This window comes from Pogona vitticeps, chromosome 4 (genome assembly GCF_051106095.1).
Source record: "Pogona vitticeps strain Pit_001003342236 chromosome 4, PviZW2.1, whole genome shotgun sequence".
NCBI lineage: Eukaryota > Metazoa > Chordata > Lepidosauria > Squamata > Agamidae > Pogona > Pogona vitticeps.
In genome coordinates this window covers 101,197,982-101,251,842 of record NC_135786.1, presented here as the reverse complement: position 1 = coordinate 101,251,842, position 53,861 = coordinate 101,197,982, and the positions used below count along the sequence as shown (strand labels likewise).

Sequence of the window (53,861 nt, the reverse complement as noted above, 5' to 3'; positions counted from 1 at the left end):
TGCTGATCTATATAATGTATATCCTCATGTCATGAGTCTGCACAACTGGAGGAAAATATAATCAGCAACAGACCAAGAAACTGTAACATATCTGCAAAGTGTAGTAGGCATTTGTATCTGTGAAGTTTGGTATTTCACCTGCTCAAAGCCACAAGAAGTTTCTTCATAGTCCAACAACTTCGTTACACTTCCCTCCCTGTTTTTTGGAACCTCGGTAAAAGGAATTAGCTCTTTTAAAATAAATAGCTAAAGGTGCAGTTGGACTGAGCTAGTCTGAGCTGTTTAGAATGCCTGGCCTTGATTTGAGCAATCCAATCAACTCCTGATGTTCACACAGGAATTGCACCTGCAGCCTGTATGGCTGTCATCTAGTATTACTATAGATCACTCTGTTTCAGTTTGTTTGGTTCCAATGCACATCTCCTCTTCTCCTTTCCTGTTTCCTGTTTCTCTTTTGCAGCTGGCTGGGGAAAAGGCTGTTTCCATTTGTTTGCAGGTGGGCAGAAATGCTGGGCTTTTTTATGTACACGAAGTGGGGGGAGGTTTATGGAGTAGCATATTTCTGCTTCCCTGTCTCTTCTTTTCTCCCTTTTTTTTAAAAAGAAAAAAAATATTTTTGGTAAGTGGTGTAGCATTGCACTGTTTCATCACTGAAAACTCCAGTGACCCTTTGACTGTCTTCATTCTGAAAAGCACTTCTGTCTTAAGAAAATAAATATTACTGCCTACTGTACTATTGTGCTATTTAGTTGTTTTGCAGCTGTGTTTCAGCAGGACTGAAAACTGGCCTTATTTGAAGTGATCCTAATTACTCCGGATAAACAGGAGACTCTCTCCTAGACCAATTTGGGACAATCTAGTCCCCAGTATGGACAGGCTGGGTCACTCTAACAAGTATGTAGTGTTGTTGACATTTTTAAGAGGGTCCCTAACCATTCCGGCAGGGAGCTACAGCACAGGATAAGCTCCCGTGTAGCTGGCCTCTAAGTGTCAAAGTTTAGACTGCCATGTCTAAGTGAGTTTTTCATGAGGAGAGAAGAAAGAGTTCCATGAGAAAGAGGAAGTCTCTTTTCAGGATTGTTCTTTATAAGAACAGATAGTAAGCACAGTCAGCAGTACAAATAATATTTTAAAAGCTGGTGAGACAGGAGAAGAGGAAACCATGTAAGCAGGAGGGTCTGTGGAGCAGGGGAGTGATAAGAAGCAAAGGAATGCAAGGAAAGTTAAGGACATACGTAGTATGTACATGGAAATAACATTATATTAAGTAAATATGGGACAAGAAAGCAATAACAGCAAAGGAGCAAATTCAGTCTCCAAATATGTTTATCTGCAAAATAGACATGAAATGGTGAGGTGTACGTTTTCAGCTCCAGTTCCTTAAAACATGTAAGTTTAGCTCTTCCCCACCAGAAAATCTATGGTAAGAATCATTAAATTCCTATGAAAATGCCACCAAAAGTGCCTTAAGGTGCCATTAAAAAGTAACATTTGAAATAACAAAGTGTTACATCTGAAAGACTGAGATGCTAACTTCAGTACTTAAATATTGCTCATTATCCTTAAAATTAATTTTGTAATTGTTAATTACCACTAATTATTATCCCTAATAAACTAATGTTATTTGTATCTAGTTACTTCCAAGCTTTACAATACAGTGGTCAGAATCTTTGTTAGTCTGGGCAAATGGGTTCATCTTATACAGTTCCTCAAAGACCTTCCTTGACTGCCTATTTAATTCTGAATGCAGTTCAGGGTTTTGGCATTTACCACTAAGTTCCTTGGCACTTGATATTCTGTTCCCTGAAGAAGCACCCTTCCCTGATTGTGTCTTAAATTTTTCAGAGAAGGCCCTCCTCTAGCTTTCTTTATTAGATAAACTAAATTTTCAGAAAGAAGACAGAGGGCCTCCTCGGTGGTGGGACCCCCTCTTCTGAGTGCTCTGCTCACAGAAACCTGAGTGGCACTGATGCTATCATCCTGATGCCAGTTTAACACATAGTGTGAGGGGGTTGCTTAAAAGGGTGCTCCCAGTGAGCTGTCTACTCCCAACCCATCCCCAGGAGTGTATGGTACTGCCAAGGCCCCAGGTGCCATGAGGGTTGGTGGGAGCAGGACCCAGGATGTCCAGACCCAAATAGTGGAAAAGGTACTGAAGGAAGGTAGGAGAGAAACGTAGCCCCATGAAGGAGATGGGGAGAAAAAAGAAGGAGCCCTAGAAGAAAAGGGGAAATAAGAGGGAGGTTTAGACACAAGGTCTATAAAATGGGCCTTGGAAGAAGTAGAGAGAGACTCAAGAGGGGAGAATATAAGTGTAAAGGAGGACCCTTCTCACTGTGAGGAAGAAGAGGCCTGGGATGATGCACAGGAAAAGCTGGAGGTAGCCTGCAACACTGTGGAGACCCCTGAGCCTGAGGGAGACTGGAACTTCATATACTGTATAAAGATGAATCTTGGATGGGGTCCTTATCAAGCTGAGAATACCAATGGAGGAGGAGATTCCAGCACTCCAGAATCCCACACCGCCTGAGGTACTGGAGGGAATGTTAGCCCTGCCAGAGACAGTATCTTCAATCTGGGCCCAGGTCAGGAGAACAGACTCTGGTGCAGCCATGATACTGGAGAAGGAAATGGCAGAAGAGTGCCAGTGAGTTCAGCAGCAGAGGCAACAGCACTCCCAGAGCTGTACTCTACCTGTGGGTTAAGTGAGCACCACCTCTTGCCCATATTGCAGGCATCCCAGCCCTTGCTCCTTAGTGCTTCCAGTTTCAGCACCTCATGGCAGTCACCACTAAGAAGAGTGGATGGAGACCAGTGCTACCAACAAACCTATTGGTTGTCAGTTCAGGCCAAGTACCTGTTGCAGAGGTTGTTGAATACCCCCTCCCCCAAGTTTTAATAAGCTCATTTTAACTTAAAGTAGATCCATGTGTTGAGACCATGGATCCAGGAATGGAGGCGTAGCCATCCATCAAACAGGGCAGGTCAGCAGGTCTCACATAGAGGCATTTTAAGGTTTTAAAATTGGTTTCTGCATAGTCTGTGTTGCTGTTTTTATGCTTGGGATTTTACTCCTTTAAGATGTGTCACTGTTTCACATTTGTATCTATTGGGATGCACAGCACTTTTCATTAATAAATAAGGCGGACGAGAGTTCAAAACATGTTTTAAAATACTACCTGCTATTCAGCTATTTAAAACAAATTATATAAAAAAGTACACAGAAAGTATAGTTACATATTAATTCAAGGCTGATAATTGTATTTATAGCCTGATGTTATATCTCCCTCTGCTGTGTTCACAGTATAACTACAAATGATTTCAGGTTTTGTGGGTATGTGAAAAGAGGGATTCTGAAACCTGACTGGCTGTTTTGCCAAGCACGTACCTTCTGTGTCTCATGGACATGGTAATAATTATTCAGGAAGTCTGGTTCTGTTTGCTCATCCAAGACTAATAAAGAGAGGTTAATATGACTCCCTTCCCCCACACATTTTGGAAGAGAAAGGGAGGGAGACTGAAGGCTACCCTTCATGAATGACAACAACAAAAAGGCTTCCCATTCAGATAATGTAGAAAAGGACTTTCTATGCTCTGTGATGCATGAGTCCAGGACTCTTCCATATGAGAAGGGGATTCCTGATAGGTTGAGTCCTCCTTTATACAGAGGAGTCTGTGCATGCACATCAGAATACACTGAAAATCTTCTCCCATAGTACTGGAGCACATGCAGACAGACAGTGCACACATACGTAGAATGTAACAGCATTGGGCTGGGTTGCCATTGGACATGATGGGCCATAGTGTGCAGCCTTCAGCCCCCTCCATGTGGTGTTGTTTCAAAGTGGGATGGGTGGATGATAACCTTCCTTATGAAAGGTTAGATTTAACACACAGTAACATAACTTGCAACACAATTACCACATGCCAATCATTACCAATATGTGTGTTACTGTACAGTACATGCCAAGTCATTTTTGACATGCTGATTCCCCATAAGGTTTTCATGGTATGTAATATGTTCCACAAGTAATTTTCCATTGCCAGCCCCCAGTGAGGTTTCCATGGCTATTTGGCCCTTGTCTGTCACATGTATAATACTTATTCAACTCATTCAGTTGAACTGACAAAAGATAGGGATCATGAACAAGCATATTTTTAGACTTGTACTTTAGAAACATCCAGCTTCTTGTTGTTCTGTCATTTAGTCAGGTCCGACTCTTCACGACCCCATGGATCAGAGGATGCCACGCCCTCCTGTCTTCCACTGCCTCCCAGAGTTGGGTCAAATTCAATGACATTGTCCAACCATCTCGTCCTCTGTCGTCCCCTTCTCCTCTTGCCGCCACACTTTCCCAACATCAGAGTCTTTTCCAGGGAGTCTTCTTTTCTCATGAGATGGCCAAAGTATTGGAGCCTCAGCTTCAGGATCTGTCCTTCCAGTAAGCACTCAGGGATGATTTCCTTTAGAATGGATACGTTTGTTCTCCTTGCAGTCCAGGGCACTCTAAAGCGTCTCTTCCAGCACCACAGTTCAAAAGCTTTCTTTATGGTCCAGCTCTCACTTCCATACATCGCTACTGGAAAAACCATAGCTTTGACTATGTGGACCTTTGTTGGCAAGGTGATGTCTCTGCCTTTTAAGATGCTGTCTAGGTTTGTCATAACTTTCCTCCCAAGAAGCAGGCGTATTTTAATTTCATGACTGCTCTCACCATCTGCAGTGATCATAGAGCCCAAGAAAGTAAAATCTGTCACTGCTGCCATATCTTCCCCTTCTGTTTGCCAGGAGGTAATGGGACCAGGGGCCATGATCTTAGTTTTTTTTATGTTGAGCTTCAGACCGTTTTTTGCACTCTCCTCTTTCACCATCATTACAAGGTTCCTTAATTCCTCCTCACTTTCTGCCATCAGAGTGGTATCATCTGCATATCTGAGGCTGTTGATATTTCTTTCTGCAATCTTCATTCCAGTTTGGGATTAATCCAATCCAGCCTTTTGCATGATGTATTCTGCATACAAGTTAAATAAGCAGGGGGACAATATACAGTCTTGTCGTACTCTTTTCCCAATTTTGAACCAAGCAGTTGTTCCATATCCAGTTCTAACTTTTGCTTCCTGTCCCACATATAGATTTCTCAGGAAACAGATGAGGTGGTCAGGCACTCCCATTTCTTTGAGGACCTACCATAGTTCGTTGTGGTCCACACAGTCAAAAGCTTTTGCATAGTCAATGAAGCAAAAATAGATGTTTTTCTGGAACTCTCAGGCTTTCTCCATAATCCAGCACATGTTAGCAATTTGGTCTCTGGTTCCTCTGCCCCTTTGAAATCCAGCTTGTACTTCTGGGAGTTCTCGGTACACATACTGCTGAAGCCTACCTTGGAGGATTTTGAGGATAACCTTGCTAGCATGTGACATGAGTGCAATTGTATGGTAGTTGGAGAATTCTTTAGTACTGCCCTTCTTTGGGATTGGGATGTAGACTGATCTTTTCCTATCCTCTGGCCACTGCTGATTTTTCCAAACTTGCTGGCATATTGAGTGTAGAACCTTAACAGCATAATCTTTTAAGATTTTAAATAGTTCCACTAGAATGCCATCACCTCCACTGGCCTTGTTGTTAGCCCTGCTTTCTAAGGCCCACTTAGCTTCGCTCTTCAGGATGTCTGGCTCAAGGTCAGCAACCACACTATCTGGGGTGTCTGGGACATCCAGGTCTTTCTGGTATAATTCCTCTGTGTATTCTTGCCAGCTTTTCTTGATGTCTTCTGCTTCTGTTAGGTCCCTACCATTTTTGCCCTTTATCATGTCCATCTTTGCACAAAGTGTTGCTTTAATATCTCCAATTTTCTTGAACAGATCTCTGGTTTTTCCCTTTCTAATATTTTCCTCTATACTGTATGTTTGGACTGTTCATTTAAGAAGGCCCTCTTGTCTCTCCTTGCTACTCTTTGGAAATCTGCATTCAATTTTCTCTAACTTTCCCTATCTCCCTTGCATTTTGTTTCCGTTCTCTTCTCTGCTGTTTGTAAGGCCTCGTTGGACAGCCACTTTGCTTTCTTGCATTTCTTTTTCATTGGGATGGTTTTTGTTGCTGCCTACTGTACAATGTTACGAGCCTCCATCCATAGTTCTTCAGGCACTCTGTCCACCAAATCGAGTTCCTTAAATCTGTTCTTCACTTCCACTGTGTATTCATAAGGGATTTGGTTTAGATTACACCTGACTAACCCAGTGATTTTTCCTATTTTTTTTTCAATTTAAGCTTCAATTTTGCTATAAGAAGCTGATGATCAGAGCCACAATCAGCTCCAGGTCTTGTTTTTGCTGACTGTATAGAGCTTCTCCATCTTTGGCTGCAGAGAATATAATCAATCTGATTTCAGTATTGCCCATCTGGCGATGTCTATGCGTAGAGTTGCCTCTTGTGTTGTTGGAAAAGAGTGTTGTGATGACCAGCTTGTTCTCTTAACAAAACTCTATTAGAATTTGCCCTGCTTCGTTTTGAACTCCCAGGCCAAACTTACTTGTTGTTCCTTTGATCTCGTGATTCCCTACTTTAGCATTCTAATCACCTATAATGCGAAGAACATCTTTCTTTGGTGTCAATTCTAGAAGGTGTTGTAAGTCTTCACAGAATTGGTCAATTTCAGCCTCTTCAGCATTGGTGGTTGGTGCAGAAACGTGGGTTACTGTGATGTTGAAAGGTCTGCCTTGGATTTCGTATTGAAATCATTCTATCATTTTAGAGATTGCATCCCAGTACAGCTTTTCCCACTCTTTGTTGACTATGAGGGCTACTCCATTTCTTCTACGGGATTTTTGCCCACAATAGTAGATATGATAATCGTCTGAATTGAATTCGTCCATTCCCGTCCATTTTAGTTAACTGACGCCCAGTTTGTCAATGTTGATTCTTACCATCTCCTGTCTGACCACATCCAGCTTACCAAGGTTCATAGATCTTACATTCCAGGTTCCTATGCAATATTTTTCTTTGCAGCATCGGACTTCTCTTTCACTTCCAGGTGTGTCCACAGCTGAGCGTCCTTTTGGCTTTGGCTCAACCACTTAATTAGCTCTGGAGCTACTTGTACTTGTCCTCCACTCTTCCCCAGTAACATGTTGGATGCCTTTCAAACTGAGGGGCCCATCTTCCAGCATCATATACAGTCTTGTCGTACTCCTTTCCCAATTTTGAACCAAGCAGTTGTTCCATATCCAGTTCTAACTTTTGCCTCTTTCAGCATTTTTTTTGTCCATGGAGTTTTCTTGGCAAAGATACTGGAGTGGCTTGCCAGTTCCTGCTCCAGGTGAATCACGTTTAGTCAGAACTCTCCACGTTGACCTGTCCGTCTTGGGTGTCCCTGCACGGCATAGCTCATAGCTTCTCTGAATTACTCAAGCCCCTTCGCCATGACAAGGCAGCAACCCGTGAAGGGTTCTTATGAAGTTGCTTATTAGTACATGATAAATCACAAAATGTAATATTGGTAGGATCCCAAATAGTGCACATTTTTCATTTCTTCACATTAGCTTGAACGCATATAGTTATTAAGGCCATAATGTCAAGGGATAGTTCTGGAGGATACACATGAGTTCCTAAATCATTTTTAGTCATACAAGTAATTATTGGCATGGGTGCATTACAGTATGCCTGAGATTCGGAAATGGAAAATATGAAGTCCTGGACCAAACATAATATTAGGGTATATTATAGGGGGACAGTTTTCCACTAGTGAGCCAGGAATCATCTGGTATAGCCCAAGACCTATTTTGAAGAGCAAGAACAACTTCTTATTCAATCATATTTAGCAAACGGACATCATGTTTTCAAGTGACTTGTGCAGATAGAAAGTCAGACCACATTTTCTGGTCTGCCTGACACAGATAATTTATGGAGGTCCTCAATGCCTTATTCCCAGTTGTGGCCAGGGAGGGTAGGGCATTGAAATGTGGCAGAAAAACATTTTGATTGTTCTGAAAAGAATGTTCTGAGAGGCACTCCTTAATGAGGACCATCAGTGTGTGGCAGAGATATCGTCCCCACTAACTTTGTGGTACAGGAGGATGTGTAGTTTAGACTCTGCCTTCTTCGGGCTTCTTCTTCAGCTGTGCTGTTTTGACGTGCTGTTGTCAAATCAGTAAGTATATAATTTGCTGTCAAATTAGTAAGAATGTGTCCCTATCCTCCTGCCTCCTCTGCTGGGCTGCACTGTACCCTAAGAATCAAGTAGTCTTCTAGTAAACTCTGTCTCATGTACTGTTTGAAAAGCAGCTGAACCCAATAGACCTATGGTGCTAGTTTAACTTCTTTTAAAAGACAGAAGGAAAAAATTAAGTTGATAAATGGGCATGTAGCTCCTGGAATAAAAGCATTAGTGTTTTGAAAGGATATGCCTGGTGCAGACACTGCATAGTAAAATGCAGATGATCTGATTTTTCTATTTCAGGCTGTTAATGAAATATACTTTGAAAGGGATGTACTGTCATGGAAAGCAACTATAATTTTACAGGGGTAAGTAGGTAGAGTACTTGAAAGCTGCAGCAGGTTGTCAAGTGTATTTTCTTCTGTATCATGAAGTGGGGGAAAGATTCCTGCACTGGCTTTAATATGCTGAACAGTTTTTCATGTTAACTGTAAAACCACAACTGTTGTTTTATGTGTTTGTAACAACACTCCAACCTGAAGCACTAAAATCAGCAGCTGGAGATTTTTATATCAACATCTGTTTATGTTTGCATTTGAAGGCACTACAACTCTGACCAATTTTAAAAGTTTATCTTATTCACATAAGGAGAGTAGAAAGGTGGACAGCACCTCTGAGAATCCAACCTTCTCATTAGTTTAGGAGATGCATGTTTTTGAACAGCAGTTTACAGCCTATTAATAAAACATTTTAAGCAGAGGAGTACATGTCTTAGAAAAAGAGCTATAAATACCATTGGATGTAGGCGGTATTGAGACTGTTGAGAATTAAGAGTCTTGTTTTATACTAGACAAATTATGCATATGTACCATATCTTTATGCACATATTGTTAACAATAATAGAAATGGGTTATATTTCATGGAAAACAGGTCAAGAAATTAAATATAGTGGCCAGAATCCTATTGGGATCATGCAGCACAAACTGGAAATCACATAATCAGTGTGCATAAGCACTCAGTCACATGCCCAGACTAGTGATAACAGTCCAGAAAACTGTAAAACTACGTGTGTGGTCTGTCTTAAATGTGTGTTATTTTGCAACTTTATTTTTTTGCCACAAATATTAAATGCATATGCAACCCCTATGTATTACTTGATTTAGCCCAGTGGGTAGTGGGAAATATTAGGAATGGGCTGTGATTCAGGCCTATTCAATTACAGAGTAATTTAACTCAAAAGTTATGCAAAAACAACAAAAACTTTACAAAACAAGTGAAAATAGTGTTCCTTCTCACCATCTTTTTAAGAATACTGTTTGCAATTCTGCAAAATGCTTGGAAGACATCATCAGGAGAAATGTATTTCAAATGCTTGTTGAAAAATAGGAGTTCCTGCTGTTTTTTATTTGAGGTACAAAGATGAAGAAAATAACCGATTTCCTACTGACGGGCCTACAATCGAATGGATATGATGATACCCCAAAAAGGGATAGATTAGGAACAGAAAAACAAAGACATTGAGTTAATTAATCTTTATAAGACCATATACGTTTCATCACCAGGTGAGTGGGCGGGGGGGAACAGTGGAGGAAGAGGGTCCAATGATACCTGTTCCAAATCTGAAGCAGACTTTGCTGTCTCACCCCTTTACTGCAGCCAGCTGGAATGGTTGCCAATATATAACTACTAGAGAAGTCAAAGAGATGAATGGCAGTAGGTGCAGGCAAGAAGAGGAAACAATGGAATCCAGCATTCAATATTCTGAACCATCTCCTGGCAAAAAAACTCAAAACAAGATAAAACTACAATAGCAGGACATTATAAAGCGCTACTGCAACACACAGAGCTTGCTCCTTTCATAAATGACAGTCATACTTCAGTAATTTTAGGAAGTATTTGCTTTCACACAGCCAAGAAACTGACAAAGGCAGTGCATTCTTCCAAGTCTTATTTACAGTTCATTGTGCAGGTAGATGTTATTACTAGCTGGCATGGGGTGCAGGAATGACTCACAAGCTCAGTATCTGTTTGAAAGCCATTTTTAAAAATGCACATCTTAGCCATTTTTCCAGATTGCAGGCTTCCAAAGACACAGCACTCTTTCCAAGGTTTTTAAATATATTTATTGTATTTATTTAATTTCTACCCTGCTATTCTCTCTTGAAGTACCCTATATAGCTTACAACAAACATTTTAAAAAGAGATGCTACTAAAACCAAAAAAATTTACAGGATCAGATGTGCCTGTGATGATGGCGGACATATCATATACCTAACATAGGTTTTCCATATATTACATCTTCTGTATGTGTTAAACAGAATATATTTCAGTAGTATAAGTCAGAATCCTATTATGCAATTGCACAAGTTGAGTGGTGTAAGGAATTTTGTCTCTTCTGTCTGACCACTGCACTCTCCTGCACTCACTGATCTTACAAATGCTTTGTGCACCTTCTGTGCACCAGCTGCACGACGAATGGCAACCCAGAGGAGTAAACTGCTTGCATGATTGCTCTTATGTATGTGGTTTTCTCCAAATATAATTTTGGATATAGTGTAAAATAAAATCTTTCAATTGCCCCTATGCATGAAGGACAATTTGTGTGTCAGTTTCCTCATGGTTTCCTGTACATTATGCCAGTTTTTCCTAGTTACTTGCCCATCACTGGATTTGGTGATAGTCCTATCTGTCTCCAATTCATATTACTGTTGCAGCATATCACAAGGTCGTGGGAAAGAAAGCAGTAGAACTGCTTAATTTTAAAGACCCTGTATCTACAACAGCTACACATCAGTATGCTTCCATATGACAATTTCAGATCCTTTCCCTTGAATAGACTTGCAAACCTTGTGGAACAGACTAAGGATCAAAATGACCTCATATTGTCAACAGTGTGTCACAAGGTGGGAGAATACATCAGCTCACTCACACTCTCGCATTCCTAAGGCTTCCCTGCTTTCAGATTCAAATGTGGAACCACATCAGCAGTATTCACTGCTTACAGGAAAGTGCATAGGGTTTGCCATAGGCATGGGGTTCACCTATCCTCCAGCTTTCACAGCTAAGAATGCCACAGGGCTCCATCTTTGTTATTTCTCCAGGTTACTCTGTCCATCCTGCATGGCTTTGAGAAGCCCTCAGAGTGAGACATTTAAGAGGTAACCACAGCTGGAGAGGTTTGCAGAGCAGTGGCAGCTCTCCAGGAGGTCTGGTTCCTTGCCAGTATAGCATGTGTGGTCAATTTGCTATTTCTGGTGCTGTACTATCTGGGACAACTGGTTTATTGCAGGGGTGTCCCTATTTCTGTTGGAAGTTTCTCAGACCAAACCAGTCCCCTACAGCAGTGGTTCTTAACCTTGGGTTACTTGGGTGTTTTTGGACTGCAACTCCCAGAAGCCTTCACCACCAGCTGTGCTGGCTGGGGTTTCTGGGAGTTGCAGTTCAAAAGCACCTGAGTAACCCAAGGTTAAGAACCACTGTCCTGCAGCAGTGGTTCCCAACCTTGGGCCTCCAGATGTTCTTGAACTACAATTCCCAGAAGCCTTCACCACCACCTCTGCTGGCCAGGATTTCTGGGAGTTGAAGTCCAAGAACATCTGGAGGCCCAAGGTTGGGGACCACTGCCCTACAGCACCTCCTAATTGCATAAGAGGATTGTATTAGGCATATCAAAGGGACTACAGTGTACCACATTACTGACAAAATAGACAGAGAGACAGATATATATTAGTCTATGGTATATGTTATTTTTCTGTAGCAATAATAAAATCCATTCTTGTTCCAAGAACAGTTGGAAGCTTTGCTTAAGAAGATTATATTATGCCTCTATATCATATGCAAATAATGCCTCTGTTTTATCACCTATGCACGATGCACTGGGAATCTAGCCCAAATACATAAAGCAGCAATAAACAAAAATGTGGTAAATGTTCATATTTGTTTGGAAAACCCAACAGTGGCCAGAGGATTGGAAAAGATCAGTCTACATCCCAATCCCAAAGAAAGGCAGTGCCAAAGAATGCTCCAACTACCGCACAATTGCACTCATTTCACACGCTAGCAAGGTTATGCTCAAAATCCTCCAAGGTAGGCTTCAGCAGTATGTGGACCGAGAACTCCCAGAAGTACAAGCTGGATTCCGAAGAAGCAGAGGCACTCGAGACCAAATAGCTAACTTGCGCTGGATTATGGAGAAAGCCAGAGAGTTCCAGAAAAACACCTACTTCTGCTTCATTGACTATGCAAAAGCCTTTTACTGTGTGGACCACAACAAACTATGGCAAGTTCTTAAAGAAATGGGAGTGCCTGACCACCTTATCTATCTACTGAGAAACCTATACATGGGACAGGAAGCAACAGTTAGAACTGGATGTGGAACAACTGATTGGTTCAAAATTGGGAAAGGAGTACGACAAGGCTGTATATTGTCTCCCAGCTTATTCAACTTATATGCAGAGTACATCATGCGGAAGGCTGGACTGGAGGAATCCCAAGCCGGAATTAAGATTGCCGGAAGAAATATCAACAACCTCCGATATGCAGATGACACCACTCTGATGGCAGAAAGTGAGGAGGAATTAAAGAACCTTGTAATGAGGGTGAAAGAAGTGAGTGCAAAAAACGGTCTGAAACTCAACATCAAAAAAACTAAGATCATGGCCACTGGTCCCATCACCTCCTGGGAAATAGAAGGGGAAGATATGGAGGCAGTGACAGATTTTATTTTCCTGGGCTCCATGATCATTGCAGATGGAGACAGCAGCCACGAAATTAAAAGATGCCTGCTTCTTGGGAGGAAAGCGATGACAAATCTTGACAGCATGTTAAAAAGCAGAGACATCACCTTGCCAACAAAAGTCCGAATAGTCAAAGCTATGGTTTTTCCTGTCGTGTATGGAAGTGAGAGCTGGACCATAAAGAAAGCAGACCGCCGACGAATTGATGCCTTTGAATTGTGGTGCTGGAGGAGACTCTTGAGAATCCCCTGGACTGCAAGGAGAACAAACCTATCAATTCTAAAGGAAATCAACCCTGAGTGCTCACTGGAAGGACAGATCCTGAAGCTGAGGCTCCAGTACTTTGGCCATCTAATGAGAAGAAAAGACTCCCTGGAAAAGACCCTGATGTTGGGAAAGTGTGATGGCAAGAGGAGAAGGGGACGACCAAGGATGAGATGGCTGGACAGTGTCTGTGAAGCAACCAACATGAGTTTGACACAACTCCGGGAGGCAGTAGAAGATAGGAGGGCCTGGCGTGCTCTGGTCCATGGGGTCACGAAGAGTCGGACACGACTAAACGACTAAATGAAAACGAAACTAGTACTCTGATGGCATGGACTCTATGAAAGCCTCCTGAAGAACAATGGAGGAATATATCTGAAATATTAGGTTTCTGTATATACTGTAGTTTTTTTTCCTATGTAGAGACTGTGGGCCATTTTACACATTATGTAAAGGGAAGCCCAGGGTTACTTATCAAGTTTGCACAGAAGAGAGAGCTGGAATGCATTGCAGCTCCTTAATAAATCTGATAGCATAATACTGTACATGTTTTGTTACATTCAAATGTCACATTCCATGCATGTTAGGATGCAGGCTGCATTCCTCAAAGTTTATGCCAAACAAATGGCATTTAAGTTACAAGATTCTTTATTGTTTTTGCTTCAACTGATTAATGTGACTACTTAGAAATGTCACATTTGTAGGTGTATACTTAAAATACATATAATATTCAGTGAACACCTAAAATGCACTGTATGGTATCTTTTTTAAAAGGCCTCTCCCAAACCATCTCTGTAAGCACATGCCACAGTTATTTTTTCTTCTGTCTCCTATTTGTATAGGTTGCTCAGGCCAAACAATAGATTACATTCAAACCAGTGTAACTGGTAGCACCATAGCCTTTTCTGAACAGGAAGTAATTTATGGATATATATACTGGGCATGGTGTTTTAACCCTTTCTGTGCCTGCTATTAGCCTGGTCAAGATTTTTCAGCTTCCAAGCAGACTGTTCTTTTGGAAATAATCCATCTGTTAGCTGATCCCCCATTACATCCATAGGTTGAAATCCTGTTGAATGGCTACACTGTAACTCAATGTTATGTCCATGGTAGCTGATTTGCACCAGGTATTTACAAAGCACTTTCCCCAGTGCATTGCACACTTGAAAGGGGAACTAAGTGATTGATTGTGCAATCAAGTTGCAGAATCCTTATTGCTAGCATAGAATGCCTGCCATATTTTCACATGCATAATGTTATGCTGCACCTCAACAAAGAGGATTCTGGCATTATTTATTAATTGCAGTGTTGATCTTAGTTTTAACTGAGGGTATCCAGATACAGGCTTAAAGACATAGCCTGTACAGATGTCAACAACAGGAGATATTTTCTGCAAAACCAATTCTGATTTGGCCGTAGGTCCCTTGGGTGTTGGTGTTGCCTTAGAAACCAAGCTACCAATGGATATAGTAACAAAATGATGACTTAGCACCAAAAATTCTTAATAGTATTAATCTGTTTCTGTCTTAAGTACTGATAAATTTTGAGCCTAGTTGGAGGTTTGCAAATCTAACTTTCTAAATCTGAATATAGTCTTCAATATGAAGACATCATCAGGGGCAAAAAAGGGTATAGCATATGAAAAATTATGGGGATAGCTTTAAAGCTTGTGCCTCCAAACTGTTGCAATGACCATCATTGTTGTTGTTTAGGGTTCTGCACAATTCTTTTGAGATGCAACGGCTATACACTTGGTGCTTGCTCATGTGTAAGGTAAGAGTTGTCAAAAAAAAGTAGGTCGATTCTTGGTATGTTCAAATGCCTATCATCACACTTTATCCATGATGGTCTCTTTGGTTACAGCATAAGTAGTTGTTGTTGTTTAGTCGTTCAGTCGTGTCCAACTCTTCGTGACCCCATGGACCAGAGCACACCAGGCCCTCCTGTCTTCCACTGCCTCCCGGACTTGGGTCAAATTCATTTGGTCACTTCGGTGACCCTGTCCAACCCATCTCATCCCAATGACCATCATAATGTATGATTAAAATCCCCATGTGGTCACAGTCCAAAACAAGATTAAACCAAATTGACTTGAATGTGGTTCAAGGTATGTAACTCTTTCTTAGGTTATGACCCTTAAGTGAGCATAAGAAGGAAGGCAAACATTTGCAAAATGCCAACATGCAAAATCCCGTCAGCCATCCTACTCCCTATGTAGAGTTTCACTAGTGGTGTAGAAAAGGTGAAACAAAGCACAGACTTTGCTACATTACAAACAGACAACATGTAAAAACAGCACTCTGATTAGCAGGACTGGGCTGTCCACAGTTATCTGATATGGTTTTCTTATGGGCATGTCTCTGCTGGTCAGTGTCCACCCTTCTGTGCCTTACTATCAATCCTGTTAGTTTTCCTGTTATATCAGATGTTCTTGTAGTTGTTTTTTTCTTAGTTGTTGTTTTATTCATTAAAAACATTGCACTATAGCAGAAAAGTGAAAAATATTTTTTTTGGGGGGGGTAAAAATTAGAAATCATTGCTGTAAAAATGTAAAGGTTTGGAACCAGCAGGTGGGTAGTTAGGATACTTATGCAGGAAAAACAGAAACTTAACTAGTGTAAAGTTTCCTCCTCACTGCATTTCAATTGGGGAGATAAACCTGTTAAATGCGTATACTGTATGTCACACAACTGTCATGTAGTTTTCCCCAACCTTTCCCCAATGTTGTTGAAATATAGGCCCCTGCATCCCTAGCCAGCACAGAGGATGGTAATGGACGATACGAATTGAGATAGAAGAACAAAGCTAAGGAGCCAAGTTTTTGTGTGTGTGTGTGTGTGTGTGTGTGTGTGTTTCTGGAAGCTCTAGCCCAAAATGTACCCTTTCCAAGCTCGGCCTGGCAAGATCGTCCTCAAATGAAGATGCAACCATTAAACGTGAGCGCTAACCAGATGCCAACATCACAAGGGAAGGAAATCCTGGACGAACAGTAGCCTTTTCATCCCTCTCTCGTGTCTCATGATCCTAGACGCATTTGATTGCAGGCGGAGTCCCTTCAAAGTACGCGTGTTTAGCCTTGCAGCCAGCAGCGCGATCCCCACTACACCAGGCTTCCTAAAGGGCATCTTTAGGATTGCTGCTTCGCGACTGTTCGCCATCCTAAGGCGCGTTTCTCGATCCGGAAAGCCTTGCGGAAAATCCGCTCGGTCCGACCGCCGAGTCGACGCGCGGAGAGAACCGTCCACGGGCTTGCAATCCCGCAAGAAAAGTGCGCCGCCGCCGCCGCCGCCGCCCCTTCCTTCTGCCGGGCTTCCGAGGCGGGATGGGCGCGGGTCCGCTTCCTGCCATCCCCACCCAGCTCCTCGCGGGAGGGAGGAGGAAAAGCAGAGGCGGGCAAGGCCCTCCTCCGGCGCGACCCGACCTACCAAGCCCAGGGAACCCAATGAAGAGGCGAAAAAGGGCGCTTCCTCTTCCTGCTCCCTCCCTGGGTGTTGGCGTTGTCTAACGTTTTCTGGCTCCTCCCAGAGGTGCCAAGACCGAGGAGAAGCTGGCTGAGCTCTGAAAAACGACTACTTTTACGAGTCTACCGACTGGGTTGTGAGGAGGGCACGCTTCGCCCCCGGCCGTTTCGCTGGTTCCACGCCGCCCTCCCTTGAAGCTGTAAGGATGTTTCGCTTCTTGAGGGGCTTCGTGCTCCGGGAGGCGGCTTGTGAAGCGCCCGACCCTCACTCGAGGTACGAGAATCTCTTCAAGAAGCTAGACCTCAACGAGGACGGCCGCGTGGACATTGCCGAGCTGCAGGCTGGCCTCCAAGCTTTGGGCATCCCGCTGGGACACGAGGCGGAGAAGGTGGGTGAGAGGCACGATGGTGGCTGGGCGGAAAGGGAGGAAGATGTGAGGCGCTTCTTCCAGACCCTGGGATACTTTGCAAACGACTCGTGGTGCCTTGTTGGAGTAACACAAGCCAGCCTCCGCTTCCCTGGAGTTAGTGGATACCGTATTCCGGAGGCCTTTCTTCCTCATCTCTCTTCCCCCACTTTTTTATTCCATTAAAAAAAGAACATAGTATCAGGCACTTCCTGTAGGAAGACGTTTCCTTCCCTCCCGTTCATCGGGAAGACGCTCAACGGGGAGATTTACCTAAGGCCCCAGTGGACCTTCCTCCCTCTCTCTCTCTCTCTCTCTCTCTCTCTCTCTCTCACACACACACACACACACACACACACACACACACACACACAACACACACACACACACACACACACACACACACACACACACACACACACACACACACACACACACACACAGAGAGAGAGAGAGAGAGTGGTGGTTTTCAGCTAATTCAGAGGAGCATACCAACCTCTTCAGAGTTAAAAGTTGTGCATCTTGGTAGCTGGTGTCTTCAGCTCCTGGTCCCTTCCCTTCCCTGTGTTGCTCATCAAAGCCCCACAGATGCAAAGATTTCTGCTGAGACCCTGCTACTGCCCTGGCACTCCTCCCAAATCCTAAACCGCTTCTAGTTGGCCCCACACTGAATGGCACCCAAATGAGCAGTGGTGTTTCCTGACAGAAACCTGAGGTACAACTATATTGACTGGGCTACCGTGCAATTACCAAAATGAATTGATGCATCAGAATGGTTATTCAGTTGGATTGCCTGGCTGTGGTAGCAGGGGTTGGCAGCTTAGATCCCCACTTGCAACCCATCAGCTCCATCAATCCCTGGGATTGCAAGTGGGAGAGGGGCCTGCTGAGATCACCCAGAGTGTGCATGGGGCTGATGGCGTTGTGTGGCCTTGGGCAAGCTGCATAGTCCCAGCACATCATCATAAAGAAGGGCTGGTCTACCATTTCAGACTACTTTGTACCCAGAAAATTCTAGGAGGGTCATGAGAACTCCGACTTAACTTTACTCTGCACAGCTGTAATCTTGCACTCCAAAGTAATGGTAAGAGGTAGTTTAAGCTCTGGGAAAGGTGAGAGTGGGATATCTGAAGGACTGCTTCCTCCCAGAGAGGTGACTTGCCCATACAGGCAGAGGCTGTGTTTTGTGTCCTTTTGGATTCAGATGAAGTAGAGTGGTTGCATAGACCAGAAGGGCAGGATACAAATCAAATCAAATGAATAAGTAAATAATAAATAAATGGCTGGATCAGCACTTGGAAAATTCACTTTTGGATTGCAGTTCCCAGAAACTGGTCAGTATGGATGGGGGTGGGGGATTCTGGGATTTGTACTACAAAAGTACATTTTAAAAAAAGTTCTGGGGTGGGTACCAGGGCTTTTGGAAGCTCTGGAACTATCCACTGCAGTGTTCATCCAGTAGCCACTATGCAGTGGAAACTTTGAAAACAATTGAACTTTAGGGCCTTCATTTCTAAGAGTTTCAAAAATATGCCTGCTAATCTCTTTTTGCTTGTTCTTTATTCTGAATGAACTGTTGATCTAAGGAAAAAGACCACGATAGAGTCACATTTGATGGCATTTTCCCATGATTTTTCTACCATTGCCTTGCAGTTTTATCATTTTATTATGAAGCGCCACACTATCTTAACTTTTGCACTTATTTCATTGTTTGAGTTTTAAAATTTTTGTTTGTGATTGTTCAATTTTAGCTTGTCAACTGCCCAGAAGAGTGCATTGCACCAATGGGGTGGTATACCCATTAAATTAATTAATTAATTAATTAATTAATTCCTGGTCAGAATATTTTTGGAATAGTATTTATACTTTCAAATTTTAATAGCTGCTTAACATGGGTGGCTGTACCATGCAAAGGACTGGGGGTATTTTGAATCTTGAAGTGGAAAATCCAAATGATCATTTCCTTTAGTGTGCTTAAGGTTCTGATCTAACAGAGGAATATTTATGAACTGAATTATCACCACTGTTCCATTGCCTTTTGAACTATTTCAGGCTCAGAACTACATACAAAGAACTTGTTAGTCTGTTGTCCTTTAATTGTACTTCCACATCTCCTGCCAAATGGTAGGGCTGGCCCTAGTTTGTACATCCTGTTTATTTAGTGAGGATAATAGTTTTAATACCTGCTGAATTCCTGTTGCTTAGCATAATAAGTTGCAGCTTGAGTGGGCCCATTTGAATCAAAAGAACTTATGAAGTGGTTAACTCACCAAATCACAACTGGTTCAGTGGGCCTCAATACTCCAATTTTGAGTTACTACACTGAGCAACAAGATTTCAGCCACTATGTATTAATAGGAATATGTAATTCCTGAGGCTTTTTTTACTGACATTATCAAACCTGCTGTGCTACATTCTCCTTTACAAACCTATCCCTACTTATTTGGATAAAGGGCAGTCTTCCTTTTGTAGTAGTACAGTATTATGTGATAGATTGCTATCAGGTCAGAAATAGCAACAGACCTTGTGGATTCAATAGTAGTAAACAATGCAAAAGCCCATTGAGGGTCTGTGAGTAGCATCCAGATGTTCACACCCCCTTGTGAAAGTTCTTGTATTCTGAATTAGAAACTAAAAAATTAAGAGAGACTGGCAAAATGTTAGGAAGAAAAACCTCCAGAACACGGCTAAACAGCCCGAAAACCCTACAACTAAAAAAAATTGTTTTTTCACTAGAATAGGAGCTAAAGCAATAAGCTTATAATGATTAGTGTTTGTCACTATTTGTTATATAAAGCTTATTAATGCTCCCAAGAAACATAAAAATGTCATCCACAAGTAATATTTTGTTGTTGTTTAGTTGTTTAGTCATGTCCGACTCTTTGTGACCCCATGGACCACAGCATGCCAGGCCCTCCTGTCTTCCACTGCCTCCCAGAGTTGGGTCAAATTCATGTTGGTAGCTTTGGTGACACTGTCCAACCATCTCATCCTCTGTTGTCCCCTTCTCCTCTTGCCCTCACACTTTTCGAACATCACGGTCTTTTCCAGGGAGTCTTCTCTTCTCATGAGATGGCCAAAATATTGGAGCCTCAGCTTCAGGATCTGTCCTTCCAGTGAGCACTCAGGGTTGATTTCCTTCAGAATTGATAGGTTTCTTCTCCTTGCAGTCCAGGGGACTCCAGCACCACAATTCAAAAGCATCAATTCTTTGGTGGTCAGCTTTCTTTATGGGCCAGCTTTCACTTCCATACATCACTATAGTCGTCGTTTAGTCGTTTAGTCGTGTCCGACTCTTCGTGACCCCATGGACCAGAGCACACCAGGCCCTCCTATCTTCTACTGCCTCCCAGAGTTGTGTCAAATTCATGTTGGTTGCTTTGCAGACACTGTACAGCCATCTCATCCTCGGTCGTCCCCTTCTCCTCTTGCCGTCACACTTTCCCAACATCAGGGTCTTTTCCAGGGAGTCTTTTCTTCTCATTAGATGGCCAAAGTACTGGAGCCTCAGCTTCAGGATCTGTCCTTCCAGTGAGCACTCAGGGTTGATTTCCTTTAGAATGGATAGGTTTGTTCTCCTTGCAGTCCAGGGGACTCTCAAGAGTCTCCTCCAGCACCACAATTCAAAGGCATCACTATAGGAAAAACCATAGCTTTGAGTATGCGGACTTTTGTTGGTAAGGTGATGTCTCTGCCTTTTAAGATGCTGTCTAGGTTTGTCATCACTTTCCTCCCAAGAAGCAGGCGTCTTTTAATTTCGTGGCTGCTGTCACTATCTGCAGTGATCATGGAGCCCATGAAAGTAAAATCTGTCACTGCCTCCATATCTTCCCCTTCTATTTGCCAGGAAGTGATGGGACCAGTGGCCATGATCTTAGTTTTTTTTTTAATGTTCAGCTTCAGATGGTTTTTTTCACTCTCCTCTTTCACCCTCATTACAAGGTTCTTTAATTCCTCCTCACTTTCTGCCATCAGAGTGGTATCATCTGCATATCTGAGGTTGCTGATATTTCTTCCGGCAACCTTGATTCTAGCTTGGGATTCCTCCAGTCCAACCTTTCGCATGATGTATTCTGCATATAAGTTGAATAAGCTGGGGGACAATATACAGCCTTGTCGTACTCCTTTCCCAATTTTGAACCAATCAGTGTTTCCATATCCGGTTCTAACTGTTGCTTCCTGTCCCACGTATAGGTTTCTCAGGAGATAGATAAGGTGGTCAGGCACTCCCATTACTCATGCATTAATGATTTTTATGTCATTTTATGTTATATCATTAGCATAACATAAGCATTTCATTGGGGTAATTAACATTGAACTTCGAACTATTTCAGTGCTTCTTTAGGTGATTAGCAACAAAATGTAATCAGCATTCTATCAAAGCCAGTTCTAGGTGGAGATACTTCAGATGTTAGCAAGACAGGCCACTTCAGTTGTCTATTTTCTTTGAGTGCCTCTTCCTTCTGTATGTTATGAAGTCATGCTTAATCATGTTTCTGCAAATGGAACAACACAGTGTTGCCCAATCAACCTAGAAAGCAGTGGAGAAACTTGGATGAACAGATACAGAAAAAGAGGCAGAATGCTAAGTTTTCTTAACATGGAAACCAACTTCAGAAACCAAGCTTCCTGGGGAGTGTGCTCTGTTACTCGGATGAGCTTTCTGAGAAGGTTTATTGCCTGATAACTACAGCCTGCTCTTGAGTTGGGAGGGGAACCCCAAGAAAGACCTCTGAAGAAGATCTCAGTGTAGCTGAAACCACATATGGAGATAGGTGATATCCTAGTCCCACACTATAAAAGGCATTAACAAATAGAAACCTTCAGCATTTTGCATTGGTATGGCATGCAGTCTAGTTGTTGAAGCAATTCATAATGCTCAGTCTCTCTCAGGTCCTTCTCATGAGCTTGCAGATGGCCGTTGCTGGAAATTAAATATTTACTTAGAGCAGGAGTAGGATATTGTGCCCCTTCAGGTGCTGTTGGACTCCATATTCCATCATTCCCAGCCACCACTGCCAATGGTCAGTGTTACAATAAACAACACACAGGAATTACTCTTCCTTGAACTATAGAGAAATCCATGCAAATTAATTCTCACTAATATTCCCATTCAAAGCCAGGAAATAACATTGTAGAAGTAATGTAGTTACTTGCAAAATGTTGCTTTTAAAACGTAACAGAGCAACTGGTAATGCCATTGTGTTTTTATAGAATTACTGTTTGGTAACAATTATTCCTAAATTTCTACTTTGGGGATTATTGGGGAGGGGGGAATTGGGCCATTTCTGCATCATTAGGTAAAATTTTAAAACCAACTAATTAAAAGAACTAAAATAGGTTGTTAATAACAAGTTAATCTTTGAATATTGATAATGGCTGAGAATAATTTTTTGTTTAAAAGCAATTAATTAGCCTTTTAAAGTAACATTGCAGGTTCTATTACTATATGTATTGCTCTATGCTGAAATCTCTGTAGTGAGGAAACATGACATGAGAACCGGACCTTTGATAAAACTCATGGCAAAGAATTAAATACTCAACATTTGCATGTACTGCCCCCAACTCCTTATTTTGGACACTGTGAGTTATGACTATATCTGGTGCATGCTGTAGATTAGACCTCCAGTCTACAATATGGTGACAGTATTAATCACTGTGGGTTGGAATTCAGTCTTTGTAATTTTACATTAGAGAGCCACTGTTGTAGCAGACAGAGTGACAGACTAGGACTTAGGAAACCTTGGATTCAAATCCCCCCTCAATCATGGAAACTCACTAGGGATGGAGTTTTGGTAGTGGTAACTATTGCACATGTCTTGAAAACCCATCAGGATTGCTGTATGTCAGATGCAACTTGATGGAATATGACACACACTGTTTTTCATTGGTAAGATTTAATAGGCCTTATCTAAGAAGAGGGTACTGTTTGCATTTAATTTACCCCTCTTTTCAAGAAATGTCACTTCATTTTTTTTATTGGGCAGCTGCAGAAATAGACAAATTTTAGAATATGGCAATCCTTTTTCTTGTAATGTGTTACTTAAATCTTACAGGTGAGGAGATTCTTGACACAGGCATTACTGCTAGCTCTTCTCTACTGTGTTTTAACAGAAAATTTTTACAGCTGGAGATACTAACAAAGATGGCAGACTGGACTTTGAAGAATTTACACGTTACCTCAAAGACCATGAAAAGAAAATGAAATTGGCATTCAAGAGTTTGGACAAAAACAATGATGGTAAGAGCCAATTCCCCTCTTTATCTGTGATAAGAGAATATATATACAGCATTTTCCTGAAAAATAAGACAGGGTTTTATATTAATTTTTGCTCCAAAAATGCACTAGGGCATATTTTCAGAAAATATTTTATTTTTTTCACGTACAACAATCTACATTTATTCAAATACAGTTATGTCATCTTCTTCTGGTTGCTCCACAATGGCGGATGGTAGGATTTCACTTAACTGCGGCTTATTTTTGATGTAGGCCTTATATTACGAGCATCCTGAAAAATCATACTACGGCTTATTTTCAGGTTAGGTCTTATTTTAGAGGAAACAGGGTATATAATATAATATAATTTATATTTATATAAATAAATATAAATATAAATTGTATTATATAAATAAATAAATATTTATATGTATAAAAATTTAAAAAAGTGCTATAATAAGATATTGCATGCAACGTATGCTCTTCAAATAGCAGCATTAATTTGTAGGACAAGGAAGACATAATAAAGAAAGCATAAGCTTAATAAATCAATGGGAATTTATCAATTATAATAAAGATCTGATATTCTCAGTGCCATTTACTGCCTTTCTAGAAATTTGTGTAGAACAAAAGCAGGCAGACTTCAGTTCATAGGATCTGTTTCGGTTTTCAGTAGCACCATGAAGACTAGTTTTCAGAAAAAGATCCAAAATAGCAGCTTTGAGATACACACCAAAATAGACAAATACACAACATTTGTAGCACAATTGTATTAGTGTTCATTCGGTGTCACTGCCTATTAGGCATGGGGCTGTTGTTTCTTTTTGACTGCAACTCCCAAAATTCATCAGGAATTCCCTTGGGCAGAGGTATGGGAGCTGCAGCCCAACAGCAGCAGCTTTAAAGTTTAGGATTTCTCACTTCCATGTGGGCCCCTATCAACATTATATATTGCAGAGCTTTGAATTTCTGATAAAATTCTCTTTTTGATACACAATATAACTATTATTCGTTTTATTTATATGCCGCATTTCTCCCAACAAGGGACCCAAAGTGACTCACAACATTAAAATTCACACAATTTAAAAACGCAATAAGTTAAATATTAAAAGATAAATTAAATAATATATGATTTCAAATACAATTAAAAGATTAAAACATGAAAACATAGAAAAGGTTAAAATTTCTGCTGAAATGGGGTTCAGGGATTCAGTTATAATTGTTAAAAGCCTGCCTGAAGAGATGGGTCTTTAGCTTTTTTTTTGAAAGGAGAAAAGGGAAGGGGTCATCCTGATCTCCCGAGGAGAGCGTTCCGTAGCCTGGGAGCTGCCTCAGAGAAGGCCCTCTCCTGTGTCTCCACCAGCTGTGCTTGTGCTGGCAATGGGACCGAAAGGAGGGCTTCCTCTGCTGATCTTAAACCCTGAGAAGGCGCATTGTGAAGGAGACCCATAGGAGAAAGAACAGAGTGAGCCGTCCTCTCAGCTAGAGACGTCTGAGCGGGAGAGAGGTATAGAAGTAGGGAAGATAATGGAAAGTGAAGATTCGAATGTGGAGGAAGGGAAAAGAAGGGAATCAAAGGGGAAAGAGGAGAAGATTGAAATCTGTCTAGTGGAAGAGAGAGAGGGAAAAGGGAAGGAGGAGTTAATTTTGCCCGTGTAGGAGAATATAGGGGAGCAAAGTGAGAGGAGACAGTTCAATGTACCATAGAGAGAGGGAGAGAGAAAGAAGGGAGGAAAAGAGGGGTGAGAAAAGAGAATATGAATATGATAGAATGTGCGAGCAGTTGGAGGACTTCCCTAATTTGAAGGTAGAAGTGTTGCTACCTGACCAGGACAAGTCTAAAGAAAAGGGGACATCGGCAGAAGCTCTAGAATGGACGGTCGTGGTCTTTCTGTGGGGACAAGGTCACTCAAGGAAGGTGATTCGGCCAGACCCTTCCTTCAACCATCCACTCCCGGAGGGAGATTGGGCCAGGTACCCTTGTTGTGGGACAATATGCACGGTCCAGGGTGCTCTGCTGAGGAAGCCCACCGATCGGGAACGTTTTGGGCTAGCTCCTCAATGAATCCTGTCTATTTCCAGACAGAGTTATTGTCTTCACAATTTGGACAGTTACCAGATCTTAGTTGTTTTGAACCAATAGAAGTTGTTGTAGACTCACCTAATGTTAAAGTAGATAAATCTGTTCATGTTCAAAAAGAGACTCAGTTGTCATTTCCTGCCAAAAAGGAGGAAGTGCTTCAGATCTTTAATGAATACAATCACACGCATATAAGGAGATACGGTCATTCAGGTAGCCTGGACCCAAGCTGTATAGAGCTTTATGGGTAATGACCACCACTTTGAATTGGGCCCGGAAACGGACTGGTAGCCAGTGTAGTTCTTGTAACAGGTGCATTATATGCTCCCTGTAGCTCACCCCAGTCAGTAGTCTGGCTGCAGAGTTTTGCACCAGCTGAAGTTTCCGAACCGTCTTCAAAGGCAGCCCCACATAGAGCACGTTACAGTAATCCAAACGGGATGTAACTAAGGCATGTGTCACTGTAGCCAGATCCGACATCTAAAGAAATGGGCACAGCTGGGGCACCAGCTTTAGCTGTGTGAATGCACTCCTGGCCACCACTGAGACCTGGGCATCCAAGCTTAGGGTTAAATCCAGGAGTACACCCAAGTTGTGGACCTGAGTTTTCAGGGGGAGTGTAACCCCATCCAGCACAGATAGTATCCCTATTCCCTCATATGCCTTCCGACTAATCACGAGCACCTCTGTGTTATCTGGATTAAATTTCAGTTTGTTTGCCCTTATCCAGCCCATTACTGATGCCAAGCAAGTCAAAACAGCTTCCCTTGAATCAGGTGGAAAGGAGAGATAGAGTTGGGTATCATCTGCATACTGGTCACTGTATACAATAGAAGTATAGAGGACCACAGAGGAGAATTGCGACAAGTTAACCAGAGTCTACCTCTTTCTCATTAACTGGCACTTAATAATTCACTCTGAGATATTTGTTGGAGATAAAATCAAAACAATTTATTTACTTACCATTGCTTGTGTCTGTAATTTTCTTTACTGCACACATACTAGCAACCAACCAAACAGTTCAACAGCAGCAACCAATTGATGAAACAGAAGGAAAGAACTGTCAGTCAAAAGCCAATGCTCTCTTTGAATTTCAAATGCTAGAAGGAATGACTCCTAGTGATACCTGAGAATGACAAAGATTCTGTCCTTGGAGAAAGGACGAAATGTAAAAGGGCTAAATCCAAAATTAGTCCTACCTAAAGTAGAGCTAATCAAATCAATGGGATTTAAGTTAGTTGTGATTAAGAAGTCCCATTCATTTCAATGGGTCTACTGTAGTTAGGACTATTGGCTTTAACCCTGCATATGAGAAGTTTCTCTAAGTTCCATAAGAACATCATTAAAGTTCTGTTTATGACTACTGATAGTATTGTAATTCCAGCAAAATATGTGATCAATAAAATACAGTGAAAAATGAAAAATGACAAAAATACCTTATGCTGTTTTGTTGATTTTTTGTAATCTATATAAATATTTTTAAATCTTTTGGATTTGTGGCAGTTGATACAGAGCTGCTGAGCTTTTCAATATATTGTCTCCCCTACCCTTTTCTCTCTTTTCCAAAGGAAAGATTGACGCCTCTGAGATTGTTCAGTCCCTCAAGATACTGGGTATAGATATTTCAGAGCAACAGGCTGCAAAAATTCTACAAAGGTCAGGAGCTATAACTTTTTTCTGGTTAAGGGAGTGATTCTTTGACTGTGTGTCATTTGTGGGGACTGAGACATGTTCTGAAGGTTGTAGTCACCGCTGAATATGCCCACAACCCTGTCTATTGGACTAGGCCCAGGTCTAGCATTAGATGGCTACGGTCTGATGAACTGGAGTTGTACACAGAAGCTCACATTAAAAAAACATAAAAGTTAGTTTTTAAGGTGCTGCCATATTTTTGTCTTTTTTCACTTTTTATATTTTGCTTTTACCGGTAATGCTTGGACAGACTAACATGGCTACCCCTTCTACAACAATGGCTAGGGATGCTACACTGAAGGTGAAAGTAAGGATGCATGGAGAGTTTCCTGAAGAAGCTTATGCTTTAGTAAACACTAGAAAACCCCCAGTACAAGCAGAAGGGAAGTGTCTCCCTGTGACTATTCATAATAAAGCATCCCTTGATGCTTGGTTGACAGGTACAAAGGAATGCTGTCTTCAGTGTCATCTATAAGGCACAGTCTCATACCTAATGCCTGGCTAGGTAAAGGGGAATTCCATAAGACAGGACCTTAGGTTTCAAGGAAAGTGTTTGACCCTTGTTCTAGAAGCTTTTTAAAAAAACACACACACACAAAAAAACACATATCAGAATTAAATGTTCCTTTGGTATTAATCCCACTCCAAACCACTGTCCCCTAGATACAAAACTTTGTGGAACTCTGTACAGGCCACAGTATTTGTTAACAAGTGAGGCCCAGCAGCAGAATGTTGGGAGATTGGGATGCTTCTTGATAGGACTGTTCAAGATGCTGTTCAGCCTACAGTGGGAGCCTGGTGGCATTACCTGGAGTTTGTTGTGCGGTGGGGAAGACAAGCTGGGAAAGGAAGAGGGCAGCTTTCTCCCTCTCCTGACTGAGGTCTTCTGCCATTTTATATATAGATGAGGGATATATCGCACTCCAGGTGTTGTTGGACTACAAATTCCATCAACCCTTACCATTGATATGTTGGCTAGGACTAGTGGCTGTGGGTGCAGAGGGGTAGAAACCTCTTGTACCCCTTTTCTGCATGCTTTCCAGAAACATGGTTTAGGTTGGCAGGGTAAATTGTATTGTTATCTTAATATGTCTACGACGTATTAAGATAACAAACCATGGTTACATGTTATGTCAATGAAGGGACAAGGTGGAATAACAGTGTAATATTTCTCCCTGGATTAGTAGCACAAGAGACTGCTAATGAATTTATATTAAAGTGAATAATGATCTGTGAGGAAAAATAAGATTTTAAAAATTCGAAGGCACTTTGCCCACCAAAATGCTTATGTGATGAGACCTAAACATTCTGAATATTCCACTTGTGAGCATGTGTAATATTTCTTAGCCTTTTTTGAAAGCAACACAGCTAACACAGTGAGCAAAAAAAATACTGATTATTTCATTCTGAACCTTTAGCATGGATGCTGATGGTACAATGTCAGTAGACTGGAATGAATGGCGAGACCATTTTTTGTTCAATCCAGCTACAGATATTCAGGGGATTGTCCGCTACTGGAAGCATTCTACCGTGAGTATAATTTGCATTTTCATTGGAATCCAATTGTAGACTGCGTCTACCTGTTTTTATGAAAAAAAGAAGGATGCTGTGTGTGTTTACTGTGAGATAAAGCTTACTGGACTCTGAGGTAATTAATGTTTTGGCCACACATCTACAAGGTTTTATCTGCTTTTCCTCCAAAAATATCACTAAGGGTGGCTAACAAAAATAAAATAAAATTTAATAAGAACATCTTGTTGAACAGCAAGAAATAAAATCAAATTCAAAAAGAGAATGGAAGCACAATGATAAGAAACACAGCTTGCAGCCCACCAGGTAGACTGCCTTTGGCACCTAGCTGATATACATGCTTTGGCTTTTTCTGAATACGTAATCTTTGCTTGCCAACAATCTGTTTAAATGCTGAGCACTGGCACAGTGATTGATATTGGAATGTTCGTAGGATCAATAGCTCAGAGTGGTTTGTAATCACAAAAAATTTAAGTTTTGTGGTGTTGTTATGTGATGAGGACAGAGCCACACATGCCCCTGTCTGTGGTTTGTCAAACTCAACTTCATCCTCCTCTGAGCCAAGAAGGGAGGGGGAAACCATGGGTAAATACAGAAACCAGGAGACACAGATGGACACCATTGCTGAGGTTAGCAATAGAGGCAGAGAAGGCCAGTAGAAGGAAGGGGGAGAAACCATTGTAGCCTTGGAAGGTAGTAGGTAAGGGGGAAGTTTTACCACCAAAAGGGGAGAAGGAAAAGAAACCAGAACCAGAGGCAGGAGGAGAGAATTCAGTGGAAACGACAGAGCAGAAGAAAGAGGAGGAAGCCCTGTACAGAGAGGAACGGGGAGAATGGCAGAAGTTGAGATAGTGGGGATAAAGAAAGAGGATGAGATAATCGGGGAAGGGAAGACAGAAAGGAAGAAGAGATGACACTCAGTAAGATTGGTCTAAAGCTTATTTGGTGGGTAGTCCACCTGAGGAGGAACTTAGAGCCACTTTCATCAGCTGGGCGGCGGGTGCATGCACAGAGGCAGTGACCGGCTTCCCTGCAAGGAGTCTGACAGCTGCCTGTGCATGGCACCCAGGGAAGAGTTGGCAGTAGTGATAGTTGATGAAGGTAGGCCAGGCAATCTGGACAGTAGGGTGGGAACGCCAAACCAGGTCACAAACCAAACTGCAAACCAGCCTGGTTTGCCATTTGGTTCATGCCCATCTCTACTTAGTAACAGCTGACTGTTGTTAGGCTGTGTCCTATATATGTAAACATCCCTGTGAACAATAGTTGAATCATGCAGCCTGGTAGAATGGGGAGGGTGCCCTTGTGATAGATCTGCTAAGCTGATTAGGCTGCAAAAGTCACAGAAACAATTTGGCTTTTAACTTTTCAAGAAAATAAAGGGATAATTCAGTTGAGATAAAAATACTTGGATGAATTGCCAAGTCATTGAACTAATAATCTTTTTAGGAAGTTGTCAAGAGGTTAATCTTGATAATCCTTAAAAGCTGTTTGGAAAAAAAGTAACTGTGCTTTTTAAGCGTTTGGATTTCAGCCACTGTTTGGAAAGCATCTTATGTCCCAAAGCAATGGCTTGCATTTAGTTATAATCATTTTTAATGATGATGGTTCTGTCTTTGAAGGTTTCAGAGAGGGTTTTTTAGGTTTTAGAGAGCAGCGTTATATATGTATGTAGCCAAGGAAAAAAGTGCAATCCCCTTTTCATTTTAAAATATGCTCAGCTGTATAGAATTGCTTCTTGTATGATTTATTTTAAACAAACAAGCTCTATATTGAAATATAAAAATTTTTGATTTGAAGAATTATGTAGCTCTCCCTGTTTCTTTTTTGCTTTGCGTTTTAACAGGTTTTGGATATTGGAGATAGTTTAACTATTCCAGACGAATTCACAGAAGAAGAAAAGAAAACTGGTCAGTGGTGGAGGCAGCTTTTGTCAGGCGGGGTCGCTGGTGCTGTCTCTCGGACAGGCACAGCGCCACTGGACCGGCTGAAAGTCATGATGCAGGTGAGTCTCTTTAAACGTAGTGACTAGGATCTGACAAGCCAGTTCAGATATTTTGTGCTCGAAAGGATAGACATACCTTGCAAGCTTTTATAACACTGCCATATAATATCACAGATCTTTTCTTTGCATTCCATTGTCTATGGAGGTGGACTTTGATCCATGAAAGCTCACACTGAAATAAAACTGTTAATATTTAAAGTGCTATATATTTTGGGGCCTTTTCTTTTTTCTTTCTTATTTTGTTGAAACCCTTTAGAGAATTGTTTTTGTTTTACAAAGCCATTTGCTGTCTGGCTGTTTTGTGCGTGGAGTGGTATTTGAGAAACACAAGCCCAAAGGCCATTTGGGCATGTGGAACTAATCACTCAGATCTTTGGCCTTAAATATTTTTGAGAGAAGCTTGATGAAGAAAGAGAGCCCCCTTGTGCTAATAATGATGAAAATAGGACAATATGAAATACAGTGGTGCCTCGCTTAACGATTGCTCCATTGAGCGACAAAATCGCTTAGCGACGGGGTTTTTGCGATCGCATTGCGATGGTCCCTATGGGTTTTTTCGCTTTGCGATGATCGCGGGGAAGCGATTATCGCAACGCACCCTTTTTAAACAGCTGATTGACAGTTTCAAAATGGCCAGCCGCTGTTTTGCCTCGCTTAAGAGGCAACGAAAATGGCGGCGCTATGGAGGATTTTCACTTAAGGTGAGTTTTTAAGCCCATAGGAACGCATTAATCGCTTTTTAATGCGTTTCTATGGGCTTTTTAATTTCTCTTAGCGATGAAACGCTTAGCAACATTTTTTCCGGAACGGATTAACGTCACTAAGCGAGGCACCACTGTACTCATGTAAAACCTTTCTGCATGAAAAAACTAAATTATAGATTACAACATAGCTTGATACTTGTCTACTCAGAAGTTAGTCCTCTTTAGTCCAGTGGGACTAAATGTCCCAGGAAAGCATGTATAGGATGGTGAGGAACTGTTTTTCTGTCAAGGCCCTCCTTTTCTTATGGTCCGCTTACAAGGGTGCACATTCCAGCATTGAGCTTTTCCAGAGCCCCAAAGTGGGCAGAGTTAAAATATGAGTCTTACTTTTATTTGCTGTACAATGGGGGGGGGATTACATTCAAATATCTGTCCTCTCTAACCTGTGTAAATTTCATCAGCATTGTAGTTAGCAGACAAAGTAGGATGAGATAATTAAGAGTGGTAACCTAGACATGTCCAGTTGCAGGTGATGACCTGGGGGAATGTTAGGAAGGCTATGTTATGGGGCCTGTAGAGCAGACTGCCACATTGTATTGCAAACCCTTTAGATATTTCCATAACCATTTCCTGCTGAGTTGCTGTGGGTGTTTTAAAGTCCACACTTGATCCAGAGATTGAAGGTCCCCCACCTCTTCTGTATGGAATTGTCGCATAGCACTCGGTGTCTAGAGTCCCGCCATCCCCTACACTTGAAAATATTAGGATGCTTGCTGCATCTTTTTGCTTGTCTACAAAATTTTAAAGGCACTTGCTCTTAATCAGCTGTCACTTAGCTTGTACCTGTTCATTAAAACCTGTTTAATCAATTTGCTTATTAGGTTGAAAAATAAATGAGAAGATTTGCTATTGTGGATGGCAGGCACTGCTAGAAAAACCTTATTTCTGGACAGTATAATATCTGCAGCAAATTTTTATGATCATTTACTAGGATAGAGATTTGGGAAAGACATTTTTCCTTTTCCATTTTTGTTCCCACCTATCTAGCACTTTTAAGAAACCCACACTGAAAGGCAGAGTATGGATATTCACAATCGTACACACATCTTTTACAAATCAAGCCCCTATAATCCCTTTTGAAGAAGAGACCCCAAACTGAGAATAAAGAAGGCATCTTATGTCAACTAAAAATGCAGTATATTAGTACAGGAGGCAGTTTGAAGCAATTATAATTTAAATATTTCTGTCAGTGAACATGGTATTCTCAGAAGAAGAGGGCAGATTGAGAGGCTGCTTAACTCTTTCTGTGGTCCTAGTCCCATTCAAAATTGATTGTACAGTGCTGCCTCGCTTAACAATGTTAATTGGTTCCAGAAAAACCATCACTATGGGAAAACATCGTTAAGCGAAACGTGTTTTCCCATAGAGATGCATTGAAAACCGGTTAATCCGTTCCAATAGGCACGGATTGCCATCCTTAAGCAAAAAAACCCATAGGAAACATCGTTAAGCGATACAATGTTTCCTCCATTGGAATGCATTGAAGCCTATTCAATGCATTTCAGTGGTTTTGCGATGTCCATTTTTGCAAATTTAAGTGTGTCTTAAAAGGTTCAAAAACTGTTTTGAATGGTTGGAATCGTTAGTGCACCTTCTAAAACGGGTACAAATTTAATTTGGCTTTGATCTGACTTTTCGTTAATTTTTGCTGAATTTTTTCCCCCCACCAACTTTTGACAGCTGTCAAAATTTGACAGCTCCATGCTTTCCTATGGGGGAGAAAAAAATTCACATAAAATTAACGAAGACTCAGAATGAAGCCAAACTAAGTTTGCACAGGTTTTGCAAGGTGCTCTAACGAAACCAAGCATTTAAAACAGTTTCTGAGTCTTCGTTAATTTATTGTGATTTTTTTCCTCCCCCATAGGAAACAATGGAGCTGTCAAAAGTTGGGCTCTATTGTTTCCTATGGGGGAGGAAAAAAATTCACAAAAAATTAACAAAAAGTCAGCAACTGTTTTAAATGCTTGGGTTCGTTAGAGAACCTTCTGAATCGTGTGCAAACTTAGTTTGGCTTTGTTCTGAGTCTTTGTTAATTTCTTGTGAATTTTTTCTCCCCATAGGAAACAATGGAGCCCAACTTTTGACAGCTGTCAAAAGTTGGTTTCAGTGCTTTCCTATGGGGGAGAAAAAAATTCAGTAAAAATTAACGAAAAGTCAGATCAAAGCCAAATTACGTTTGCACATGTTTTAGAAGGTGCACTAATGATTCCAAGCATTTAAAACATTTTTGAACATTTTAAGACACTTTTAAAATTGAAAAAACGGACATTGTTAAGCGAAACAGGGGACCTAAAAATACATTCACTATGTGAAGCATGGTCCTGAAATCGCTAAGCGAAAATCACCCATAGGAAATGTCATTAAATGATGCATAGAATTCTTTAAAAAACCATCGTTAAGTGAAAACATCGCTAAACGAGGCAATCGTTAAGCGAGGCACCACTGTACTAAGCTGGTTTTGGGGCTGGGGCAAGGGATGAAAAGCCTTGGGCTATTTTCCCCTGTATCTTTCTGCCAGTCTATTAGCAGCTTAGGAAGGACAACATTAAATAAGAAAGGGATGAAATGGAAGAGAGACAGTCAACTTCTTTTTGTCTCAGGCTGCTTGTGGATTTAAAACAAAACAAGTAGGCAGAGCAGTGCAAAGGAATTGTAAACTTCTCCTTAGCATTTAGTTTCAATTTTTTCTCTCAAGATACAGGTTAGGAAATGTAGTATCTCCCTTCTTGAAGGAGTTCTTAACTTTGCCTGTGAAAATATGAGGAGAACACTGAGGTCAGGTGGCCACAGACATAAAATAAAACATCAAAGATCTTATCAAAGTCACACTTTAGGAAAAGCTTTCCAGCAGATGGCAAATACACATTTCAAAGTGTCAATTTCACAAGTCCATTTTAAGCATGGACTTGTGAAATGCCAGTTTGGTGTAGGAAGGTAAGGACAGCTATCTGCCCACCTGAATCTCTTCATATGCAAGTATGCAACAGGAAAGAGCTCACCTCTGTACCTCAGAGGCAAACTATATGTTTAGATCAAAAGCCTTTTGACCAGGAGATCAGGAATAAACAAGGGGCTGAAAAACTTTTAAGTACTGAAGGAAGAGCCAAACAAAGGGTCTTGGGCTCCTGTCTTCTTGACCAGAGAGATGTGACCACTACAGATATTAGGTTCTTGGGCTGGAGAATAAACATGCAATACCCAAGTAAGTAGAACCCCCCCCCCCCCGAAGCATATAGAGAACTTAAAATTAAATAGGTGCATTTTTGTAGATTGCCTATTGCTAAGCTTGCGCCTTGCCTAGGAGATGGTAAAGCAGTCTGTGTAACTTCACCACTTAGCTCCACTGACAATGTTTTATTTGTTTTACCCTTAATAACGTCAGCTTTTTAGAAACTGTTCACTTCTGGCATGGAACCTTCTGTCTCCTGCAGAGCTAATTTTGGTTTAAACCTAAGTCCAAGTTCTTGGCCCACACTATGAGACATCCTAAAGCATGTGCAGAGTGCTTGGAGATTGAGAGAAGCTTGGTGGCAGCTTTCACAAAGAATTTAAAGGGAATTAAACCTTTTGGGCAAAGATTGGAGAGGGCTGCTGGGTTATCTTCTCCCCAGCTTTAATTGGCTTAGACCTCAGACCCCTAAAAACCTTACATTGCCCTCTGTTGAAATGTCATTGTGTGTTGAGTAATTCTCTCTTCTCTTCCCATGCTAACTATAGGTTCACGGCTCAAAGGGGAAAATGAACATAGGAGGTGGTTTGCAGCAGATGGTGAAAGAAGGAGGAGTCCGCTCATTGTGGAGGGGTAATGGTGTCAATGTTGTCAAAATTGCACCCGAAACAGCGATCAAGTTCTGGGCATATGAACGGGTAAGTTGTTAAGTCAGGTTGATTGACACTAAAGGTTAGCAACTAAATGAAGAATAATTGCCTGACTACAAATGAGGTTTCAGAAAAAGAGGGAGAGCTGTCATTTTATTCATTTAAATTTAAGAGTATCACTTTTTTGTTTCCACCCTGAAAAAAAGAAAGAAATTAAAATAGGGTACAAATCAAATTAAAATTCAGCAGGACCTGAATATGTGAAATTGTGTAATACAGTGGTTCTTAACCTTTGTTACTCAGGTGTTTTTGAACTGCAACTCCCAGAAACCCCAGCCAGCAGAGCTGATGGTGAAGGCTTCTGGGAGTTGCAGTCCAAAAACATCTGAGTAACAAAGGTTAAGAACCAGTGGTGTAATACATGCCCAGCTGCAGTGATGTCAACTTTGCTTCAGTTCATGTTTTGTGTGGAAACGTCAGGAGGATTCTTCTAAGGCCTGAATTCACTGAGCTGTAGTAGGATGGCCTCACTGTAGCTTTCAGAGTTGTATTTACCTCACAGTCAGCTTTAAAAGCTTATGTAAAGATCTAAATCTCCTTTAGAGAAGAGTGAGAGCAAGTTCTTAGCGCTGTCATTTGTCCTTTCAAATGAGTGTTCTATTTGAATCTGAATATAACAGCAATAAGGTGTGTTTTGTTACATTCACATTGAGAAATTGCCTCTCCCCTAAGTATTTCAGGATAATGTTTGTAAAATAATCCCGCTTTATCTTTGCAACAATTTTTGAAACTTAGTTAATGAAGGAAGAGATGAAAAGAGAGAGAAGCTTTCTCAGGATTCACTTGAGTGAGGATTTAACCGTCGTGAAAAATAGACAAAAAACAAAATGCACACTGACTTGAATGTCACATGTGATTCCCCCCCCCCCCAAAGTTTGCTTTTTGAAAAAGATGCAGATCTCATACAAATTCTTTTTTTTTTTAGTGTGAATAGGTCACATAAAATGGCTGAAATCAGTTACAAGCAACTGATGCCTACAGATCACAGTAGTCCTTGGAACTAACCTATCTGTGTCATACTCTGTGCTACAGAAAACACACACACACACACACTAGAAACAATGCTTCCAAATATGCTGAGACTGATGAAGATATGATACAAAACAAGGGGTTTTCTTGGACCCCTCAACTGTGGCATAAACCTACCTTTTCAACTGATGTGACTGATGGGCATATTAACAAATCAGTTACAAATGAGTCAAACAGGCCATTCTGTTTTAGGTGCCCCACACTTTGTATTAGCACTACCATCACAACAGTGAAATAGCGCTAACAGCAAATGTCGATTCTGCTAAGAAAAATATGAAAAGATGAAATCTTTGTGCAATCTTTGGACATTCACAGATGAGGTGTGACACAGTTTCATCTTTTTCTTGGCAGAGTAGACATTTGTTGTTTATGCAAAGCAATATAACTTGCCAGCCTCCAAAAGCCCATGGGAATATCAGGTGGAGAAGGTGTCAGAAAATGAGGAAGCCAATATCTTGTGGGATTTCTGGATTCAAACTGATAGACACCATGAACACAACACACCAGACATAGTAGTACAGTGGTGCCTCGCAAGACGAATGCCTCGTGGGACAAAAAACTTGCAAGGCAAAAGGGTCTTGAGAGTTTTTCAGTGCCTCGCAAGACGGGCCGTCTTGTGATATTTTTCGTCTTGCGAGGCGTGTTTCCCATAGGAATGCATTGAAATTTAATTAATGCATTCCTGTGGGGAAAAAGGTCAGAAACAAAAGTCAGGAAAAAGTCACTTACCAGGTACAGTAGACTGAGTCCAGCTCCTCACAGTGCCTTTGTAGACCCGGAACAGGTGGAAAATGATCGCCAAACAGCTGAGAGTCAGCAACCAGCAGGGAGGCGGCAGCCATTTTGTGATCGTCTCCATTCCTGCCCCCCCTTTCCCCGCCTCTCAGCTGATCGGCACTGGGTCTAAGAGGCTTCCCGACGCTTGCCTAACATGGAAAAAGGCAGGGGGGAAAAGGGGGAAATTCAAAAATGGTGCTTTCCCCTGCCTTTTTATGTGCTGGGCAAGCCTGGGGAGGCTTCTGAAAGCGGTGCTTTGCCTCGGGGGGGGTGCTGGGAAGACTGGAGGGGGACTTCTGAAAGTGGCGCTGGCAGCGGCAGTGCCCCCCCCTCCGCGGAAGCCTCCCAGGGCTTGCCCAGCAGGTAAAAAGGCAGGGGAAAAGCACCATTTTTGAATTTCTCGCTCCCCCCCTGCCTTTTTCAATTATTAGTGGAAAATTTCAATGCATTCCGATGGGAAAACGTGCTTCGCAAGATGAAATTTTCGCTAGACGGCATTAACCACGGAACGGATTAATTTCGTCTTGCGAGGCACCACTGTAATAGAATGAAGAAATGTCCGGATCATTGACATTGCAATTCTGGGGGATGCTGGAGTTGAAAATAAGGGATTGGAAAAACAAAAGTACAGAGACCTGGCAAATGAAACATCTCGCTTGTGGATAAAAAGTAGTCCCTTGCAGCCATTGGGGCTTTGGGAACAATATCAAGACATTTCACACAGTATTATAAGCAGTTGCAGATCTCAGAAATAACACAATCAGAGCTACAAAAATGGCAATATTAGGAACACCATACATACGGTGACAATATTTAACAGATACTTTGTTTTTGGTTAAAACTTGTATCTTTTTATAATACCAGTCAATGCTTTTTCAGTTGACTGTGCCTGGTGTTTTTTAATCATCATCATCATCATCACAATCACAATCACAACCACAACCGCAATCACAATCACAATAGCAGCTCCAAAACTGCTTTTGAAGTGGCAGAGGTGGCTTGTGATAGCAGAGGTGCCACTCTGCTACCAAGGCAGATTGCATATTTATTCCATGCTTGGTGAAAGCCTTCCTATTCTATCTCTGCTGCTGTGAAAGAATTTACAACTCTTTGTGAGCAGTGGATTAAAAATTTTCTAGGAAAAACATGGAAATTTAGGGGCTAAAACACCCAAATCCCCCCCTCAAAGCCATGACCTAGTTTGGGGATTCTGGGGTCTGTAATCGAAAAGGTAGCATTTCCGTTTTCTGCCCTGGGGGGAAGACTTCTGTAACTGTGGAGTTTGTTGATGATGTTAGCATAATGCTAACCAACCAAAAAAGGCACAAAAATGTTGGCTAGCTAGCGTTAAAGTTGTTCTGCTAATATCAACTTTGGAATTTTCCTTCATAGAAATCTACAAAGAATAAAAAACAAATGTGCAGAAGGGGGTATCACCGTGAAAGTGAACTTGCCATCTGGAGTGTCACTCTCTACTCCAATCATCGGGCTTGGGTTTATGCCACTTCACTATAATCTTATAGGCAGTGTGCAGCTATGGGGAGAAGCCAGTAATGTTTTATGTGCTTTTGTATGTTTTGTAAATGCAGTATAAGAAAATGTTCGTCAATGAAGAAGGGAAGATAGGAACTATAGAAAGGTTTATATCTGGCTCTCTGGCTGGAGCAACAGCACAAACTTCTATTTATCCCATGGAGGTAAGTATTAGACATTCTGCTCCATTTGTAAGAACAGTGGACTACTATCTGCTATTTTGTTTCCAGCCTTCACACCTCCATAGACAGTATGGTCAGTGGTATGCTACGGTTTTAAAGATATTATCTTGAGTTACTCGTCTATAAGCAGAGGTAGACCTTGCTGTGAAAGCTGCTGTCATGGGCAGATTATGGGCAAAGCTCAGAAAAATTATTATTATTTTTGCACCACAGCTCCCAGAAACCCTGACCCACCATGGTTAAGGAATTCTGGGATTGTAATTTTCATGCAGAAAGGGCCACATTCGGCCCCCAGCATTTCCATTTGAAGCCAGGATTGGACAAAGTGTTGGCTGCACGTGGTGCCCCAGGGCTCAAAATGCAGGTTCCAGCAAGCAGTGGTACTGCATTGTCTACTGATCATCTTGGGTGTTTCACAGTTTTTATAGCTTGGTTGTTCTATTAGAGGCAGTGCTCAGGCAAGCCGGCAGACAAACAAACAAATGCATTTGCTTTCCAAGATGGTATGTACCTTGAAGACAGAGGCTTCAGAAGATGTGGCCATCACCAGCCAGATTAAAGAAGGCGGAGTCAAAGATATTAACACTTTTTTGGAAAACAGATCATTTTGCTGTGAATGTGGTTAACCATGGTTAATATATATATATATTTTTAACTTTTAGGTATTAAAGACCAGATTGGCTGTGGGTAAAACAGGGCAATACTCAGGGATGTTTGACTGCGCTAAGAAGATTCTAAGAAGAGAAGGCGTGAAGGCCTTCTACAAAGGTTATATTCCCAATATTTTGGGCATTATACCTTATGCTGGCATAGATTTGGCTGTTTATGAGGTGAGTTGAGTATTCTGTTGTGTCAGGATGCTATAAAGAGCTGTGTAATGGAGAGAATATCAGACTTGAACCAGATGGAGATACCTGGGTTAATATATTTTTGCTGGAGGACCCCCAAGAACTCTTAAGAATTATAGTCTGGCTGGGAGAATTCTGATAGAAATCCCTCCTCTAGAGAAGTACAATTCCTGTAGTTTCTCAGGAAGAAGAAAAGACTGTTAAGTCTGTAGTGTAGACGCATCCTGTTGTAGTATAAATAAAGTTGACTAAATCTTATTTGAATAGCCTATAGGTCTCTTCTAAATAAAACAATAAATAATGTCACCCCCCCCCCCCAAAGTAGCTTAGTGTCATGTTTTATCCAGACAGTCTGTACTAGAATAGTACTGGCACAAGAAAAAAAGAGTCAGTTTTATAAACCATGCTTTGAAGTTACCTTGGTTTTGAAACCCATCATAGCTACCGTAAAAGTATGATCCCTGATCCAGCCAAATGATAGATCACAGATAACCAAATCAAAACTGGACGTGTTTGAACTGTTCCTCCAAGCTGTGCTGTGGAAGAGGGCTGAAGGGTAGTGCCTGAGACTAGGAGAATATTAAATTTAGGAATCAACACAATATCTTGGTTTGGTGTTATACCCAAATGCAACCGAACATCGCTGTCCCTCTGAATCTCATGCTAGATAGGTAGCCTCACAGCGGTTATAGTTTACAATACATCTGGAGTACATTAATCTTAACACATTTAAGCATGTTTCATGCTCAAACAATTTTGCACTGCTATTTTTTGTGCCATATGCACCTGTCAGCCCTCTGCAGGGCTGACTTCTTAATTAGTTGGTGTTATGCTTTCCGGCTCTCTAATGCCATGAATAGGCTTCACTAACTGCACAGGTCATCTAATTTTCTTTTCCCAGTCTACACAACCGAGCTTTACAAATGATGATTAGCATGTCCTGTGATTTCACAATACTTATCAACATCTCTGAGTTCATTGATTCCAACAGGCATGATTCTGATGGCTTGTAATCACAGATAATTTAAGGCTGGAAACAGAGGAGAGAATTTTTTTCCAGAGCTGAAGACAAATTGAAAGGGGAATCAATTGGGGTTGATATGCTAACCTCAGATTTATTTCTGGAAAACAGATTTTGCAGGCAAGGCCAGTACTGGGTTTGTGAGATGCTGTGCACCCCCTCCATGAGTAGTGGGCAGTTTTCCCTCCTATTTATTTCAGTCAGATAGGTGGGTACATGAGTGCGCCAATTTACCAAGGATAGAAAACTGAGTGGTGGCGATGTTGCTTTGCTGAGTGCCAATGAAGAGGCCCCATAGCAGTGACATGTATAGTGGTGGGCTCTTGGCAGCTAGCCAAAGATAGTGTCATGCTGGACTTGCATTGTACCACAGGGACGTACCATTCAGCAGTTCTGGAGTATAATTCTCTATTCTGGGAGTTTCATCTAAAAGACAGACACCTGCAGACACCTAAACATACTCGCCTGGTAGAAAGGGCTAAATGTAAAGGCTTTGTGGCCTAGCTAGGTAAACTAGTAAAGTAGGTAAGCTGCTCTAGTGCCATTTGGGATCTAGCTTCCTTTCTGAACAGGAAACTTGGGCAGAGGTAAGCCTAGTAAGGCCACAAATCCTTCAGGTTTAGGCATTTCTCCCAGGTGAGACATGTTTAGATGTCTGCCTGTCAGGTGGAACTCCCGGGCTGGAGAATTATCAGATTTGTAGTCCAAAAATTCCAAATGGCACATCCTTATTGTACTATGTACAGTAGTATTGATTATGTTTGTTTGCTTTGTCTTTGCTTATAGCATTAGAATACAGAAGATGAAATAAATATGTGTGTATGCTGTGAGAAGTGATACTTCTTTCAAAAGATATTTAGCAGTCTTAAAACAATTCTTTCTCTATAGTCTCAGAATACAGAAGGTATGGGGAAAATTAAATCCAGCTTTTAGAACAGCAGTGCTAACAAAGTTCCTTGTCATAACATGGCTGTTCTATTTGTCTATCACTTCTATATCTTGCCCTTTATACAAGGAGCCTGCAGTAGCATCTTAGCTTGGGAAGCAAGATATAGCCATCTAAAGTGTAGAAAAGTTATATTTCAAACTGTTACGGCTAAGAATCTGAGTAGAAAGTTGTCAGTTAAATCCCATTTCCATCATAAACTTGCAAAATAGCTTTAGGTGGCTACAAAATATTATCTTCACCTGTTTCCCCAAACTGCAGTGTTGGATAAAATTAGAACTATTTGTAGGGGTGGTATAAAGATTTACAGAAATAATGTATGTGGTGTGTTTTGATTGATATTCAAATACTGTATGTGTGTTGACAACTATTATGCGCTGTGGTATAAAACTTTCTAGTGTATCCCTGTTAAATCTGGAGTGTCTAAAACTGGCTGGATAGTTCAGCAAGTTTGGTACCTGGCTGTAGAGCCAGAAGTTGGGAGTTCAGTTCTCCACTGCACCTCCAGGAAATAAGAGGCAGTCTACATAGCCTTGGGCAAGCTGCACAGTCCCCAAGTGCCCCCCCCAAAGAAGGAAGTGGAAAACCACCTCTGTGTACGCTCTACCTAGAAAACCCTGGAAAGGGTTACCAAAAATTTGAATTGACTTAACAGCATGTAACTATTGTTATGAAAGATTAAAGTAAATTGCATTCAGATCTCCGTATGCAAAAGTGGCTCTTTAATTTGCCCTTTGTGCTGCTGTTACTACTATTTTAAATCTACAGCTGCTGCGAAGACTTCTGGGAATTGCAGTCCAAGAACATGTGGGTTACCCAAGGCTGTGAACCGCTGTTCTAAGGGATCAATTAAAGTATTATGAGACTCCTATAACCGTATAGTGTAATACAGGTGCACTGTTCTTCCTCTAGTTTTTAATGGTGAAGTAGGACCAAAGGCCCTATTACCACCACTTACAGATGACTGGTTGGGAGTTTGATTCCCTTCTGTGCCTCCTGCAAGGAAAGCCAGCCTGTATGGCCTTGGGCAAGCTGCAAATTCCCAGGGCACTGCCCTCCCCCCGAAGAAGGGAGTATACCCTGGAAAGGGTTGCCATAAGTATAAGCCAGAATTAACTTGCTGACATGTTACTGTTTGTTGTTACTACTAGAGATGACATGTAATCAAACAAAAGTCCTAGAGAGAAAAGGAAAAGAGAGAAAAGGGAGAAAAGGGAAAAGGAAGATATAGTTACTACTTGGCTATGAAGTGTATTTCAGTTAAGTTCATCAATACTATATGTATCTTGGCAGGCTCTGAAGAAGGCATGGCTGGAAAAATACGCAACAGACTCTGCCAACCCTGGTGTATTAGTACTGCTAGGATGTGGTACTTTATCCAGTACATGTGGCCAGTTAGCCAGTTATCCTCTTGCCCTTGTCAGGACTCGAATGCAGGCTCAAGGTGAGTGTTGATGTTACGCTTTAACAACTAGTATACTGTTAACTGTTACCCAAATGTTTTGGTATTTTCAGCTTAAGAGTTCGACCACTTTTTCTTTCTGGATGCTTCTTTCCTAGGTTATTGCCATCAGTAATTACACCACTTGTCAAAACCCCACTGCCCTTTTAAAATGCTTAAGGTAGATACCTAGTTCCCACTACATCCATAGGTGATCATAGACTTCTGTTTGGAGTGTTTAACTTAAATGGCTGATTGAATCCTTTCGTATCTGGGGGAGGGGAAAATTACCTGCATATAGAAGACTAGCATTTGAGGAAGAAGTCATCCTTCATCCTGTCTCCGCTTCAATATACAGGGACAGTTTTTTTGTATGCAGAAGTGTTCAGTTGTATAAGGCCCCCCCGTGGTCTGAAAGGGGATAGCTAAGACTGAATTCAGATTAGGGCATTAAACCTGAAAGCATGGAGGGCTGTAATTGTGGTGGTGGGTGGGAGTAGATATGAGGTACGCTTATAGTGTTCATATGAGTGACAATCTTGCTTTATCAGAGTTTTTGGTTGTGAAACCACTGTAGCTATGTTCCGCTGAATGCACTTACAGTACCTCTGTATGCTTTCACATTGAATATGTGAAGGTCTGCTTTACTTCTGGATGGGTGGGATTGTGAAAAGCATGGCCAACCTGCCTCTTCATGTCACACACTAGACTTTCAGGTTTAACCACTTCATTAGGTCTCTAGAGACATACAAGGAAAAGAAAGAAGGGGATAGGACAAGTTTTTTCTAGAGAGGACACTCACATACTAAGAAATGTAGATTAGATCTGTATTTCTTTTTTTTAAAGCTTGCTTATTTAAATTTATTTATTTTATTCAGATGAAAGTGCAACAGAAAGAGGTGGCTAGAAATTCATTTCCAGTTTAGAAAACTTAATTTGGAGTAATAAATGGGGTATGTGACCCATTTCAAAGGCAAATCTCCAATTCTGGGACTCTCAGCAGCTACAAAACTTTACATTACTAGAAAAAAGGGAGGGGAGGGTGTGGGATTGCAAAAAAAAGAAAAGAAAAAAAGAAGCTTTGAGGGGTCCTTGTGTAGCCCTACGACTGTATTTTGCCTTCTTCAAAAGGTTTAAGATGTTTTTATACTCCTTGTTTCTGTACATATCTTTGAAGGAACTGAGGCTGTATATAACAGGAAGAAACTATTCTGTTTTTTTAAATGTCAGCCATATTATAGTTTGTTACCTTAAGAATAACTTCTAAATTATGTTGTCAGTAACCACTCTTCCGTTTTCTCTCCCCATTCTTTAGCCATGGTAGAAGGCCCTCAGCTAAACATGGTGGCCCTTTTCCAGAGGATTCTTGCTAAGGAAGGAATCCAGGGACTTTATAGGGGCATAGCTCCTAACTTCATGAAGGTGCTTCCTGCTGTCAGCATCAGTTATGTGGTGTATGAAAAGATGAAAGAGAACTTAGGGATAGCATGAACAAAGCTGTGTGGAAGGGGAAAGAATGAGACATTATCTTGGAATATGGGCACCGGACCAAACCTTGAATGCTAAATTTGTGTTTACAATTTGATACACACCCTGCGTGCAACAAATAACTCTTTTCTTAACTGAGAAGAAAGCCTACTTAACTGAAACAGCCATGAGCCTTAAAAAAAACCAAATACCTTCAGATCACAAAATCACAAAATCATGACAATCAAGAAATGTTTCATTGAGTATGCAAAATAATCTTTTAAACTGATTCTTCATTATATGGTATGTTCCTTGTCCCGATGAGTATGCATCAACGTAAGCCATTAAAAGGCTGATTATATGGAAGCTGAAGTAAAGCAGAATACATCTGTTTGTCCACAGTTGTTCTGCAGGTCAGGAATGATCTCTGTGGTAGAAAGCTGTTCCTTTTTAATGGTGTAGTGGAGACTATTGATTCAAATTGGAAAACTCTCCTTGGCATCTAAAGTCAAATTATTGGGGACATTGGCTGAGAGAAAGAAGAACCTTTGGGATTACCTAAATGACAATTCAAAACTTCCCATCAAGTTGTCCAATTTAGTAAAATCATTGAAAGCAACTACAAAGGAATTATGCAAGGAATAATTATGCTGAAAAATCTCTCTTCCTGTGTGCTTGTTGCAAAATGTTTGAATGTGTATTGAGTGAATTCTTAGATTTAAAGTATACAGTACTTCCATTGCCTGTGAAATGGAAGGCCATGGTTGCTGCATATTAAATATTGGTTCCACATAACATTATAAGCCTGCCTACTTAATTACAGTTGCTTATAGAATCATAGAAAGAGATTCTTGCAAGGCTTTCATTATTTCTTCAGGATATGGCTGTTCTTCTTAACTTGATTGAACTTTCTGCATGTGAGGATGGCATGGGTAATTGTGCTCAAAAGTATGGTGAATTAGATTCTATTTGTTACTCCTTTGAGCGTCTAATCTGGATTCTATGATTTATCAAACCAACCTTCCTCCCTTCCTTACTTCTCAGTACAGCCTCCAGAATCTCCCACCCATTATGTTGGTTTTGGTGGTAGGGTCATTCTGCCACTTTCCTTTTTAATATAATAACTATCTCAAGCTGTGGCATTTAGCTTATAAATTCCAGATGAGTTGTAGATCAGATAACACCTACCCTCTTGAACAAACCTGTTTCACTAATCTGTATGTAGCTGTCGCATGGGTTTACCAAAGGTTAACCAGGGACCAGTTCCTTCATGCTATTACATATGTAAAGGTATGATTATATAAAGTTAGAACCAGCAGCTGTTGTTTATACAGAGAGAGAGAGAGTAACCAAGTCCATTATATGTACCTATTCTTCTTCCCAACAACTAATTAACACGTTTGCTAGTTGCCTAGATATAACCTGATTAATATTAGCCTCTCTTGATTGCACTCTGACACCTATGTGGAGCTATTTGGTAGTGTAAACTGTTTCTAGCAATAGCCTCCATCTTGCCCCCTTGTCAAGGGCAGTGGAGTGTTTTATATAAACACTAAGTACCTGCCTTTGCATTTTATATCATCTTCTGATTTGGGTCAGAACATAGATTTTTTTTCCTTTTTAATGTTAGCTTTCCTCTGTTTTCATAGGAAGACCTTTGCTGAATCAAGATTCAAGAAAATGGGCACGGGCTCTGGCTTTTTTTAAAAATTGCTTTGGGAAGCTAATATAATTGCACAGCCCATAAAAGAGAATATATACTAGCACTTCCTAATAATACAATGCATTTTAAATTAATGGTTGTATAGCAAGTACTCTTCAGGAGGCTTTTTGAAAGATGTAATTGTGAGCACAACCTGTAGAGCATGTCACCTTTATTCATTCCAATGGAGGTAGGATTGGTGGGGCCCAGTGGTTATGGCCTTCATTTATGGAAGGCATAATCCAATTTTTGGGTTGTATCCTGTCCTACTGTGAAAACATTCACTATATTTGCACTCAATCAAAACCAAATAATTAACTGTTTAAGCAAAAACTAAGCATCTTTTTATTTTTAAAATCTGAGGTTGCATGTTATTGTATATTTACCTACTGTATCTGTGCATGTAACTTTCTAAATCCTACTTTCTCCTAAAAGTAGGCTTATTTTGCATGTGGTTCTATGCAGTATGTGCTTGTATAAGTGCCTTTGTGAAAATATTGGAGTTGGTGATTAGTTCCTGCCTATTCAGAGACCACACGATACAATGCAAACAATGACATTCCCTTACTATATGCTTACAGAGGGCTGGGTTCTAATTGTGTTGTATGCTTTGGTTGTTTGCTTGGTGAAAGAAAAGCTGATACTTTTTGTAAACCTATACATCTTAACTGTTTATAATAAATGAGATTTTGTAATGCAGTTGTAAAGTTCTTTTGTAATGGGTTGGAAATGTGTTTACTATATTTATATTTCACATGATGGAACAAAGCCATGTATGGCAGTGGTCCCCAACCTTGGGCCTCCATATGTTCTTGGACTTCAGTTCCCAGAAATCCTGACCAGCAGAGAGGGTGGTGAAGGCTTCTGGGAGTTGTAGTCCAAGAAGATCTGGAGGCACAAGGTTGGGGATCACTGATGTATGGTACCAAGGCTTTAGGAAAAGTTGTGGTATTCTGTGCCTTTACACCATATTCTAGGATCATGTAGAAAAAAAATAGTTTAACACTTTTTTCATATGAGCCTACCCGGCAGTTAAGATCTAGCCAGGGGGCCCTTTTGAAAGAGCCGTCCCTCAAGGAGGTAAGAGGGACGGCTTGTAGACAAAGGGCCTTTTCGGCAGCTGCCCCCAGACTATGGAATGCCCTCCCGACTGAGATTCGTCTGGCGCCGACACTGATGACATTTCGGCGCCAGGTCAAAACCTTCCTGTTCCAGAAGGCTTTTAACTGAAATAATATTAGCTGTGGGTCCGATGGCAATTTTATACATATTTTAATTGTATTTTAATTCCTACATAATTTTATTGTATTTTAAATGCTGTAAGCCGCCCAGAGACCTTTGGGTAGTGTGGGCGGCATATAAATTAAATAAATAAATAAATAAATAAATAAATAAATATTATAAGAAACATAACATTTCTGTTATTTGCAATGCTAATAATCATAATAGTGGAGCATAGAGTTCTAATATCTGAATATACAGTATTAGCCCTTTCTAGATCATGGCATGATTTCTACAAAGAATGGCAAATGTAATTGACCTTTGGTATTGTGACAGACTAGTTGCTGGACCTCTTGGGCTTGGTGGCCATTTTGCTTTCTTCTGTGGGTTACCAGCGCCTAGTGCTTTGTAAGCCGCAGCCATGTTGTAGAACAGAGATGGGCAACTGTGGTTCTCCAGATGTTTTTTGACTGCAATTCGTGTAATTTTTTTAAAAATCATTGCTATGCTGGCTAGAACTGGTGGGAATTGTAGGCCGAAAACATCTATAGGCCTATAGTTGTTCACACCGTGCCATAGAATAACCTTCTGCAAGATTTGGTTTCTATATAGGGCACCACTTTTATGGTCGAACACCCAGTGACAACTAATGACAATCTTGTCTCTTTTTAGGGCAGAATAATGAGGATTGCAGATATTGAGCCTAATTGTCTAGATGTTAAACTTCACTGAGCCACATGGCCACCGAGTGCAGCGTAATTACTGCTATTGGTGGCAGTGAAGAACCCATAAATTAAATAATTTCCTTCCCTTCCACTTTCTGGCAGCCATGTCTAACTAGCAAAGGCTTCACCACAATCAGAGAACATACTGAACATTGCAGGCTATGTCTTATAGAAGTGCAGTTGAAAGGGGGGATTACTTGCAATCAGGAATTCAAAACCCACTGTTCACTGTTCCTGATTTTGGTGATTTTTCCATTTTCACCTGTGCTTTCTGACTTTTGGGAGAAGCTTTTTGTGAGTGAAACAGGACTTCCTGGGCAGTGGGAGGAGGAGAAAGGAGAGATCTGTTACTCAAGCTTGCACTATCATGTTACAATGCATGAATAATGACAACCAGTTTACCATATGGTAAATTACTGTGAAATACATGTAATCATTAGGGAAACTGGTTGATTATTCTGTTTTAAAATCTTGCAACACATACATACCTCAGCAGAAATCTGGGAAGACAGAAGAGATGTGAAAAATTCTTCTCACTTGAGAAGATCTATAACAAGCCATTCAATACATTGCAAGTCATCACTTGATGCTATCATTATAAAATTATATGTATATATAAATAAAGATTTCTGCATTTGTGTGCAGGTTATTGGCCTTAGGTTTTGTTCACAGTAGTACGCTCATTACTGAGACTCCAGCATGAAGCAATGGCTTTCATGTGCTTTTTTCGAAAATGCTCAGAAATTTCATTGGGTTCAAAATACTGCAGCCAGATTTTTACAGGTTGGTGACAGGGATCCCATAACCCCCCTGTTATAGCAGCTCCATTTCCAGGCACAATTCAAAGTGCTGCTTTTAACCTATAACGCCCTAAATGGGTCTGAACTGTCTCAAAGAATGTTACTCCCATTATGAGCCTGACTGTGTGTCAAGATTTTCAGGGGAGGCCCTCCTCTGTGTCCTACCACTCTGACCAGTCCATATGATAAGAGTGTCTTGTCACTGCTCCCAGACTCTGGAAATCCCCCCATAGCAAGCTAGGATGGCCCCCATCTTTGATGTCTTTTCCACAAGAAGGGAAATACCTTTTTCTTCAGGCAGGCTTTTCCTTAGTGACTGTCTAGGAGACAATAAATGAGATGTTTTATATTTTGTTGCTTCTAAATCTGTTTTTTGTAATGCTTTTACCTAACATTTTAAGTACAATGTTATTAATTCCTTAATATTTGAATAATTTCCTGTTTTTAGCTTCTAATCTTGTGTTTCTAATGGTGTGAGTTGCCCTGGGACCCTTTTTTAGGAGAAAGGTAGAGTAAAAATATTTTAAATGACTGACGGTGTGAAGGGGCCATCACAGGCACAACATCACGCATCCTGTTCACACAGCTACACCATGTAAGGCTGATGATGTTATCTGCTGTTACAGTTTTTTAGAAATAAAAACAACCCTTAATGTGTAAAAAAAAAAAGAGGGGGTGTAGATGGACTGAAACGGCAGTTAAGAGAACTATGTTTCTTTTGGTAACCTGCATAACTTGTAATTAGTTTTATTAGCCAGCCAGATGAGCAGTTCTCCTGATAAGCCTTATTAACTGGAAATCCAGGATTTGATTTTATAAAATATTTGATGTATTTGCCACAACACCAATCAAGACGGAAGACACAGGAGATCCCCAGTATCATTCCAAGAGACGAGAACCAGCTGTCAATCAACTAAGGAAAAGGTGAGGTGGAAAACGTCCTTGCTAGTGTGAAAAAACTAAAGAGACAGGAGGAGATAAGCCACTCACATTGGCTTCCCTCTGTCATGGTTATCCTTGTGATGGCATCTAATAGTTTATGGGGAAAAATACAGTAAAATTAAGAAAGAGAAAGTGCCACATCTCAGCTGGGGGAAAGGTTTACCTGATCATCACTGGGTGAAGGATGCAGCTGGAACCAACAGGTAGTTGAAGTTGTTGACATCTACTCATGGCCTCCATTTGGAAGGAAAAGTAGGGTCATGGAGAAAGGGTCATTTTAGTAGAAAACATAAATGAAAGCCCATGGTAATGGTCATTGTATCTGGATTCATCCTATCTTATGTTTTCTTTTGTTTTTAACTACTGGGCTTGAACCAGCAAACACTCCAGCCTTGACTGGATGAGCTACAGGAACCATTCCTAAGCTGGTGCTCTTAAGATATTTTGGACTACAACTTCCACAGCCTCTGATGGTGTTTGCTGCTGTCAGGCGTTTTAGTCAAAGCAGCTGGAGTTGGGGTGGGAAACTTGTAGCCCTTTCACTGTTGCTGGACTGCAATGTCTCTAAATCCCAGCAAATATAGCCAATGGTGAATGATGAGTGGATACTGGCGTAGAGAAGGCTGAGTTAGACTGGTGCTGAATGATCATGAACATCACAACTATTCAGAGAACAAAGAAAGTAGCAAAAATAGCAAATCTTTTGTGAAAACGATTAAAAGTTATCCCAGTGCCATACAGACCCTTATGGTTCCGTTTACGCCTTGGGAGCTTCAAGGAATTGAGCAAAAATTAATTTAGATTTTGAAATGAACTTGCCTGTGAGTGAAGAGGCATTATAGAGACAGCATCAAATGATCACATTTATTCACTAGGTGGTGCTCCACACTTAGCCCAAGAAGATTATTGCACTTGGAACAATCAGTTATTTGAATGGGATGCAAGTAGGAACAGAATCCTGAGGAGGCAGCAGAACGGGCCGCATTGTTTCAAATTGCAAGCAAACAGGTCAAAGTTTTAAATGCTGCTCTACATCAGAAACACACCCAATCCCTCTTGCAAGAAGTAAACCAGCATAGCAGGGAATAAACTCAAATGAAACCTTTCTCTTTGACATACAGTACTAGGTTTTTATTTCAGGAAAAATAAAGAAAAATGCTTTTCTTCCTTACAGATGTCATGACTAGGAATGGGGGTTACAGTACATTTTGGGGAGAGGTTCATTGCCTCCTGCCATATTGGGGTTAAAAAAGGACCACTCCTTCCTTTTCCTGTATTTTCCTCAGGCCCTCAGATTCTCCCATCTGTATTGTGTGCAGCTGTACAACTAGGGTTTTATTTGAAAGCAGAATTCATTTTATTAATTTTGTTGGGTGGTTGGGGTTATTGTTTCGTTTAGCTTTGTTAACTGCTTAGAGTAGTGTCTCAAGCTAAGTCAGAGGTATATAAATTTACAAAATAAATAAATTAACTGGATTCTGCCACCTCACGCTAATTCTGTAGTGTAACATGAATACCTCACAAGATGCTGCTTCATCCTCTGCTATGCATCATTCCATCCTGCACGATTACATTGCATTGCACACATTGGCCGAACAAATATTATGGAGAAGTGGAGGGGAAATGGAATGAAACCCACCACATTTCCATAACTGTCACAATGGCTAGTTAGGACTATATAAGCTACAGTCTAACTCTCCATGGAACCTCGCTGGCTTAATTAGATCTATTTTCAAGAAAATGTGTATAGGACTTTTCTGTACATCACCTGACACTTTTTGAGTACAGTGGGGTCTTGACTTGAGAACTTAATCCGTATTGGAAGGCGGTTCTCAAGTCAAAACGTTCTCAGGTCAAATCTGCATTTCCCATAGGAATGCATTGAAAACCATTTGATCCGTATCGGCTCTTTTCCGTCCATAGAAACTAATGGGAAGCTGTTATTCTGCCTTTGACCACTAGAGGGGGATATTTTGTTTCTTTTTTTTCTTAGGTCAAGAAAGGTTCAGAGAAGGCAGGGAAAATACAGTCCAGGCAGTACAGTACCAGGCAGTCTGAAGACTGTCTCCCAATCCACTCTCTAAATGCTGGGAGGAGTGAGGAAGCAGACAGGCACCCTTTTCACTGGCCAACAGTTAACTGAAAGTTCAAATTTTGCACTTTCCCTGCCTCCCATGTGGTTTTTTTCAGTTCTTAACTAAAATCTAAGTATGTAAGTCAAGTCAATATTTTCCTATGAGAGTGGTTCTTAAGTCAAAATGTTCTTAACTCAAGCCGTTCTTAAGTCAAGACCCCACTGTACAAACTCAGCACTAGAAAACATTAATGGAGGAGAGGTTTGAAAGGCCTCTGCAATGATGGTGGGTTTTCGTACCTGTGAGTTTTAGGCAATGTGCTCTCAAGGTTTTTAGCCACATATGGTTTGCAAGCAAAGAGCAGTCAGGATAAGACAGTATTTATTCCCTGACATCTTTGGCTGGCAAGTTAGAGGCTACGTGCTGCAGAAGTACTTTACATCACACATGGTGATCAACCAAACTTTATGAGGAAATCTCATGGTCAAGATCTGGAAAATGGAAGTCACCCAGACTGTCCTCAGGCACACCCTTCCAAGACTTAAGCCCATGGTGAATATTCTGCAATGTGCATGTTCTTCAAGGCCTAAATATGTTGCAGTACAAGGGCTGTACTGTCTTAAAATGCAACTTGTGCATGGATTTCTACAAACAATATGTCCTGTTCCTTTCCTCCAAGTAAAGAATGACTCAGGGTCAGTCAGGACATCACACAGGAGAAGGAGAAGTATGACCAAATGTTATATATAGTTTCCATAGTTCTGCAGCAGTGGGAAAAGCAGAAGTTCTCTGATATCACCCACAGTGAGCTTTAGGAACCCGGCTTGTCTGTGCAAACTGGCAGTCTTGTTGCTAATGAATCACCAGCACCTGTTGCTGCATCTAGATAATCTAGAACTTTGCCTACATGGGTGAGAATGTGAGAGATAGTATTAAAATTACTGGTCAGCTCCAGGATGTGACAGTCACATGGGGAGAACACAGGAGGGAATTTGATTTGGGATGAGGGAAGGATTGTGTAAATAATATGGAGACGTAGTCACAGAAATAAAATCTTGCTCTGGGCTGTTTGGCCATCTTCTGGCCACTTTTGCTGACATTGCCCATTATTGGCAGAAAATTATCTGATATATTTATTAATCATACTGTGGTGCTTCTGACATGAACAAAGAAAAAACTTCTGCTGCATTGCTGACATTCAGGATGTGAGCACCGTTGTTGTTGTTTGTTGTTGTTGTTGTTGTTGTTGTTGTTGTTGTTATTATTATTATTATTATTATTATTATTATTATTATTATTATTATTATTAAACCAAAATGATTCCCCCTATGAACAAGTGGGAGGTATCGGCCATTTGGGGCACAAGCACTGCAAATATTCATGGGGGTAGAAGAAGACCTCAGAAATAGTTATTTGGAGACCAAGCATACTTACTAGGCAGACTCTTGCTGAAGAGTGTAGAAAACCAGGGCCAAAGGGTGAAATGAAAGTTGTGGCTACTCTTAATAATTTATCTGGGTGTCCTTAGATCATATGCCCCTTGTTCGCCTCTTTCCCTTGTCTGTGGCTGCTTAGTTCCAAATAATGCAGCATTAAACAGCCCTGTAGATCCCTCCCACCTCTCATTCTGGCTTGCATGAGCTGGTTCTAGAAGTGGTGAGAACTCATAATAAGGGTGCCACTCAGGACCTTGCACAGATTTAGCCCTTTATCCCTTTTCATTGTCTCCAGCTTTCCCTACTTCAAGTAAAGCAGTAACTGTTCTTTAAAAAAACAGACCTGTTGCATTTCCTTGAGTCATTAAAATCCTTTAGCTTTTTTGGGGGGTGGGGTCTGGTTAAGATGAGAGAGCATTGCTGATTTTACAGTTTAGGATTTATGATTGCTAGAAATTGTACCTTTTTGGAAGAAAGAAATGTTTCAAATCACTTTTTTAAACAGAAAGCTTCCCACTTTTTTCAG

General features: G+C 41.0%; 1 protein-coding gene across 2 annotated transcripts; it reads left to right on the top strand.

Moving 5' to 3' along the window:
- The first annotated feature begins 16,626 nt into the window (after nucleotides 1-16,626).
- Nucleotides 16,627-46,835, top strand: SLC25A24 (solute carrier family 25 member 24). 2 transcript variants are annotated; one of them, XM_020784683.3, is made up of 10 exons: nucleotides 16,627-17,002; nucleotides 23,135-23,261; nucleotides 26,886-26,973; nucleotides 28,428-28,539; nucleotides 30,386-30,544; nucleotides 35,029-35,178; nucleotides 38,586-38,693; nucleotides 39,374-39,541; nucleotides 42,820-42,970; nucleotides 44,283-46,835. In XM_020784683.3, exons 1-10 carry the CDS (start codon nucleotides 16,820-16,822, stop codon nucleotides 44,456-44,458), a joined length of 1,422 nt encoding a protein of 473 aa, XP_020640342.3. In that variant the 5' UTR covers nucleotides 16,627-16,819; the 3' UTR covers nucleotides 44,459-46,835. The 2 variants fall into 2 exon arrangements, with proteins under 2 accessions (XP_020640342.3, XP_078248401.1); XM_078392275.1 differs by lacking the exon at nucleotides 16,627-17,002 and having other exon boundaries at nucleotides 26,891-26,973.
- Nucleotides 46,836-53,861: the final 7,026 nt, after the last annotated feature.

What these genes read in the sequence shown, in the direction of transcription:
- SLC25A24 (XM_020784683.3), top strand. Translation starts at nt 16,820, where the DNA reads ATGTTTCGCTTCTTGAGGGGCTTCGTGCTCCGGGAGGCGGCTTGTGAA. An exon ending in GCTACTGGAAGCATTCTACC is followed by an intron (nt 28,540 to 30,385) that starts GTGAGTATAATT and finishes GCGTTTTAACAG; the next exon opens with GTTTTGGATATTGGAGATAG. An exon ending in CTTCTATTTATCCCATGGAG is followed by an intron (nt 38,694 to 39,373) that starts GTAAGTATTAGA and finishes TTTAACTTTTAG; the next exon opens with GTATTAAAGACCAGATTGGC.